Source organism: Arachis hypogaea, chromosome 20 (genome assembly GCF_003086295.3).
Source record: "Arachis hypogaea cultivar Tifrunner chromosome 20, arahy.Tifrunner.gnm2.J5K5, whole genome shotgun sequence".
Classification (NCBI taxonomy): domain Eukaryota; kingdom Viridiplantae; phylum Streptophyta; class Magnoliopsida; order Fabales; family Fabaceae; genus Arachis; species Arachis hypogaea.
Window position 1 is genome coordinate 123,793,488 of NC_092055.1, and position 72,089 is coordinate 123,865,576.

At 35.9% G+C, this 72,089-nt stretch overlaps 3 protein-coding genes and 1 non-coding gene across 6 annotated transcripts; 1 reads left to right on the plus strand and 3 right to left on the minus strand.

Annotated features, from left to right (window-relative positions):
* Positions 1 to 12,118: 12,118 nt before the first annotated feature.
* On the minus strand, positions 12,119 to 12,226 carry LOC112788257 (small nucleolar RNA R71). The gene has a single exon (XR_003195629.1). It is a non-coding gene; the product is annotated as a small nucleolar RNA R71 (small nucleolar RNA).
* Positions 12,227 to 45,394: 33,168 nt separating this feature from the next.
* LOC112786277 (putative lactoylglutathione lyase) lies at positions 45,395 to 48,052 on the plus strand. Its single transcript, XM_029296641.1, has 9 exons — positions 45,395 to 45,638; positions 45,752 to 45,935; positions 46,039 to 46,163; positions 46,256 to 46,320; positions 46,676 to 46,888; positions 47,003 to 47,050; positions 47,228 to 47,335; positions 47,452 to 47,592; positions 48,011 to 48,052. The coding sequence occupies exons 1-9, from the start codon at positions 45,395 to 45,397 to the stop codon at positions 48,050 to 48,052; spliced, it is 1,170 nt and encodes a 389-aa protein (XP_029152474.1).
* Positions 48,053 to 48,110: 58 nt separating this feature from the next.
* Positions 48,111 to 51,289, minus strand: LOC112786656 (VAN3-binding protein). 2 transcript variants are annotated; one of them, XM_025830019.3, is made up of 9 exons: positions 51,111 to 51,289; positions 50,574 to 50,800; positions 50,154 to 50,207; positions 49,764 to 49,832; positions 49,290 to 49,662; positions 48,856 to 49,020; positions 48,703 to 48,752; positions 48,518 to 48,575; positions 48,111 to 48,435 (listed from the first exon to the last, which is right to left on the minus strand). In XM_025830019.3, coding segments are annotated over exons 1-9 (1,194 nt in total). In that variant the 5' UTR covers positions 51,112 to 51,289; the 3' UTR covers positions 48,111 to 48,238. The 2 variants fall into 2 exon arrangements, with proteins under 2 accessions (XP_025685804.1, XP_025685807.1); XM_025830022.3 differs by lacking the exon at positions 49,764 to 49,832.
* Positions 51,290 to 54,447: 3,158 nt separating this feature from the next.
* Positions 54,448 to 59,449, minus strand: LOC112783031 (uncharacterized). 2 transcript variants are annotated; one of them, XM_025825766.3, is made up of 15 exons: positions 58,843 to 59,449; positions 58,680 to 58,720; positions 57,982 to 58,051; positions 57,735 to 57,883; positions 57,439 to 57,534; positions 57,276 to 57,346; positions 57,090 to 57,151; positions 56,943 to 57,006; positions 56,745 to 56,829; positions 56,520 to 56,646; positions 56,207 to 56,295; positions 55,947 to 56,001; positions 55,543 to 55,682; positions 55,217 to 55,393; positions 54,448 to 55,023 (listed from the first exon to the last, which is right to left on the minus strand). In XM_025825766.3, the coding sequence occupies exons 1-14, from the start codon at positions 58,916 to 58,918 to the stop codon at positions 55,220 to 55,222; spliced, it is 1,299 nt and encodes a 432-aa protein (XP_025681551.1). In that variant the 5' UTR covers positions 58,919 to 59,449; the 3' UTR covers positions 54,448 to 55,023; positions 55,217 to 55,219. The 2 variants fall into 2 exon arrangements, with proteins under 2 accessions (XP_025681551.1, XP_025681550.1); XM_025825765.3 differs by having other exon boundaries at positions 54,448 to 55,027.
* Positions 59,450 to 72,089: the final 12,640 nt, after the last annotated feature.

The window sequence follows — 72,089 nt, forward strand, 5'->3', positions numbered from 1 at the left end:
AGGCATTTCAACAAACACATAGAGTGCAATAGAAGTAAACATTATTAATTGCAAGAATTAAAGGAATCTACAACTACAAAGGCAAGAGATCAACAATAGAAAAGCAAAGAAGAACAATTATTATGAATTACCTCTTATTGAATTGGAAGAATGTAGAAGGAACAATACTAGATCTACAACAAAATATAAGAACAACATAAAGGAAATTACAACAAAAGAATAGAAGAAGATTGAATGTAGCAACAAAGAATTGAGAGATAGAAGTGGAAGAAAGCAAAGATTAAAACCTAGATCTAAGAACTAAACCTAATCCTAATCCTAATTCTAGAGAGAAGTGAGAGCTTCTCTCTCTAGAAACTACTTCTAAACTAATCCTAATGAGTGTGAATGATTGGAATTCTCTCTTGCTCTTCAATCCTTGGCTTTAAATAGCATCTTTGGCGCCAAAGTTGGTTGGGATTGGGCCCCACAACCCTTGAGAATTCGTTGGTCACGTTTTCATTAAAAAATCATAAACCAGCACCGACGCGTACGCGCACAGCACGCGTACGCGTCCATGGGGTGATTCGCAGGTGCGCGCAAGCGCCAAGTGCGCGCGCGCGTCCATGGGCGAGTTCAACTTTTTTGACTTTTCATGATTTCTCCACTTTGCATGCTTTCCTCTTCACTCCTTTGATCCATTCCTAGCCTTTTCAATCTGAAATCACTAACAAATATATCAAGGCATCTTATGGAATCAAAGATGAATGAAAACCATCAAATTAAGGGTCTAAAAGCATGTTTTCACATCTAGGTACAAATAAGGAGACAATCACAAAACCATGCTATTTCATTGAGTACATGTGGGTAAAAGGTGATAAAATCCCTTAAAATCAATACAAGATAAACCGTCCAAATAGGGTTTGTCAACCTCCCCACACTTAAACCAAGCATGTCCTCATGCTTAAACCATGAATGAAGTAAAGGGCATGGAATTTATTTAATGGAAACTAACTAAGTGCAATCTACCTAAATGCAACTATCTAAATGAATACAATTGCTTGGTCGAAATAAATCAATTCCCAAGAAGCATATATGCACAAGGGCTAAGGACTAGCAAGTCTAATCCACAATTGAATTGAGCTATTAAATATTTTCACAAACTTGCATGAAAGGAGATGATCATAGGTGGAGACATGTAATCGAGCATCGAACCCTCACCGGATGTGTTTGCACTCTATTCGCTCAAGTGTTTAGGGTTGATTCACTCAATTCTCTCCTAATCATGCTTTCCAAGATTTGTTTTTCTTCTAACAATCAACATTTATTTCATGCATGCATACAAGTATCATGAAGTCTTTTCATTGGTTGTAATGGGGCTAGGGTCAAGGTAGGATGCATATTTGGTCAAGTGAGCTTGAAATTTGAATCTTTGATAAGCTTAAACTTCCCACCTAACCTATGACATCCTATACAATTAAGTTCTAATCTAACTACCCATTTTTCACCTTTTCACATACTCATGCATTTTCTTTTCATTTCACAACTCATATGCATTGATCTTATTGAGCTTCACCTTGGGGCATTTTGTCCCCTTTTTATTTCTTTCTTTTTCGTTTTCTTTCTTTTTCCATTTTTTTCTATGCTTTTCATATATTTTTTTTTTGTTTTTCTCATTTTTTCTTTCTTTCAAACTATATACAAGAGTACCAATGCATAAGGTCTATACATTTAATCAATACATGAGCATGTACCCAATTCCCAATATTTACAATAATAATACAAAACTACCCTTTTATTCACCCAATGTCCCAAGGTTCCCACACTTGAATGATACACACACTCTAGCCTAAGCTAATCAAAGATCCAAATAAGGACATTTATTGTTTTTCGCTTTAAGGCTTGTAATGTGCTAAATTAAGAACAAGTGGGTTAATCGTAGGCTCAAATTTGGCTAACAATGGAAGATAAAAGGTAGGCTATTTGGGTAAGTGAGCTGATGAAATGATGGCCTCAATCATATAAATGCATGAATACACAAAATAATGGACATAAAGAATCAAACAAATCAAAGATTACAATCATAGAAAAAGACTAATGCACACAAGAAGGAAAAATAAGTGGTTATAAGATGTAACCACACCGTTAGGCTCAAATCTCACAAGCTTGTGTTCTTAGCTCATAAATCATGTTCCACAAAATATATAATTCAAGCAAGTTCTATGAAAAGTTTTCCACTCAAATCAATTGACATGCCCTATAGATAGAAATCTTGAAAAATTCTCATTATTTTGACTAAGCTTATTGTGTATGCATATGCAAAAATAAGAAAATGCAAGTAAAAATCCTAAAATCCTAGAATGAAATGCAAAAGTATTGGAGTTAGAAATTTGTCACCCAAAATCGCCGACCGGTTGGACGACCTCCCCACACTTAAAAGTTTGCACCGTCCTCGGTGCACTCAAAGATGAGCAAGGGGGTACGGCGAATCTCCAGATTGCTGCATGTTCTTTCTTCCGCTTCCATGTGTGCTTGTGGTGCATTGTTCATGAAAAATAAAATATAACACCATAAGATGAGAAGATATAAAAGCAAAGAAGCATACATTGTTGGAATGAGGTAGATCACTAGAAATGAGTGAGTGAATTAGTGTGACATGAATGACAAGTAAGTGTGTGAATTCTAAATTGCGCGGTTTAGAACACACATTAGTATAAAGAGCTATGTCACAAAAGAAGCATGCACTGTACTCATTCTAGTGTGCTTGATATGCTTTAAGTAAGCTTGTAAGGTCAGACAAGCATTAGAGAAGCATGAAAGCATTCAAGTCAAACATATGGATGGATATAATCATGAACACAATGCATTAAGGTAAATGCACAACATCATCCATCAAGAGGTTGCCTAATCGAGGGAAAAGGATCCAAATCACATGGTGGCTAGCTACAACATGCAATTCAAAAGAGTTATAAGCTCGAAGACAATTCTCATCACTTGGTATTTTTTCAAAAGGTAAGCATGAAGAACTCAAAACCAAGTAACAAAATATAACCTCAATCATAGAATCCAACAAAGATTATCTAAAAACATTCATGCTAAAATAGCATTTAGGCAATAAGGGATATAGCAATGTACAGTAAACAAAGTCAATACTCCAACACTTATGATGAAAAGAGAGAAAATAAAATGAAAACTAAACTAAAACTAACTAATCAACTAACTAACTAACTAATTAACTAGGTAACTAAAATAATTGGTTATTGATGGTGTTTGGAAGTGTTGGATGAGGGGTAGGAGGAGGGAAGAAATGGAAAGAGGGGAAGAAAAGAAAAGTGGATGGGAGAAAGAAATCCGTGCGTACGCACACATGGCGCGCGCGCGCAGGTGGTGGAATAGAGAGGGAGGCGCGGACGCGTACTCTGCGCTCGCGCGTAGATGGGGATGTGGGCATGGGCGCGGACGCGTACCTTGCGCGTCTGCGTGGATGGCTAGCCAGGCCAGCCGCCTACTGTTGGCCCAGAGTTGGCACAACTCTCTGGTAAAAGTACCAGAAGTGCAAGTGGCCTAATCGACGCGCGCGCGGCATGTGCGCTTGCGCGTGTGTTGCAAATTCAGCATGATGGGCGCGTACGCGCCAGGTGCACGGACGCGCGGATGGTGTTGGGCCTGGGGCTCAACATTCGCACAGTGAAGGCCTAACTCTCGGGTTTGCTAGCGGGGAGTGGAACTTCCGCATCTACGCGTGCGCGCCATGTACGCGGACGCGTAAATGGTCGAAAATGCTTGAAGTGCGCGTACGCGTCATGTACGCGTATGCGTAAATGGTGCTCTGTTTTTCAAAATTTTTTTTTTGTACCAATCTCAGCATTCTAAACCTCCAAGCATCTACCAAAACACCCTAAAACCTTATTTAACATACTAAACTACCAATTAAACTCAACTATCTAAACAAAACATGAAATTAAACTAATTCTATCAATATGTACAAAAGAGAAAATGAAAGGATTTTACCATGGTGGGTTGTCTCCCACCTAGCACTTTTGTTTATTGTCCTTAAGTTGGACTTATGGGGAGCTCCTCATCAAGGTGGCTTGTGCTTGTATTCATCTTGGAACTCCCACCAATGCTTGGTTCTCCATTGTGCCCCAAGATTCTTCATGGATTGAGCCAAGTCTTGATGGAGTTCTTCACAAGCTTGGGGCTCCCAAAGTTGATCCTCTTCTTGTAATCCGGGATCCCACACTTTGTTTTCACACCTGTCTTGAGGTTGATCATCATTATTAGTCCAACCGGGTGGTGAGTGAGGTGAATTCTCTATATAGTGGCCAACAATCCTCCTAGACCCATCTAATTGAGCACTACTCCAACCTTTATATCTCATGTTTGATGCATCAACCATAATGAGCCTTGATTTGCAACGCCAACCACGAAACATCTTTCGCTTACGCTTCATCCCACAAAGGATCCTAAGTTGACCATCCGTTTCAAGCAAGCCATACTCAAGTGGGACAATAAAGCTAATAGAGATGAATTTTACCCACTCAAGTGAAGGAGTAGATGGCCACCTAGGCAAAGATGCTTCCAAAGATCTTGACAAAGCATAACCAACCCCCGTTCTTCTATTTCTAGGGACTTCCACCTCTTCACAAGATTTCTCTAATTCAATCATTTGTTCATTAATAATCAAACTATCTAAGCCTTTTCCCTTAATCAAACTATAATTGGGAGGGTGAAAGGAGTTTACCTCCACAACCTTTTCAAATGCACCGGGAGAAGGTTCTTCAAGTTCAAAGGATTCTCCACTACTAGGACTTGATGTTTGCTCTTTATTGCCATGGGAACTCAATTCTTGCTCTATCCCATCCAAGTCTTTATATGGAATATACCTTGGAAGGTGTGCACTTTTCTCCCTAGCATCAATTTCAATCATCTTGGAGGGGTTTTCTTCAACGCTATGTTCCCATGGAAGCTCCGCATCCCCTAAGTCTTCTACCACTTCTTCCTTGTCTTCAACAATTAAAGCTTCCTCCAATTGTTCTAATACAAAGCAACTTCCTTCATTTCCCACCGGAGTTTCCAATCTCTCCTTCATGCTATGTTCTTCATTTGATTCTCCACATGTAGCCATGGAAGTTCCTTGAGTGTTCAAGCATTGGGAGGCTAATTGATTTGTTACCGCATCCAAGGTGGCCATGATATTTTGCACATCCCTTTTCATCTCTTCTTGCCCTTGAACAAGAACACCAAGGGTTTCATCCATTAGAGATTGGGGTGGGTGGAAGGGTTCATTAAATTGGGGAGAGGGTTCATAGTAGGAAGGTGGTTCTTCTTGGTAGAGTTGTGGTGGTTCTATGTTTTCCACTCTTTCCACTTGTTGCACAACACACTCCATGGTTGCTTGAAATTGATCCAATGCTTCCTTGAGATGATCCCTTGACTCTTGTTCCTCTTGGATAATATGATTAGGATCATGTGGCTCTTGGATCAATGGATATGAGTATTCTTCCATGGGAGGTTGTGGTGAAAAGTAGTATTCATCTTGTGGTTGAAAATTTTCATATATTGGAGGTGGTTCATCTTAGTAATAATGTGGAGGAGGTGGCTCTTGAAAATGTTGATGTTGGCGTGGTGGTGGCTCTATGTGTGGTTCATATTGCTCATATGGTTGTTGGTAGGATGGATATGGATTAGGGTCATATGAAGATGGTTGGTAAGAAGGGGCTTGTGAGTATGGTTGGGAGTTATGTTGAGGGTATGAATCATAGGCATATGGTGGTGGTTCTTGAAAGTCACAAGGTGATTCACCATAATCATTGGATTGATATGCATCATAGAATGGCTCTTCTTCATAGTGCATTGGTGGGGGTTGTTGCCATGAGGATTGATCATAAGCATATGGCTCCTCCCACCTTTGGTTATCCCATCCTTGATACACATTCTCATTATAGTCCTCATCACCTACAACATAATTGTAACTACACTCATAGCCAAAGTGAGAATTCATGATAGCAAGAGGAAAATGAAAACAAAATCAAATAAGAAGCAAGAAAATTAAATCCTAAAACTAGCAAGAGCTAACAAAAGCACACATATTCACACTATTCACATATATACAATAACCAATAACATAACACCATTGCAATTCCCCGGCAACGGCGCCATTTTGATGAATGGATTTTTGATGGTATAGAATTTCACAAATGAATTCTCGTTGCAAGTATAGTTTCTAAACCAATCACTAATCCTTTCATACAAAAAGTTGTTTGTCACTAAAACAAACCCCTAAAATTAATAACCGAAGTATTCAAACCTCGGGTCGTTCTCCCTAGGAATTACAATAAAGTGTCTTGTTATTGGTTATGAGTTATTTTGGGGTTTTGGATAAGAAGCATGAAAAGTAAATGGCAATGAAAATAAACTAACAACTATAAAAGGCTCTTGGCAAGGTATGAAAATTAGAAGTCCTATCCTAGTTATCCTTCTCAATTGTGATGAGAATTGTTCGTTGCTACCACTTAGTTAACCCTTACTAATTAAAGGAAAGTCAAGTGGATGAATTGACTTGAGCCACAAGTCCTAGCCAACTCCCAAGGAAAGACTAGCTTTAGTGCACTCCAAACCAATTAGCAATCTCTCCAATTATCAATCAACAAAGGGATTAGATAACTCAAGTGTCACTAATTACTCCACCTAGGCCAAGAGGAACAAAATCTACACTATATCTAGAAGAGGCATTTCAACAAACACATAGAGTGCAATAGAAGTAAACATTATTAATTGCAAGAATTAAAGGAATCTACAACTACAAAGGCAAGAGATCAACAATAGAAAAGCAAAGAAGAACAATTATTATGAATTACCTCTTATTGAATTGGAAGAATGTAGAAGGAACAATACTAGATCTACAACAAAATATAAGAACAACATAAAGGAAATTACAACAAAAGAATAGAAGAAGATTGAATGTAGCAACAAAGAATTGAGAGATAGAAGTGGAAGAAAGCAAAGATTAAAACCTAGATCTAAGAACTAAACCTAATCCTAATCCTAATTCTAGAGAGAAGTGAGAGCTTCTCTCTCTAGAAACTACTTCTAAACTAATCCTAATGAGTGTGAATGATTGGAATTCTCTCTTGCTCTTCAATCCTTGGCTTTAAATAGCATCTTTGGCGCCAAAGTTGGTTGGGATTGGGCCCCACAACCCTTGAGAATTCGTTGGTCACGTTTTCATTAAAAAATCATAAACCAGCACCGACGCGTACGCGCACAGCACGCGTACGCGTCCATGGGGTGATTCGCAGGTGCGCGCAAGCGCCAAGTGCGCGCGCGCGTCCATGGGCGAGTTCAACTTTTTTGACTTTTCATGATTTCTCCACTTTGCATGCTTTCCTCTTCACTGCTTTGATCCATTCCTAGCCTTTTCAATCTGAAATCACTAACAAATATATCAAGGCATCTTATGGAATCAAAGGTGAATGAAAACCATCAAATTAAGGGTCTAAAAGCATGTTTTCACATCTAGGTACAAATAAGGAGACAATCACAAAACCATGCTATTTCATTGAGTACATGTGGGTAAAAGGTGATAAAATCCCTTAAAATCAATACAAGATAAACCGTCAAAATAGGGTTTGTCAACGACCCTACGCGCGTAGGCGCACCTGGCGCGTGCGCGCCGTTCTTCCAGAAAGCACCATCCACGCGTGCGCGTGGTGTGCGCGGGAGCGTCGATGCGCTGTACCAAATGCCCAGCTATTTTCCAGAGAGTTGTGCCAGGGTCGTGCCAGTTTTGTGCCTGGGCGCAAGAGCACTGATGAGCGGATAATTTATACGCTTTTTGGCATTGTTTTTAGTATATTTTTAGTAGGATCTAGTTACTTTTAGGGATGTTTTCCTTAGTTTTTATGTTAAATTCACATTTCTGGACTTTACTATGAGTTTGTGTGTTTTTCTGTGATTTCAGGTATTTTCTGGCTGAAATTGAGGGACTTGAGCAGAAATCAGATTCAGAGGTTGAAAAAGGACTGCTGATGCTGTTGGATTCTGACCTCCCTGCACTCAAAGTGGATTTTCTGGAGCTACAGAACTCAAAATGGCGCGCTTCCAATTGCTTTGGAAAGTAGACATCCAGGGCTTTCCAGCAATATATAATAGTCTATACTTTGGCCAAGAATTGACGACGTAAACTGGCGTTCAACGCCAGCCTTCTACCCAAATCTGGCGTCCAGCGCCAGAAAAGGAGCCAAAACCAGAGTTGAACGCCCAAACTGGCACAAAAGCTGGCGTTCAACTCCAGAAAGGACCTCTACACGTGTAACACTCAAGCCCAAGCCCAAGCACACACCAAGTGGGCCCCGGAAGTGGATTTGTACATCAATTACTTACTCATGTAAACCCTAGTGACTAGTTTATTATAAATAGGACCTTTTACTATTGTATTTGGCATCCTGGATTGTATTTTGATCCTGTGATCATGTTTTGGGGGCTGGCCATCTCGGCCATGCCTGGACCTTCACTTATGTATTTTTAACGGTAGAGTTTCTACACTCCATAGATTAAGGTGTGGAGCTCTGCTGTTCCTCAAAGATTAATGCAAAGTACTACTGTTTTCTATTCAATTCATCTTATTTCGCTTCTAAGATATCCATTCGCACCCAAGAACGTGATGAAGGTGATGATTATGTGTGACGCTCATCATCCTTCTCCCTTATGAACGCGTGCCTGACAAACACTTCTATTCTACATGAAATAAGCTAGAATGAGTATCTCTTAGATCTCCTAACCAGAATCTTCGTGGCGTAAGCTAGAATGATGGCGGCATTCAAGAGAATCCGGAAAGTCTAAACCTTGTATGTGGTATTCCGAGTAGGATTCAATGATTGAATGACTGTGACGAGCTCCTAACTCGCGATTGCAGGGCGTTAGTGACAGACGCAAAAGGATAGTAAATCCTATTCCAGCGTGATCGAGAACCGACAGATGAATAGCCGTGCCGTGACAGGGTGCGTGAGCATATTATTCACTGAGAGGATAAGATGAAGCCATTGGCAAGGGTGATGCCTCCAGACGATTAGCCGTGCCGTGACAGGGCATTGGATCATTTTCCCGAGAGATGACCGAAAGTAGCCATTGACAGTGGTGATGTATCACATAAAGCCAGCCATGGAAAGGAGTGAGACTGATTGGATGAAGATGGCAGGAAAGCAGAGGTTCAGAGGAACGAAAAGCATCTCCATTCGCTTATCTGAAATTCCTATCAATGAATTACATAAGTATTTTTATCCCTTCTTTTATTTATTATTCGAAAACACCCTTATCACTTTATATCTGCCTGACTGAGATTTACAAGGTGACCATAGCTTGCTTCATACCAACAATCTCCGTGGGATTCGACCCTTACTCACGTAAGGTATTACTTGGACGACCCAGTGCACTTGCTGGTTAGTTGAACGGAGTTGTGTCCACACATAGTGAAGAGCCAGAATAATGATTCCATACAATAACAAAGAATACTACATTAATGTGATCACAATTTCGTGCACCAAGTTTTTGGCGCCGTTGCCGGGGATTGTTCGTGTATGGACAACTGACGGTTCATTTTGTTGCTCAGATTAGGTAATTTTCTTTTTTATTTTCTTTTCAAAAACTTTTCAAAAATATTTCTAAAATTCTCTCATCTGTCTTCGAAAAAAAATAAATAAAAATGTTTTCAAAAATAAATTATTCTATGGCTTCAAAATTTTTAAGAATGAATTCTAGTGTTTCATGAAATATGTTGAATCATATCTGGCTGTAAAGCCATACCCAAACTACTTTGGGATTGGTATTCAACTAATCACTCCAGCCCATGTAATTATATGTTGCAGCCTGGCTGGCTGTAAAAGCCATGTCTAAATTCATTTGGACTGAGGCTTGCAATTGGTTATCAAGAGCAAGCTAGTTGGAGCTAATCCACCTGCTACTGTTCCTGATCTACCCGCTGTTGATCCACGATCACCTGCTGAAGCTTGGCTGGCCATTGGCCATGTCTAGTGTTTTGGACTGAAGCTTTCATTGAAAGCTTGGCTGGCCAGTGAGCCATGTCTAATTCCTGGACTGAAGCTTTAGACTAACATGGCAAGATTCCTGGAATTCATATTAAAAATTTTGGAATCCTTATTTTTCCTTTTAATTTTCGAAAAATATAAAATAAAAATCCAAAAAAATTAAAAAATCATAAAAATCAAAAATATTTTTTGTTTCTTGTTTGAGTCTTGAGTCACATCATAAGTTTGGTGTCACTTGCATATGCATCTTGCATTTTTTTTCGAAAATTCATGCATTCATAAGTGTTCTTCATGATCTTCAAGTTGTTCTTGGTAAGTCTTCTTGTTTGATCTTGATGATTTTTTGTTTTGTGTCTTTTCATGTTTATCATATGCATTTTTCGTTTCTTAGAGTCTAAACATGAAAGATTTCTAAGTTTGGTGTCTTGCATGTTTTCTTTGCACTAAAAATTTTTCAAAAATATGTTCTTGATGTTCATCATGACATTCAAAGTGTTCTTGGTGTTCATCATGACATTCATAGCATTCTTTCATGCATCACATGTTTTGATCTAAAAATCTCATGCATTGCATAATTTTCATGTTTTTCAAAAAAAAAAAAAATTCAAAAAAATAAAAAAAAATATCTTTCCCTTTTTCTCTCATCAAATTCGAAAATTTGGATTGACTTTTTCAAAAAATTTTAAAATCAAATTGTTTCTCATGAGTCAAATCAAATTTTCAATTTGAAAATCTTATCTTTTTCAAAATCTTTTTTTCAAAAATCAAATCTTTTTCAAAATTCTTAGTTATTTTCGAAAATTCCAAAAATATTTTTCAAAAATCTTTTTCTTATTTTTCCATCAAATTTTCGAAAATAACATAGTCAATTAATGTTTTGATTCAAAAATTTGAAGTTTGTTACTTGCTTGTTAAGAAAGATTCAAACTTTAAGTTCTAGAATCATATCTTGTGATTTCTTATGAATCAAGTCATTAATTGTGATTTTAAAAATCAAATCTTTTTCAAAACTAATTTCTATCATATCTTTTCAAAAATATCTTCTTATCTTATCTTTTTCAAAAATATCTTTTCAAAATATCTTTTCTAACTTCCTAACTTCTTATCTTTTCAAAATTTGTTTCAACTAACTAACTAACTTTTTGTTTGTTTCTTAACTTTTTCAAAACTACCTAACTAACTCTCTTTCTCTAATTTTCGAAAATATCTCCCCCTTTTTCAAAAATTTCCTTTTAATTAACTAATTATTTTATTTTTATTTTTACTTCAAAAAAAAAATTTCGAAAAATACTAACAAATTTTCAAAAACCAATTTTCAAAAATCACTAACTCCTTTTTCAAAATAATTTTCGAAAATTATCCCTCCCCCATCTCATTCTATTTATTCATTCATATCCTAACATCTCATTTCACCTCCTTCCATCCTCACAGTTGTGTTTCTTCCTTTATATTACATTCTTTGTCTCCCCCTTCCCTTCCACTCACAAAGGGATCCCTATACTGTGGTATAAAGGATCTCTATTATTATTATCATTTTTCTGGCCATTCTTCTTTGTCATATGAGCAGGAGCAAGGATAAGAACATTCTTGTGGAAGCAGATCCAGAACCTGAAAGGACTCTGAAGAGAAAATTAAGAGAAGCTAAAATACAACAATCCAGAGATAATCTTTCAGAAATTTTTGAACAAGCAGAGGAGATGGCAGCCGAAAATAATAATAATGTAAGGAAGATGCTTGGTGACTTTACTGCACCTAATTCCAATTTACATGGAAGAAGCATCTCCATTCCTGCCATTGGAGCAAACAACTTTGAGCTGAAACCTCAATTAGTTTCTCTGATGCAGCAGAACTGCAAGTTTCATGGACTTCCATCTGAAGATCCTTTTCAGTTCTTAACTGAATTCTTGCAGATATGTGATACTGTTAAGACTAATGGAATAGATCCTGAAGTCTACAGGCTCATGCTTTTCCCTTTTGCTGTAAGAGACAGAGCTAGATTATGGTTGGATTCTCAACCTAAAGAAAGCCTGAACTCTTGGGATAAGCTGGTCACGGCTTTCTTAGCCAAGTACTTTCCTCCTCAAAAGTTGAGCAAGCTTAGAGCTGATGTTCAAACCTTCAGACAGAAAGAAGGTGAATCTCTCTATGAAGCTTGGGAAAGATACAAACAGTTGACCAAAAAGTGTCCTTCTGACATGCTTTCAGAATGGACCATCCTGGATATATTCTATGATGGTTTATCTGAGCTATCAAAGATGTCACTGGACACTTCTGCAGGTGGATCCATTCACCTAAAGAAAACGCCTGCAGAAGCTCAAGAACTCATTGACATGGTTGCTAATAACCAGTTCATGTACACTTCTGAAAGGAATCCTGTGAGTAATGGGACGCCTATGAAGAAGGGAGTTCTTGAAGTTGATACTCTGAATGCCATATTGGCTCAGAACAAAATATTGACTCAGCAAGTCAATATGATCTCTCAGAGTCTGCATGGAATGCAAGCTGCATCCAACAGTACTCAAGAGGCATCTTCTGAAGAAGAAGCCTATGATCCTGAGAACCCTGCAATAGCAGAGGTAAATTATTTAGGTGAACCTTATGGAAACACTTATAACTCAACATGGAGAAATCATCCAAATTTCTCATGGAAGGATCAAAAGCCCCAACAAGGCTTTAATAATGGTGGAAGAAACAGGTTTAGCAATAGCAAGCCTTTTCCATCATCAACTCAGCAACAGACAGAGAACTCTGAACAAAATGCTGCTAATTTAGCAAATCTAGTCTCTGATCTATCTAAGGCCACTGTAAGTTTCATGAATGAAACAAGGTCTTCCATTAGAAATCTGGAAGCACAAGTGGGCCAGCTGAGTAAAAGGATCACTGAAATCCCTCCTAGTACTCTCCCAAGCAATACAGAAGAGAACCCAAAAGGAGAGTGCAAGGCCATTGACATAAGCGCCATGGCCGAACCTCTGAGGAGAGGAAAGGACGTGAATCCCAAGGAGGAAGACCTCCTGGGACGTCCAGTGATCAATAAGGAGCTTCCCTCTGGGGAATCAAAGGACTCTGAGGCTCATCTAGAGACTATAGAGATCCCATTGAACCTCCTTATACCCTTCATGAGCTCTGATGAGTATTCCTCTTCTGAAGAGAATGAGGATATTACTGAAGAGCAAACTGCCAAGTTTCTTGGTGCAATCATGAAGCTGAATGCCAAATTATTTGGCATTGATGCTTGGGAAGTTGAACCTCCCTTGTTCATCAATGAACTAAGTGATCTGGATCAACTGACATTGCCTCAGAAGAGACAGGATCCTGGAAAGTTCATAATACCTTGTACCATAGGCACCATGATCTTTAAGGCTCTGTGTGACCTTGGTTCAGGAATAAACCTCATGCCCCTCTCTGTAATAGAGAAACTGGGAATCTATGGGGTGCAAGCTGCTAAAATCTCATTAGAGATGGCAGACAGCTCAAGAAGACAGGCTTATGGACAAGTAGAAGATGTATTAGTAAAGGTTGAGGGCCTTTACATACCTACTAATTTCATAGTCCTGGACACTGGAAAGGAAGAGGATGAATCCATCATCCTAGGAAGACCTTTCCTGGCCACAGCAAGAGCTGTGATTGATGTTGACAGAGGTGAAATAGTCCTTCAATGGAATGAGAACTCCCTTGTATTCAAAACTCAAGGATCTCCCTCTGTAACCATGGGGAGGAAGCAGGAAAAGCTTCTCTCCAAGCAGAGTCAACCAGAGCCCCCACAGTCAAACTCTAAGTTTGGTGTTGGGAGGCCACAACCAAACTCTAAGTTTGGTGTTGAACTCCCATATCCAAACTCTAAGTTTGGTGTTGGAGAGTCTCAACAAAGCTCTGCACATCTGTGAGGCTCCATGAGAGCCCACTGTCAAGCTATTGACATTAAAGAAGCGCTTGTTGGGAGGCAACTCAATGTTTATCTAACTCTTATTTTTATTGTTTTTCATGTTTTCTTAGGTTCATGATCATGTGGAGTCACAAAATAAATATAAAAATTGAAAACGGAATCAAAAACAGCAGAAGAAAAATCACACCCTGGAGGAGCATCTGTCTGGCGTTCAAACGCCAGAACAGAGCATAGTTCTGGCGCTGAACGCCCAGAATGGGAGCATCCTGGCGCTGAACGCCCAGAACAAGCATGGTTCTGGCGTTCAACGCCAGAAATGGCATCAAATGGGCGTTGAACGCCCAAAATGGGCACCAACCTGGCGCTGAACGCCCAGAGTTGTGTGCAAGGGCATTTTACATGCCTAAATTGGTGCAGGGATGTAAATGCCTTGACACCTCAGGATCTGTGGACCCTACAGGATCATCTCAGGATCTGTGGACCCCACAGGATCCCCACCTACCTCATCATCCCTCTTTCCATTCATGATCATCCCTTTTTTTTTTTTCCATTTACCACTCACATCCATACACCCACTAACTTCAAAAATTCAACATCTCTTCCCCACCCAATCCCACCCATATGGCCGAATACATACAGCCATCCATCTCTTCCATATCCTCTTCTTCTTCTATTCTTTCTTCTTTTGCTCGAGGGCGAGCAACATTCTAAGTTTGGTGTGGTAAAAGCATAGCTTTTTTGTTTTTTCCATAACCATTGATGGCACCTAAGGCCAGAGAAACCTCTAGAAAGAGGAAAGGGAAGACAAAAGCTTCCATCAAGGGTCTATAGCTCAGTGGTAGAACATTTGACTGCAAATCAAGAGATCCCTGAGATACCTCAGGGGATACATTTTCTTCCACACAATTATTGGAAGCAACTAAGGGTGGAACATCAAGAGCACTCCTTCATCCTTCATGAAATCAGAGAAGATCTAAAAGCAATGAAGGAGGAGCAACAAAGACAAGGAAGAGACATAGAAGAGCTCAAGGACATCATTGGTTCCTCAAGAAGGAAACGCCACCATCACTAAGGTGGATTCATTCCTTGTTCTTGTTTCTTCTGTTTTTCGTTTTCTATGTTATGTGCTTATCTGTGTTTGTGTCTTCATTACATGATCATTAGTAGTTAGTAACTATGTCTTAAAGTTATAAATGTCCTATGAATCCATCACCTTTCTTAAATGAAAAATGTTTTAATTCAAAAGAACAAGAAGTACATGAGTTTCGAATTCATCCTTGAACTTAGCTTAATTATATTGATGTGGTGACAATGCTTCTTGTTTTCTGAATGTATGCTTGAACAGTGCATATGTCTTTTGAAGTTGTTGTTTAAGAATGTTAAATATGTTGGCTCTTGAAAGAATGATGACTAGGAGACATGTTATTCGATAATCTGAAAAATCATAAAAATGATTCTTGAAGCAAGAAAAAGCAGCAAAGAACAAAGCTTGCAGAAAAAAAAAAGGGGGCGAAAAAAAATAGAAAAAAAATAGAAAGAAAAAGAAAAAGCAAGCAGAAAAAGCCAATAACCCTTAAAACCAAAAGGCAAGGGCAAATAAAAAGGATCCCAAGGCTTTGAGCATCAGTGGATAGGAGGGCCTAAAGGAATAAAATCCTGGTCTAAGCGGCTAAACCAAGCTGTCCCTAACCATGTGCTTGTGGCGTGTAGGTGTCAAGTGAAAACTTGAGACTGAGCGGTTAAAGTCAAGGTCCAAAGCAAAAACAAAGAGTGTGCTTAAGAACCCTGGACACCTCTAATTGGGGACTTTAGCAAAGCTGAGTCACAATCTGAAAAGGTTCACCCAATTATGTGTCTGTGGCATTTATGTATCCGGTGGTAATACTGGAAAACAAAGTGCTTAGGGCCACGGCCAAGACTCATAAAGAAGCTGTGTTCAAGAATCATCATACTGAACTAGGAGAATCAATAACACTATCTGAACTCTGAGTTCCTATAGATGCCAATCATTCTGAACCTCAATGGATAAAGTGAGATGCCAAAACTATTCAAGAGGCAAAAAGCTATAAGTCCCGCTCATATGATTGAAGCTATGTTTCATTGATAGTTTGGAATTTATAGTATATTCTCTTCTTTTTATCCTATTTTATTTTCAGTTGCTTGGGGACAAGCAACAATTTAAGTTTGGTGTTGTGATGAGCGGATAATTTATACGCTTTTTGGCATTGTTTTTAGTATATTTTTAGTAGGATCTAGTTACTTTTAGGGATGTTTTCCTTAGTTTTTATGTTAAATTCACATTTCTGGACTTTACTATGAGTTTGTGTGTTTTTCTGTGATTTCAGGTATTTTCTGGCTGAAATTGAGGGACTTGAGCAGAAATCAGATTCAGAGGTTGAAAAAGGACTGCTGATGCTGTTGGATTCAGACCTCCCTGCACTCAAAGTGGATTTTCTGGAGCTACAGAACTCGAAATGGTGCGATTCCAATTGCGTTGGAAAGTAGACATCCAGGGCTTTCCATCAATATATAATAGTCCATACTTTGGCCAAGAATTGACGTCGTAAACTGGCGTTCAACGCCAGCCTTCTACCCAAATCTGGCGTCCAGCGCCAGAAAAGGAGCCAAAACCAGAGTTGAACGCCCAAACTGGCACAAAAGCTGGCGTTCAACTCCAGAAAGGACCTCTACACGTGTAACACTCAAGCCCAAGCCCAAGAACACACCAAGTGGGCCCCGGAAGTGGATTTGTACATCAATTACTTACTCATGTAAACCCTAGTGACTAGTTTATTATAAATAGGACCTTTTACTATTGTATTTGGCATCCTGGATTGTATTTTGATCCTGTGATCATGTTTTGGGGGCTGGCCATCTCGGCCATGCCTGGACCTTCACTTATGTATTTTTAACGGTAGAGTTTCTACACTCCATAGATTAAGGTGTGGAGCTCTGCTGTTCCTCAAAGATTAATGCAAAGTACTACTGTTTTCTATTCAATTCATCTTATTTCGCTTCTAAGATATCCATTCGCACCCAAGAACGTGATGAAGGTGATGATTATGTGTGACGCTCATCATCCTTCTCCCTTATGAACGCGTGCCTGACAAACACTTCTGTTCTACATGAAATAAGCTAGAATGAGTATCTCTTAGATCTCCTAACCAGAATCTTCGTGGCGTAAGCTAGAATGATGGCGGCATTCAAGAGAATCCGGAAAGTCTAAACCTTGTCTGTGGTATTCCGAGTAGGATTCAATGATTGAATGACTGTGACGAGCTCCTAACTCGCGATTGCAGGGCGTTAGTGACAGACGCAAAAGGATAGTAAATCCTATTCCAGCGTGATCAAGAACCGACAGATGAATAGCCGTGCTGTGACAGGGTGCGTGAGCATATTATTCACTGAGAGGATAAGATGAAGCCATTGGCAAGGGTGATGCCTCCAGACGATTAGCCGTGCCGTGACAGGGCATTGGATCATTTTCCCGAGAGATGACCGAAAGTAGCCATTGACAGTGGTGATGTATCACATAAAGCCAGCCATGGAAAGGAGTGAGACTGATTGGATGAAGATGGCAGGAAAGCAGAGGTTCAGAGGAACGAAAAGCATCTCCATTCGCTTATCTGAAATTCCTATCAATGAATTACATAAGTATTTTTATCCCTTCTTTTATTTATTATTCGAAAACACCCTTATCACTTTATATCTGCCTGACTGAGATTTACAAGGTGACCATAGCTTGCTTCATACCAACAATCTCCGTGGGATTCGACCCTTACTCACGTAAGGTATTACTTGGACGACCCAGTGCACTTGCTGGTTAGTTGAACGGAGTTGTGTCCACACATAGTAAAGAGCCAGAATAATGATTCCATACAATAACAAAGAATACTACATTAATGTGATCACAATTTCGTGCACCAAGCACCCACGCGTACGCGTGGCTGACGCTTGCGCGCCGTTTGGATATTTTTCAACCCGTGCGTTCGCGCGTATGACGCTTGCGCGTCGATGAGTTTTTGGCCATCCACGCGTGCGCGTGGAGTGCGCGTACGCGTGGCCCTGTTTTCATGCCAAAGTTGATTTTTGAGTTTTTAAAGCCAAACCTCATACTTTTAAGCCTCCGATCTCACCCCTTATGTATCAAATCATTATGGTATGCCTAGCAATGAGGAAGGAGCAAGGGGATGTGGTAACTTGCGAGTGAAGCATGGGAAAAGGTTATGATCAAGGATGATCAGATATGATTATATGAGATATGGAGGATGGCGGTGGAAGTACCGTGTATGCCATGAGCTGAAGGGCTATATTTATTGATAAATGGTTGGTTCTTTATTGGACCATGAGCCGGATGGCTGAGTTCTTGCCGGATACGGCGGAGCCATGTTGATAAATTGGCTAGTTCTGGATTGAACTGTGAGCCGGGTGGCTGAGTTATTGCCGAGTTACGGCAAAGCCATTATGGATTATGGCTGAGTATAAAGGCATATATGATAAATTAACGAATATGATAAATGAATAATGATGAAAAATGTTGAATGTAAGCATGCTTGTGTTTTCTCTCTGGTTGTAAGGGTGACAGGGCACCGATACCCTCTAATGGCGACAGGACGCAGATACCCTCTAATGGCGACAGGGCGCAGATACCCTCTAATGGCGACAGGGCGCAGATACCCTCTAATGGTGACAGGGCACATATTCCCTCTAATGATATTAATACGGAACAGAGAGACTGTGCCCGGGTTAGCTACCGGACATGTCGGGTTGGCTTGATAACCGACAGATGATATCATCAGCCATAGGGCAGGCATTCATCATTTGCATATGTTTGAATTGTTTGGGTTTGCCTATTTGTTTTGGATTTCTACATTATATATGCTAAGTTACCTGATTATGTGCTAGTTGTTCTACTTGTACCCTAATTGTGTATTACTTGCCTGTATTGCTTGTGTTTGTACAACTAAGAGGCCCCTCATGTTGGTGTCGTGGAGGTTGAGGGCTGTTCTTGATGAGATGAATTGATGATGCGATTGCATGATGATGGTGATCATTAGTTGAGATGATTTGAGCTCCCTGGGTAGACGCAGTGATGTGGTTTCACTAGTTCCAGGGAGGGCATGATATATTGATATAGAATTACTGAGACAGCACGACTGATGATGGCTTTGTTTATGATTCTGAAATCTGATTCGTGGGAGAGTCAGCGAGTTTGGAGTCATATGAGATGTGATCTAGATTTAGTATTCCCTTACGACAGATGCCTATTTATAGATTAGTGAGAATCTAGGCTGGATACTTGGTGAAAAGGAGTTTAGGATGCTTGGTGAGTTTTTATTGCAGTGCATTGTATTTAATTGGCACTTTTACCGTACTGGGAACCCATGGGCCCGGGGTTCTCATTCCGTATATATCTCTTGTTTTTCAGATACAGGTCCAAGTGCTCAGAAGTGAGTTGTGGGTCGTCTGAGAGACGGCGAAGATCTTTATTTCCTCTACTTTGTGTTTGATTAGAATCTCTCCACCTATGTTTTGAAAAGATTATATTATGTATTGAACTCTTTTAGAACTTGCCTATAGAGGCTCTTATGTTTCCTTTGGGAGAGATTAGGATATACTATTGTCATCTACTTTCATACTGTACCCTAGCCGGCCTAAACTTCGCGGGTCGCGACTAGTGGCTATTTACTTATGTTATATATATCTATCTGTTATCTATCTCTTAATCTCCTCTACGCCTTGTCCGTGTATCATTTTCGGCTTCACGGTTTATCTTTTGTTGTCGAAACGTGAGTGATACGTCTTTGCGATTTTATTTCTACTCTTTTCAGGCTTCTCGATTAATACTCTTTTCGAAATTACCTATATTTATATATTAAAAATCCACCTGAGAGTCGTACCACCGTAATATCATTGACTTATGACTCGAGCATAAGGATTTGAATATTAGGGTGTTACAGGTGATGGTGACAAATTAAAGACTCTATTGCGATTGAAACATTTGTGAGATACCTATCGATTTGTTACTAGTTTAAAAGAAATTTGTGATGACATTTGCAATACTAATAGCTTTGGTTTAGCAACAAAATTCCTACAAATTTGATTAATGATTTTCAAAGATTAGCCATCGATTTGCTACAAAATGTGACAGATTCACGATCATATTAGTGGACAACTTGCGACGAGTTAGGTTCGGAAAAATTCCTCGCTAATTAGCGTCAACTAAGCATTCCATTTTGTATACGAAGTTAGCTTTCATTTAGCGATGAGTCTGCTGCAGTAGAGTTTGTCGCTAATTAGCGACTATCGTTTAGTCTATATCTTATATGGAATTAGCTTTTACTTTAGTGATGGATTTGGGACTATCTATTCGATAGCTAAAAAACTTTTTGATGAATTAGCGACTGTTGTGTTTGCGTCACTGATCTGTGACTTGTAATTAGCGAGGAAAGCATTAGTTGCTAGGCGGTAGCTAATCCGTCACAAATTATATTTTTACGTCAGATTAGCGATGATTTTACAACTCTTTTTATGGTAGCTAATCGGCCATATTCTTGTAGTGAAAAACCATGGAAGCCATGAACCTTCCGAGCTTGATTTCTTGAGTTCTGTAACTCCTATAAAAAATTTAAACCGATTAAAGAGTTCGTCTCTTCTTCCTCTTCACGATGGTACCACTTTTAAGTGATGTTGCTGCCCTCTCATGCATGGTTTGGTGAAGTTGGTGATCAAGATGGAATAGCCGATTTTTGATGTTTTTTTCTTTGATTTCTCGGTCAGAAAACTTCTTTGGTGCTTCGGTGTTGGTGGCTGCAACAAGAAGGTAGGGTTTGATAATTTTTGTCATCAATAAATGTATTAATGTTGTGTGATTGCTAGGCTGTGAATTTTTGCTTGATTTTGAGTGTTATTATGTTTAAATTATGTTGAAAGTTGATGAAATAATTCGGTTCCAAGAAACTGGTGAAAAATTGAAGTGAACAGCCATGATGAATGTAAGCTAGAATCATGGTGAAAATGATGTGATTTGGTGGCTGGGAATTGCTTTTAAATATTGAGAAAAATCAGTTATCAAAATGTTAGAACAACTAATTAAAAATCAAGTAAAATTTAATGAATTTTGATGAGTTTGCTTTAATTCCTTGAAGAACATGAAACCTTCATGTTTTAATTATTTCGTGGCCAAATTATAATTAAGAAAGAGTTTTGGGATTGAAATTTAATTAAAAGAAAATTTGGAGGTTAGAACAGAATTTTAAAAGTTAAGCAGTTAAAGTAGAATTTTTGAAAAGTTTGGGGGTCAAAATAAATTTTTTAAAATTTTGAGGAACTAAATATTATTAACTGAATTCTTAACTCTAAAACATGATCATATATTATTATTTTTTTTATTTGAATAATTATCTATATAACAAAAGATATAATATAACTAAAAGTAGTAAATAGACAACTTTTTCTAAAAGCTTTAGAAAGATAATCTAAGCTTAGTGAAAATCATGGATAATTAATGAATAATTAACTAATAAATTAATTATTATTTAAATAAAATACAAAATTTAATTTTATAGTTTAAAGAAGTAGAAAAAATTAAAACATGAATTTTAACACTAATTTTAAAAGTTTTGGCCTAAAATTGGATCAAACGGGCTAAACCGATTGAACCGGATCCACTTTAGCCCATGGCCCAACTCACTTACCACATTAATGATGAACTTCAGCTCATCTTCTCCAAATGGTTAGGGAAACACATTGAAACCCAAGGGAGGAGAAGGGAGAGCTTCAAACCCTAGCCTCAATTTCATTTCGCCATAACTTTCAATCCGAAGCCCCGATTGCCGCATGTTTGCGGCCACGCAATCACCGAGTCGAGCTCTACAAAGTCCACTAAACAATTTGGTAATTATCTCACTATTTCTTGCTCAATCACTCTCTCCTAATTTTCGAATTTGAGGTTTTGATTTTGAAAGATTATGTGATTTTGGGTGTTTAGGATTAAATTAGCCTTGTGGACTTATCGGATCTTGTCCCAATTTCTGTTGGTAAGGTGAAAAACCTCTAACTCTTGTGAGTAATTAATAACTATGGACCCTAAGTTGATTCTTGTGTGATATTAATTGGTATTGGTTTAGATTATGTGTGTTGGGACGAAATTGGTGGTGTTGGAAGCTTGATTTTGGACCGCAAGGGCCGAGATGCTGTTGGTGTGCATTTTGGAGTTTGGGACATTGGTGGAACAGTGGTGTTTATGGTGTTCCGTGCATTAGGAAGAAATCGGCCAAGGTATGGTTTTGGTTTCTCGTAGATAATATATAATATATCGTGAAAACTTAGGCTAGTTGACCATAGGATAGGTTGAATATTGTGAAATTGCCAATGTTAGTGATTTTTGTGATATACTGAGTTTGTTATAAGTTTAAGATGATGATTGTTGAGAATGATGCTCTTGAGTTATAATTGTTGAGGTATTGATAAATTGCATTGTTTTGATTGAGAATTGTTGGAATGGAATTGTTGAGATTAAGAATTGGCATGTTGTAGAAGGTATTGAATAATTAGAAAATTGTGTTGAACTTGTTTAATGTTGTCTTGGAGTGTAAAACATTGGTTTGAGTTGACATTGTTGGTAAAATAGAGGTTTTGGATATTCTTATAAAAACTTTATTTTTTACCAAACTTTGGTGGGCCATAACTTGATTTCTGAACCCTCAATTTCTGTCAAACTTATTTCAAACAAAAATTGGATTCGTGAAGTTTACGTTGTTCAAAGAACAAACTAAAAACGATTTTTAACGAAAAAGTTATGTGCATCGGAAGTTTGGTGTGTAAAAGTACTTTCTGCAGAACTTAACATATTTTTACCATTTCTGAGGGGCATGCGTACGCGACACACACACGTGACACAGATGTTTTGTTCTATCCAAACGTCCCGCATACGCGGGCGTGTGCATGCGTACGTGCAAGGGGGTTTTTCAGGTTCGCGTACGTGGGCAAGAGCCACACGACGCAGGAGATCACCACTATTTGAGGGCTCACATACGTGGGCAATGGTTGCATATGCGAGATGGGCAAAAGACACCCCCTGTACGTGCAACATGGCATGCATATGCGGGATCCTATTTTGGGAAACATTACATTTTTGTGAATTAAACATGATTTCTAACGTCTAAACATCTATAGTTACCTTCTAAAGTCTTAAATTAAGTTCCTAATTATAAGGGGAGGGGTAAACTGGGAGAAGGAGTTAACTTGGCAGTGAAAAAAGGCTTTAAAATAATGGTGTGTAGACATGAGGAAGTGCAGAAATGATGATGATATTATGAATAATGACAGAATTGATAATAAATGATTGATATTGAATGAATATGATAAACGAGGCATGATTGAGGATGATTGATGATGAGGATGTCTGTATTTTCTCTCAGATTGTAAGGGTGACAGGGCACCTATTTCCTCTAATGGTGACAGGGCACGTAATCCCTCTAATGGTGATAGGGCACATATTCCCTCTAATGGTGACATGGCACATAATCCCTCTAATGGTAACAGGGCACTCTCCCTCTAACGGGCAGCCGATGTACTGGGATATTTGTAAACCCCGTAAAATTAACGAATAATCAGTCAATAAATTAATTTTTAATAAAAAATTAGAAATGTGAATTTTATAGTTTAATAAGATAGAGCTAATTAAAATAAGAATTTTGACACTAATTTTAAAGAATTTGGTCTAAGATTGGGTCGAACGGGCCAAACCGGGCCTAAAATGGACCCAAGGTCCCAACCAAACCCATGAATAAAATGAGCTTCAGCTCATTACCTTCTTCCCCATTGTTGTTTCATGTTGAAACATACAAGGGGAGAGGAGGAAGGTTTCCAAAACCCTTGTCTCCATTCAAATCACCATATCTTCTCACTCCAAGTTCCGATCGTCGCACCGTTTGCGGCCACGCGACCGCAGCGTGCTCTACAAAGCCCAGTAATCAATTTTGGTAAGAAATCTCATTTCTCATCTCAGCCTCTCAATTCCCATGATTTTCAAAATTTTGGGGGTTGGATTGTTAAAATCTAATGTCTTAATGTTCAGGCTCAAATTAGCTTGAGGGATTTGTGGGTTTTTGTTCAACCAAGTCACGTATAAGGTAAGGGATCTCAAAACCTTGCAAATTCTTAGATTATGTGAGTTTGGGTATTGAAATTTGGTATATAAATGTGGTAATGTGAATTTGGTGGTATATGTATAAAAATTGGAGCATATTTATGGAAATTGGAAGCTTGGTTTGGGTCTTGGTTGCTGAATTTTGGCATTGAAGGCTTGTAATCTTGCCAAAGTGGGTTGTCTTGGGTTATACGAGGAAATCAACCAAGGTATGGTTTTGGTTTCTCGTATTTAATTATAATATCTTGTGAAAACTTAGGCTAGATGACCATAGGATAGGTTGGAATGAATGAGTATATTAAATGTTTAGTACCTTTGATGATAATTATTGATGTGGATTGAGCATTTGTTTGGTGATTATTGTTTATGATGAAAATAGGATGCAAATTGATGAGTTAATGATGACTGACAAGGTGATATGAATGAATATGAGTAGGTGGTGATATATTGATGATCTTGTTGGTATAATTGAGGTATGATTGGTTGTGGTAGGATGTGGAGAATGTGGTGCTGTAAATGGTATGTTGTGGTGTTATTTGTATGAGTAGAATATTGGTATTCAGTTTGAATTTTGGTGAAAATAGAGGTTTAAGAACTTTTGTGAAGAGCTGATTTTTGGCCAAACTTCGGTGAGCCATAACTCGGCTTCCAGACCCCCAAATTATTTCAAATTTTTTCATATGAAAATTGGGTCCATGAAGTTTATGCCGTTCGAAGAACGGATGAAAAATGTTTTGAAACAAAAAAGTTATGCGCGTCAGAAGTTCGGAGTACAAAACTAAAATTCTGCAACATTCAACATTTTTGCCACTCTGCATATCATGCGTACGCGACCACCTGCATGCGACGCAACCAACCTTTTCAGGTTTGGCATCTCGCGTACGCGGGCAAGGTGCATGCGTACGCGAGTAGGGGATTTCAGGGGTTGCGTATGCGACCACTTGCACGCGACGCGACCAACCCTTTCGGGTTTGGTATCTCGCGTATGCGAGCAAGAGGATGCGTACGCGAGGAAGACAAAACAAACCCCCGCGTATGCAAGCAAGGTGCTTACGTACGCGACACCCCTGTTTTCAGCAAAAATGAATTTTTGGTGTTTTAAAACCTAATTTTGAACCCTTAAACCTCTATTTTTACTCTTTTAGCCCCTAAACCTTAGTTATGTGTTGATTGATGAAAAGAAGTTATGAGGGGGTGGTAACTTGGAGATGAAGAAATCTTGAAAAGTGATGGATTAGGTATGAGGAGATAGGTTGTAAATATATATATATATATATATATATATATATATATATATATATATATATATATATATATATATATATATATATATATATATACTTCTTATATTATAAAGCTGATTAAAGAAATGAATAAATGTTACATCTGAGCACTCTTTCTTGAAAGTGCGACCCCAAGAGATGGTGAAAGGTGAGGATCCCCTTCTTTGTTCCTCCTGGTATTGTAAAATTACCCCCAGCAAGATGGTGGGAGGTTAGGATCCCCTCCTTTGTTCCTCCTGGCATATGAGAACATACCTCATGGGTAGATGCAAGGGTTATGGTTTCGCCCCACTAGCTCCAGGTTGGTTAGTATAGAGGCTCCGCGGGTAGATGCAAGGGTGTGGTTCGCCCCACTTGCTCTGGGTTATGATTAACTATGTATAAAAGTGCAAATATATGATGTATAAGTGATGTTACGGCTATAATGAATAATTATGAAACGATTATGAATGAATATGAATGAAAATAAGGTTATGCACTTAATTTATCTGACATATGAGTTTTCCTGGATAAAGAGCAGTGGCTTGCCATCACGTGTTCCAGGTTGAGACTCGATACTCTGTTGACTCTACGTTGTAAGGGTGACCGAACACGTATAAGTTCCCGAGAAGGATACCCCTAATGAGAAAATTTTATATATGAGAAAAAGCTAAGCATAGACTTTTGGGGATGCGCAACGAGGGACAGTCCAGGGTTTAACAGCCAGACTTATCAGGTTGGCTTTATAACCGACCGATAAGACTCATCAGCCATAGGACATGCATACATCATATGCATATTGTTTGAATTGCTTGCTTGTGCATTAATTGGGAATCCTAAGTGAATGTAATATGCTTATTTGTGATACTTGCTATCTGTATTACTTGTACTCTACCTGTGTTTGCTATTGTCTGCGTGGGTTCACTGGAGATGGAGGATCGGAGGAAAGGCGGAGAGATTGAGGGTTTTAGTTAAGTTTTGATTAAGTTTAGTACCTTAGAGGACCACCTGTTTATAGTTTCTATTTAGTTCCTTAAGTTTTATAATCTGAGTGTCGGAGTTCTAGGATTGCCTCTAGCTTTCCCAGAACCTTATATCTTATGTACGTGGCACCATTACCATGCTGAGAACCCACAGTTCTCATTCCATACGAATATTTGTGTTTTTTTTAGATGCAGGTCGAGAGGCATCTCGCTAGCCGTCTGGAGTTCTACGGCGAAGTGGATCTTTGGGACATTATTTTGTGTACCGTTTATATATGACCATATGTATAGACCTCTCCTAATAACTTGTTTTACTTTTGTACCTCTTATAGGTGTATGGAGAACTAAGGTTTCTTTTGTATATTTTGGGTTATATATATATATATATATATATATATATATGTGTGTGTGTGTGTGTGTGTGTGTGTGTGTGTGTGTGTGTGTGTATGTATGTATGTAAATATTCTCCAGCCAGCCTTAGCTTTGCAGGCTGAGTTAGGAGCTTGTTATTTTGTACTATTAACTCTTTATTCTTGCTTTCTGTATATATATATGTTTATGAACCTTAGCTTTCTTCGTACGGAAGTAATCCTTATTCCTGAGCGTTACTCTTTTAATTTTACGATTTTTGCTTTACCTATTCTTCAAGGCTCCTAGTATACTATGTTCTTTCAATTATTATACGTATATATATTTTATATTAGAGGTCGTAATGCCACACCACCTCTGTTTTACGACTTAAGCGTAAAGCTCTGTGTGATAAGGTATTACAATATTTGTGCACAACAGAGAGACAATGCCCGAGTTAGCTACCAGACATGTTGGGATGGCTATATAACCGACAAATAAGCTCATTAGCCATAGGTAGGCATACGTCATATGCATTTATTTGTTTTTTTTTTTTTTGAATGTGCTTTATTTGGGTTTGCCTATTTGATTATCTATGCTTAATTGCTATATGCTCTATCTGTTGTAACTGCATTCTATCTGTGATTTCTTTGTTTGTATTGTTTGTCTATGCAACTAAGATGCCCCTTGTATGGCGAAGGAGTGACGAGAGCTGTTCCACCAGTGTTTCAGAATTCGTAGGGTTAAGTTAGGATTTGAGGTATAAACTTGAGAACCTTAGATTATATACCCAAAATCTGGTTTAGCTTATTCTTTAAGTTTAATTCTGAGTGTCGAAGTTCTAGGATTGCTTCTAACTTTCTCGGGACCTTATATCTTATGTACGTGGGCATCATTAACATGTTGAGAACCTCCGGTTCTCATTCCATACATATGTTGCCATTTTTTAGATGTAGGTCGAGAGGCACCTCACTAGGCGTCTAGAGTTCTGATTGCAAGCAAAGTTGGGATGCTAGACTTTTGATATTTTGTTATGTGTATATATATATAATATTTTTGGCTGGCCTTGGCTTCGCAGGTTGAATCCGGAGCTTGGTATTCTGTATCTTTTGACACTCTACTCTTATTATATATATATGTAGGTAGGTATGTATGTATGTATGTATGTATCTTTACTTTTCCTTCGTACGTAAGTTTCTGTTACGTGAGCGTTGCACTTTTCTTTTCACATTTTTGCTTAAGTTTTCCTTCAAGACTCATCGATTATTATATTCTTTCAACTACTATATATATGTATATTTTATTTTAGATATCGTAATACCACACCACCTTTGTTTTACAGCTTAAGCATAAAGTTTTGTGTGGTAGGGTGTTACACTTAGGATTGTATGATTTTTCCTTTCATAAAATATTTAGGGAAAGGTAAGGAAATAGTGCGAAGATAATATGAGATGTTAGAAGAAAGAAATTAAAATAATAGTTAAAGAAAAAGAGAAAAGAGAAACAATAAGAGGTTTTTAAATGTCTGTCTGCTGCCAGAGGTGTAGTAGAGATATGGTCGTAAGCCCACCCAGAGTAGCTTTTAGAAGTAAAATCTTACATACTTCAGCTAGAGAGTAACACCTGTAAAATAGAGGTTCTTACAGAGGTCATGCCACTGGAAGCCATACCCAGACAAAGGTTACTGGGTTGCGTCAGGAGCGGGAAGAAACTGACAAATGAGCTCATTACCTGCACTAGGAATAGACATGCATCATACTTTTTTGTGTATATTCCTTTATTTTATATTTCTGTGATTCATGTGTATATGCTTCTGGATTAATTGTTTCTCTATGCTTTTGGTTGTTAAAGTTTGTATGTATCATGTGGTTGCTGCTGTTGGCTATGTATAACATAAAATGAACCTAACTAACTACTCCAACCCTACTAAGGACTCCCCAGTTCTTAGTCTCTCTTTCCCACCCTTTCAGCTACAGGTGCAAAGGCTTATTGTGAAGTTGCAGATGCGTGGAGGAGTTTGTTTGCAAGTTGAGTATTTGTTAGAATTTACTTATTTCTCTTCGCCTTGTTAGTTGGAGTTTTATTCAGAGGGGTAGGCTTGTATTTGTTGTTCATTTGAATAACTACAATGTATTACTAGTAATTATGTGATTATTTTTCATTGGAAGTCTTTGTTAAACGATTGTTAATGAATAGAAACAAAATTCACTAGCTTTTTTCTAAAACTGGAAACATATTATTGTTGTAAAGGTTTAATATTAAATTGATAATAAAGAAAAATAGGTGAATAACATCTTACTTCTAGTATGATCATGACGTGATAGAAGTTGGGTCTTTACACCTAGCAACGAATGAATAGTTTAAAAAAGAAAGATAAAATTGAGATAATTTATATAGGAAATAAGTAATCCTATCTTTTTTTCTCATACAGATAGATAGAATTACTATAAATTATGATATTTTTTTAAACCACTGAATAATAAATTAATTATAATTAATTTTAATTTCAAAAATAATAAATATCGACATTTCATTATGATGCCAAATTAATTACATATGAAAGTTCCAATATATAATATTCCGTCGTAATTCCAACTAAACCTAACAAGCAAAAAAGAAAAAAACAAATAACTAATGGATTCTTCATCTTCATTTTTTTGCATAATTTGAAGTTGTTATAACACAGAAAATCTCAATAGTTTTTTTGCAATTGGCACTCAATAGTCAAAATTTAAGTTCTACCAACAAAAAATAATGCTAAAGAATCTTATGATAATTCAAAGGTTATTGAGTACCTTCAAATTAAAATCATATATTAGCAAAATAAAAAAAATAAACGTATTTTGATATTATTTTATTTCGTGAATGGAAAAAGTCTTAAAATTTCATAAAATTAGAAAATGTTAAAAGACTTACATCTTTTTCAAATGTACAAGTAAAATAACTAAAATTAAAATTTTCTTAATATAAGATAAGAGTAAAATTAAAGCTAGAATGGATTTAGGCCTTCAGATTATTTCTTTAGAATCCCGGAATGATTAAATTTCACAATAATATTGTCCAAATTTCTTATTTGCAAACAAGTGGTATTAAAATAATATATCATGGTTAAACCCTCTAATTAGTAAAGTATGCAGTTGAGACAAGTATCTATTTTCTATGATTAAAATACAATATACACACTTAATAGAAAACACAACACTACCTGGGTAACCAAATCTTAATCTTGGGTTCTTATAAATTTAACCACTTATATTATATATCAAAATCTGGGCATACAATTATTTGCTTGAGATCTCTTTATGCTACTTTTGGTTCTTTCCACTATTAAACTATCAATTCGGATCTTCTATTCTGACTTTCTAAATTCATCACATCACTGACATTTGATGATAGGTGAGAGTATAGTTAAATACCACAGTTGATAAAACTAAACTTTATATCTAAATCAATAGAAACAAAATGAAAGCTACTGTGCAGTGATATATAAAAGTAAAGAACTTCAATTTGGTACAATACAAATATGCATAGAAACATGCGCACATTCATGATAACATTCATGTGCTTTATCTCTGGCAACTTATTCATAGGCCCATACACTAACTCCATGAAAAAGCGGACATCAGAACTAATATATAATACAAACTAAAAAAGGTTACTACAAACTAGGGTTCTCTAAGCCAACAGAGAATACAAGAAATTATAAAAATTAGATTATAAAATAAACAATGCCACTTTGTTTTAAAAAATGGTTTCTGCTGAATTTTACAATAATTTATTAAAATAGTTTCAATAACATCTAAGCTCAATCAGAATTAAGTAGTGTAGTTTTCATGTTCCTTAGAATATAAAGAAATCGAACCTTTATGAACATACACGAGTCGTATTAAAATGAACACTTTTAATTTATAGGAATTCAATGTGAGTATAGAAGATATTATTTAAAACTTTTTGTTCAACATCACATACATTGATACCAAGAAACTGCTTAATAGTAGTATAAATATGATACTGTATATTATAATATATTAAAACTTGCGACTATCTTTAAGAAGTATCCTTGGTTGATCATTACCTGTTTTAACCTTGCATGCTTCACAATAAATAGCTATTACTGCTATACTGTCCATATACTGAACCTGATCATCTTACATAAAAACCATTCATTTGTCATCTATTTGTCGAAGAAGAAAATATGAGCGACATGGTTGCCAGGTTATTGTTTTAAGTTTCAATGATTATGATTAACTTTATTGCTGAAAATTCTTGAAAATTGATTCCTATTTAGTTGATTTAGGTTGAAATGATTGCCTGATTATTGTTTTAAGTTTCAATGATTATGATTAACTTTGTTGCTGAAAGTTTTTGAAAATTGATTCATGTCTAATAGATTTAGGTTGATTTGGTTGGCTGGTTAGTGTTTTAAGTTTCAATGATTATGATTAACTTTATTGCTAAAAGTACTTGAAAATTGGTTCCTTTTTTGTGGATTTAGGTTGATTTGGTTGCCTGGTTATTGTTTTAAGTTTTAATGATTATGATTCCTGTTTAGTGGATTTAGGTTGATTCTTGTTTGTAGGTTGTTAGGTTTGCATTGAACAACAACGCGTGTACTCAAGAGATGAGCAATGTCATCAAGCTGATGTACGACCATCCCTGGCCCAGCTACATGAAGATTCCCATTGAGAACAAAGACCGATGGTTTTAGAAATGGGCGGTAATTACCGTTGGATGAAAAATTTTGACAGTAAACACTTACCTGCAAGGTTTATACCGTCTTATTGTTTTCGATGGTAAATTCGACAATAATTAAATTACCTTTGGATTTTATTCATTTTTCCGACGGTAAATCCAACAATACTCAGCGTTTTTCTTATAGCGTACAAGGGTGTGAAGAGCTATGTCCCTTCTTGATGAAGTTGATGGCTGAAGCAGAATTAGATTCGACCTCTAAGGAAGCGATATTATTAGCAATTGCAATCTGAAGACCACAAATAATGCCTCAGAGCTCAGCATGCATAATCGAGTAGCTTCCAAGGTTGCAAGTAAATACTTTTATAAAATGACCCGAGTAATTTTTGAGAATACCACCACAGGCTGCGTTATTCGATTGAGCAAGAAAGGACCCATCCACATTCACTTTAGTAAGATTTTTTTACGGTGGTTTCCAAGTAATGAGAAGCTCTTAAGAGTTTCTTGGCATATCTTGAAGTAGAGTAGCTCTCGTTACTTTGTTAATCTCTTCAAAGCGAGCTTTAATCTGTTCCCGTTTAGGCCGGATAGGGGTGTTATCTCCCTCAAAGATAAATTTGTTTTGGAGGTGCCAAATGGAAGAGACCATGACGCCAACGAGGCAAGGCAACTCACCTTTTGAAGTCAGATTTTGGAGAAGCCAATCATGCAGATTAAGATGGAAGAAATTATTTAGTCCTACTGCACTTATTAAGGAAAGCCAGATACCTACAGCGAAGGGACAATCACGAAAAACATGGAGAGTAGTTTCGTCATAAGCAAAACATCTTGAGCAAGTTACATCAAGAGTCATGTGTCTTCTTTTCCGTTCAAAATTAGTGAGGATAGCGTTATGTGATATAAGTTAAAGAAAGGTCCAAATGTGTTTAGGGCCCTTCCATTGCCATATCAACTTGTGAAGTCTGTTGCTGTTGCCTTCTTCACCATTTATCTTTTGGTAAGTCATTCTAACCTCGAAGGAACCATGAGATGAGGGATTCCAAGCAATATGGTCATCCTTTTTCCACGGGGAAGGAGGGGATATAGCCAAAATCTTTGGATCAGCTCGTCCGGCAGCCAAGTAGCGAGTTTGTTATGATCCCAACTTCCTGAAACAGTTAAAAAATTATTTAGATTATCTTCCAAATTAATTGGCATACTCACCTAGTTAGCATACATCACAAGAGAACCCATGTTAGGCACCTAATTGTCCTTCCAAAAATTAATTTTAGAACCATTCCCTATGCGCCATATATGATTTTTTTAACATTAACCCAAGACTTGGGACACCCTTCCAAAGGCTAAACTCGTTCCTTCTTCTCTCAACAACCAGAACAATGTCAGTCCCACAACCATATTTAGACCTAAGAGTTTTAGCCCAAAGAAAATCCCTTCTATCAATGAGAATCCATTCGAATTTTGTCATAAAGGCACAATTAATCTTATCCGTATGGCAAATGCCAAGCCCTCCCATCTTCTTACGGGTGCAAACTTTATTCCAGTTGAGAAGATGAATTTTTCTTGAATTGTCTGTGTCTCTCCAAAGGAAAGTCCTGCATTTACGATAAATCAAATTACAAGTAGATGAAGGAAGTAAAGCAGATTGAATGGTATAATAAGGAATAAGGGAAAGAACATATTTCACCAAAGTACATCACTCTGCAAATGAGAGGGAGGCCGCTTTCCAAGAGTTCAGTCTGGAATTTATTTCATTGATGATGTCACCATAGATATGTCTTGAGACTTTAGAGTGGAGCAGGGGAACACCCAAATACTTCCCTAGGTCATCCGTTCTCGAAAAATGTAAAGCGTCACTGGTCCTTTTTGCATGTCACGCGTACGCGTCAAGTACGCGCATGCGTCGTTTAGCAAATCTCCAATCCACGCGTATGCGTCAGGTATGCACACATGTCACTGTAAAAATCTCCAGATCACGCGCACGCGTGAGCTATGCGTGCGCGTCGATACTCGCTAGTTGTCTCCTGTATTTCTTATGCTCCTTCCATTTCTGTAAGCTTCCTCTCCATCCTTTAAGCCATTCCTGCCTTACAAAGCCTGAAACACTGAACACACAGATCACGGCATCGAATGGTATAAAGGGAAATTAAAATATACAAATTAAAGGCTTAGGAAACAAGTTTTCAATCATAGAACAGAACTAGGAAGGAATTGTAAAATCATGCAAATCATATGAATAAGTGGGCAAGGATTTGATAAAAACCATTCAGTTGAGCACAAGATAAATCATAAAATAGTGGTTTATCAACCTCCCCACACTTAAACATTAGCATGTCCTCATGCTTAGCTCAAGGAGATCAAAAGAATAGATAGGGAAAAACAAGACTCATGAAATGTAACCTATGTATGAATGCAACTATATGCTAAGATGATTCTGTATACTTGCTTTAAAGTAAATAAGTTCTCCAAGACACACATAAATCAGATATCACTAATTTAAATCATACAGTAAATACAGGTAGACTTGTAAGTAGACAGCTCATGAAAGCAGGGAACATAGAATTAAGCATTGAACCCTTACTGATAGTGTATATGCACTCTAATCACTCAAGTGTATTGGGTAATCCAATCTAGTTTCTCTAGTCATGCTTTCTAAACTTTGTTCTTCACCTAACCAATCAACAAATATTTAATGTACCAATGCAAACATCATGAGTTCTTTTCAGGGTTGTAATGGGGCTAAGGTAAAGGTGAGGGTATATATATGGCTAAGTGAGCTATAAATTGAATCCTTGACTAACCTAAGCTTTCACCTATACATACTCTATATTCTTCTTAAATCATGCTTAGCTACCCAAAATTTCCATTTTTTCATCTCATACTCATGCATAAACTTTTCTTTAATTTTTATCACATATACATTGATTTTTCATTAACTTAACATTGGGGTAATTTTGTCCCCTTATTTATTTATCTATTGAATATTTTTTGTTTTTTTTTTTTTTGATATAGAGGAAAGCAAACATAACTTATCAATGCACATGAATTTTTAATTTTTCTAGTCTTACATGAGTAGGTACCCACATTCCCAATATTTTACTATTTAAACATTGTACACTTTCATTAACCCAAGTTCCCACAGTTTTCCCACACTTAGTTAACACACTATCTTAAGCTAACCAAAGATTCAATTGGGGTATTTAATTATTTTTTCGCTTAAGGTTAGTGATGTGGTAAAATATAGAACAAAGGGAAATTAAAAGGCTCAAGGTGGCTAACAAAGGTAATTGAAAGGGTAGGCTATTTGGGATAAGTGAGCTAATAGAATAATGGCCTCAATCATATGCATGCATATAACACATTAAACATTGGACATATAGAGTGGAACAAAATAAAAATTACAATCATAGAGAAGAAAACACACAAGAGTAAAATATCATGGTTAAATAGTGTAACCATACAATTAGGTTCAAAAATCTTACTGGGTTGTGTGTTCTTAGCTATAATTCATGTTCTAATTTACATTCTTCAAACAAGTTTAACACAAAAAAAAATTCAATTTAAATTAGTGAAATGTCATAAAATAGAGTCTTGAAAAGAAATTTTAATTACTTTAACCAAGCAAACATACATGCAACCTATTATTATCATGCAATCTATTCTATCAAACAAAAGAAAAACTAAAATATTGGTGTTAAGAAAAAGCAATTACCTCCGGAACTCAGGTACTAACCGACCTCCCCACACTTAAAGCTTGGCACCATCCTCGGTGCCATCAGTTAGGAACAAAGGGGGGTTGGTAACAGCATCTCCACCGTCGGGATTGTCTTGGCTCCCGGTGCTGGTAGGTGAGGTGGAGTCCGGAGTGTCTGGCTCTTCTTCAGGTGGGTGGTTGCCAACAATCAGCTCCTTGAGGTATGTAAATTGGCGCTTGTTACGGCGCTCCATTCGCTTTGCCTGCCGGTCTAGCCGGTCCAACCTCTGAAGTCTCTGAAGGAGCAGCTGATTTGTTGAAAGTGCTTGTGCTTTTCGTTCCTCTCCTCGCTGGTGGCTTGTCAGAGGCTTTCTCTTTACCTTTTCTGGTGGCCATCCTGAAAAGGGAGAGGAGAAAGGGGCATGAATTCAAAGGGATAGAGCAAGGAAGAGGACAGTACGAGTGATAACCATGCCAAGGTAAAGAAGAATGTCGTTAACACATGGTCGCGACTCCATGCAATTAGGACATCAATGGAAATATAGCATGATAAATTGAGGCAATTAAATGTAAGATGTTTATTGGCATGCTGGCAAAGACATGAGTAGCATAGATCAAGCATTAAAAGCCAAAATGTATTATCAGTCGTAACAAACTAACAATAACGTTTGTATTGACAATTATATTTAATTAATAAAATTTTGGAAGGATTTTGATGAAAAACAGGCATTAGAGTGAAAGGATAGAATAATTAAGAATTCATAATGCTATACGAGCTTTTCACAAACACTTGGTATGCATGTAAAATATGTTAAGGAAAGTAAGAACTCCAACATGCATGCAATCCAAAAATTAATATTAATTGTCAAATCACTCTTGATGATATCCACAAGCTCAAGTATAATAATATAAGACCCAAATAAAGCTCCAACACCAACATAAAAATGCATGAAGAAAAAGAAAAGAATGAAAATGAAACCATAAAAAACTAAGCATGAAAGAGAAAAATTTTTGAAGAAAGAAAAGTAATTAAATGCAATAAGAAAAATGAAGGAAGAAAGGAGAAGGGAATGAAAAGTCGGGACGCGATGCGAGCGCGCAAGGCACGCGTGCGCGTGAGAACTGTATTCGCATTGCGACGCGTACGCGTCGCCCACGCGTACGTGTGGGTGGTATTGGAAGCAAAAGGACACGCACGCGTCAGGGACGTGTACGCGTGGATGACCTAGTGCCTCTAGCACAGTTCCAGTGTGGGGGCAGCACAACTTTGTGTCCATCATGCTATTTACGCCGATTTCCCTATCCACGCGTGCGCGTGCTTGATGCGTACGCGTGGATTTCACTTGTGGCAGATGACGCGCACGCGTCATAGACGCGTACGCGTGGGTCGAATTGTGCGCAGAGCACCCCAGCCACACGATTCCATCACAACTTTCTGTTCATTGGATGGGGGAGCGAAATTGCTATCGACGCCCATGCGTGGCCTGCGCGCACGCATGGTCTGTCCCCTTTTTTATGCAGTATGCAGAATGCAAAATTCCGATGCTGATGCAAACATTATGAATGAACACTAAGAAAAATAGAATAAAATAAAACTAAGGATAAAACAAAGTAAAATAAAACTGAGACTGAAAAAGGAACGATCATACCATGGTGGGTTATCTCCCACCTAGCACTTTTAGTTAAAGTCCTTAAGTTGGACATTTGGTGAGTCCCTTGTTATGGTGGTTTATGCTTGAACTCGTCCAGGAATCCCCACCAGTGTTTGTAATTCCAATAGCCTCCGGGATCCCACACTAGTTGCATAAAGCCTTCAAGCAAGTTAAAGCAAGTGACAAGGCCCCAAGAGTGTTGATTGCTAGAATGAATTTCGGGGTCCCAAACTTTGCTTTTGCACCCGTCTTCTTGTTGATCATCATTTTTCCATTTGGGTGGTGAGCAATCGAAATTCTCACGGAGATATCCAAACAACTTTCTAGACCCCTTCAATTGAGAATTATACCAACCCTTGTACTTCAATTTGGAGCACGCAACCATATTGAACCTTGTATGACAATTCCTACCACTAACCATCTCCCGCTTGTTCTTATAGCCACAAAGAGCTCTAAGTTGCCCATCCGTCTCAAGCAAAGCATATTCAAGTGGGATAATTAAGCTTAGAGATGAAAGATTTACCCACTTGAATGAAGGAATGGATGGTGATGGCCTTGGGGGAGAGGTCTCCAACAACTTTGGCAAAGTGATTTCCAGTTCCATTCCCTTGAGCTCTTCCTTTACAACTTCCACCTCTTTGCAAGCTTCTTCAATTTCAACCTCTTCCTCTTGGTAACTTTCTTCCAATTCAATCTCTTCTTTATTGCTTACCAAGGGCATGGGAGGTTGTGCTTCTTCTTCCTTAATCTCCATCTCTTGATCAACCTCTGCAAAGTCTTCAACCATGATATGCCTTGGAGGTTGTACACTATCCTCTTCAACATTAATTTCAAGCTTCTTGGAGGAATACTCTACAACTCTAGATTCCCATGGAGATTCAGCATCTCCTAAGTCTTCAACCACTTCTTCCTTTTCAACTATTATGGCTTCCTCCACTTGTTCCAATACAAAGTCATGTTCCTCATGTTTCACCGGAGTTTTCGATCTCTTTTTCATGCTATGCTCTGTATTTGATTCTCCACATGTAGCCATGGGGGCCCTTTGAGTGCTCAAGCATTCTGAGGCTAATTGATTTATTAACTCACCCAAGTCGGCCGCAAAATTTAGCACGTTCTTTTCCATCTTGTCTTGCCCTTGAAGAAGTACCCAATGGTTTCATTCATTGGAGATTGGGGTGGATATGAGGGTTCATTACTTGGAAGAAAGGGTTCATGATAAAAAGGTGGTTCATCTTGATAAGGATATGGAGATGGTGTATATTGAGGTGGTGGTTCTTGGGAGTAATTGTGTTGGAATGGCGGTGGTTCTAAGTATGGTTCATATGGTTTATATGGGGGTTGGCATGGTGGATATGGATTGGGGTCATATGGAGGTGAATGGTGAAAAGGAGCTTGTGAGTAGGGTGGTTCAGAGTTATGTTAAGGAGGTGGTTCATAAGCATATGGTGGGGCTTGTTGTTAACTACAAGGGGGTCCACCATATCTTTCATCTTGGTACGCACCTCGGAATGGCTCTTGACCATAGTAATTTGGTGGAGGTTGGTTGTCACGAAAAGGTCCACCATAACTGTTGTCTGGGTATGCATCATAGAATGGTTGTTGGTTGTAGCGCATTGGAGGGGGTTGTTGCCAAGAGGGTTGATCAAATCCTTGTAGCTCCTCCCATCTTTGATTGTTCCAACCTTGATGCATGTTCACATTATAGTGTCCATTCCCTACAACAACATTGGAACCAAACTCATAGCCAAAGGGGTGAGAATTCATAGTAGCAAGTAAAAAATAAAAACTAATAAAAATTAAAGAGAATAAACTCCTAAAACTAGAAACACTAACAAAGAAACGAAAAAGCAAATATTTACAATAACCAATAATAAGGCACACATTTGCAATTCCCCGACAACGGCGCCAAAAATTGGAGGGCAAAAGTCAGCCAATTAAGAATTCAATATAGAAATAGCGTTGTGAGTACAGTTCTTAACCAGCCAAAATCCGCTCATCAATTTAGAAAGGTTGTCACAAATTTAGAATAAAAATACTGGGAGTATGAATCCCAAGTCGTCTCTCAACGAGTTGACAAAAGGGTGCTATCTTATTAATCAGGAGTTTTTCGAGAAATTTGAGAGTTGAATGACAGAAAATAAATAATTGTAAATTAAAAGAGAATTATATATTCTAATTAAAAAGCCTTGACTGGGGGAATGATTAATTAGAAGTTCCATCCTTGTTGGAATTCTCTCAAGTGTAGTATAAAGAGGTTGTTATTTTCACTTAGTTAACCCTTACTAAATAAAGGAAAGTCAAGTGATTAAGCTAACTCTTATTCGCAAATCCTAGTCCTCTCCCTTGGGAAGGTCTAGCGTTAATAAATAGAAAATTAGCCAACAACTTCCAATTTAACTAATCACTTGAGCATTCTAACTCAAGTGTTTCCTTTTAATCAACCCCCATGTCAAGTTGGGAATCTACTCCATTGACATGAAAATTACTTGCACAGAATTAAAAAGGGAATAAAAGAAAGACATGATAGACAATAACTACAATTTAATTAAAAGTGAAAGTAATCCTTTGCATTAATCAATTCTAAAAATAATCCAATTGTAACTCTAAACAAGAATTAAGAATATGGAAGGGTAAGGGAATAAGAAAACAAACTAGAACAATAACTTCAACGGAGGTAATGACTCTTCTCAATATCCAAAGCAAAAGCATAAAACTAAAAATATGTGAATGTAAGAGAAAACCTAGAGGAAGAGTAATTTTTCTCTCTAGATTCATATCTGAAACTAAAACTATGCTAATGAGAATCTCTCTTGAGTCTTTGCTCGTTTCCTGGCTCTAGTCTGTGTTTTTGGGCCAGAAACTGGGTCAAAACTCGGCCCAAAATCGCCCCCAGCATTTTCTGTTATTTCTACAGATCGCGCATGTTACGCATACGCGTCAAGCACGCGCACGCGTCGCTGGTCCTTTTTGCGTGTCACGCATACACGTCAAGAATGCGCACGCGTCGTTTAGAAAATCTCCAATCCATGCGTACGCGTCAGGTACGCACACGCGTCACTGTAAAAATCTCCAGATCACGCGCACGTGTGAGCTATGCGTGCGCGTCGATACTCGCTAGTTGTCTCCTTTATTTCTTATGCTCCTTCCATTTCTGCAAGCTTCGTCTCCATCCTCTAAGCCATTACTGCCTTACAAAGCCTGAAACACTGAACACACAGATCACGGCATCGAATGGTATAAAGGAGAATTAAAATATACAAATTAAAGGCTTAGGAAACAAGTTTTCAATCATAGAACAGAACTAGGAAGGAATTGTAAAATCATGCAAATCATATGAATAAGTGGGCAAGGATTTGATAAAAACCACTCAATTGAGCACAAGATAAACCATAAAATAGTGGTTTATCAATCAACGAGCTTTTCCATGACTTTCCAAAAACGATTAGCAATGATTTTGGTAACCACTTTGTAGGATACATTGCATAGGCTGATAGGTCGCATCTGCTTTAGATTAGTGACCTGTTCAGTTTTGTGAATAAGAGTTATCAAGGTTTCATTAAGTTCCTTAATCTTCTCGGGATTATCAGAAATTTGGGACACCAACGAGCACAAATCAATCCCAACTGAATCCCATTGACTTTTATAGAAAATCACTTGTAATGTAATTCATCTCTGCCTAGGACTTTGAAGCTTACCATACAAAAGACCACATCCTTGATTTCAATCTTTGAAACATTCTTGCCAATAAAATTAAAATCCTCTGTACTAAGGGGTGGGAAAGCATTATTGAGAACATAAGGGACATTGGGGAAGGAATCATTATATAATTCAGCAAAGAAATTAAAGGCCATATTTTCTAGGATATTACTATCAGTTATAAGACTACCATTATAATCAAGGAGAGATGTCATCTTGTTTTTCCTTCTTTTAATCATAGTTAAACCATGGAAGAACTTAGTGTTGCGATCCCAAATTCAATCCATTTGTATCTTGCTTTCTGATAGCATAGGAGCTCTTCATGAGATAACACTTCTTTATATTCTTTCTACAGATTAGATTAGAGATTTTCAAAAAATTGGTTACTTCCCTGGGCAAGACTAGATGCAATCCCATTTAATCTTTAAAGAAGGTTTCTTTTTCTTTTAAAGATATCTCCAAAGGCTTCTAAATTCCAATTCTTTAGTGAGTCCTTAAAGCTAATAATACAATTAGACTATGAACTGTCCATATGCCAAGAATTTTCCACCATCCTGTTGAAATCAGGGTGAGTAATCCAAACAGCAACAAAATGAAAGGGTCTTCTGTACCTATTGTGAGAGGCATTAGCAGAGAGTTAAAGATAGATAAGAGAGTGGTCAGACTTTAGTTGAGGTAAATGTTTGATAACAGCTTTAGGGAAGGCCAGCTACTAATCCAAATTACACATACCCATTCCCAACCTTTCCACTAAGTCCGTCCTCTTCCAAGTGAAAGACCAGCCCATATAGCCTAGGTCAACCAAACCACAGTTAGAAACACAACTTTGAAAATGGGACAAGCAACTGAATTTGTTCTGGGATTGCCCTCACGTCTTTTAAAATTGCGGAGAAGAGCATTGAAATCTCCTTAAATGCACCATGGAAGGTTAATATTAGAAGCCAGAGAATGAAGAGAATGCCAAAGAGTTCTTCTACTAGCACATTGTGGACTGGCATAAATAGCAGAAAGAAGCCAAGTAACATCATAGGGTTCTTTCTGCTGATCAAGAACATCAACCTTCCAAGAATTCCAGTCCCAATGGAGGATAATGAAATCAACCATGTATTCACGTCTAATATCTCTAATAAGAGTAGGAAAATTTTTTCCACTAGCATCTCTACAATTCCAGCTTATAATAGTCATCAGAAATAGGAGGGGGAAAGAGATAGTCACCAAAGACAAGATTACTCTGAGGCCTGAGCCTGAGACTGCATTTCGGACTTCGCCAAAGATTCTTCTCCCAAATTGGAGTTCTTTCCTTCTGAACGAGCTTTTGCCATATCCGATGGTTTGCCGTCGTTAATCCCTAATCCACTATTCAATTCCATAGAATTCAATGAGGCATTGGTAAATGGAGGAGAGATTAGGGGATTACTACAGATAGCATAGTCTTCAAAGGGGAGATTCACCTTCTTCGCAACAACATAGGCCTCATATTGCTCATGCTCAAATTGATATATATACTCCATGACGACCCCCTCCATGGCTTCGACATTAGGGTTCTTTGTTTTTGACAGAGGAGAATCATCGTTCTTAGGCGCTCCTGCAGGATGAGTGCTTGATTTGGTACTGGGTTTGATTATGGGCTTCCCTATTTTTTCTTTTTAGGTTGTAACAATCTTATTGGAGTTAGCTTTTCTGCCCAACTGAGGGTTTTTCCCAACCTCTGGCTTCAAAATTTTTTTATGAATGAGCTGTGAGGTTTCCTTTTCTTTTTGGGCCTTATTGTTTAACGGCTCAGTATCGAGAGTGACGGAAGCTTCAACTTCTGCATGCTTATCACCCTCATACCTGATTAGCGCCATTTCTTCATGCAAGGCATTATATCTTGATCCATGCTCCAACACCTAGTGGCTCTCATCATTGGTGGATCGTTGATTAGGAGTAGAATCAGGGAGTTGATTGCCTCCAAAATAGCTCAGATTCATGTTACCTTTTTTCTTTCTAAGTGGTCGTTTGACCATCGTCCAAGAACCAAAATTGGGGGAATCTTGGTTATTATTCAAATTACTTTGATGCCAGGATTCTTGGATCTTTCCATTTTGTTGAGCAGGATCAATGTGATTCTGTCCTTCACCATTAATGCTTATTCTTTCTCTCTCGGCACCTTCCTGGTTTATCGTTTCCTCCACCAAAGCTTCACTGCAATGATAAGACCGATGGCCATATTTTTCACACAAGAAGCAGATTTAATGAAGGCCTTCATATTCTATATTGAGCACCTCAGCAACAGGGATCCTTGGGACTAATTGTTTCCTCAGATCAATGTCAATACATATCCGAGAAAAATGGCCTCTAGAATGAATGGATGTAGTACGATCTATCTTCAGTAGGTGGCCAATAGTAGAACCCACTCTCCAAAAAAATCTATGATTATAGAGTTTGATAGTCAGGTTAGGAATACGGATCTAAGCAGCAATTTTTCTAACTTCTTTCTCTAAGGACAAAAAGAAAGGCCTCCAACATTGGATAATAAGGTAATGCCCAGATATCATCCAAGGTTCTTCCATCAAGGCATGGTTATAATCGCACTCATCTACAAAATAAACCAGAAAATAATCACGATCCATATCAATAACATTTATCTTACCTTTTTTTTTTGCCCAGTCGCGTTGAAGACGTTGTTCCATAAATCCTAGACCCACTCGTTTGCCTAGGACTTTGACCATAAGGGTAGAGCGTCATGACTTGCACCATTCATCAAATTCATCTTTAAATATTGGAATCTTTGGACACGGATCAAAGGGTTTCTGTTCTTGATCGTCATTGGCAGCAGGGTTGTACCACTTATCCTCCAGATTTGGCTTATCTTCATTCATATCATCAATAGTAAAATCATCACCACTGATATTAGGGCCAGCAAGTTTGAGGATAAATTCCTTATAGGATGCTTTGGTCATAGCCGGAACATTATCCTCATTCTATTCAACGACCTCCATGTCTTCACTAGGTTGGTTCAGATTGACATGATCTCTAGTTTTGACTTTCTTTGTACTGCATTGTATTTAGTCCTCCTCTTGACAGAAAACCCTAGCAGAGCTTTCTTTCATTCTCTCAATTTAAAAAATAGTATATGATCCTATGGTATAAGTATATAACGACTTAAACCATGAATATATAAAGTATATTTTTTGTCCTTGAAGTTTGTTAAAAGTGTCAAAAATACCCCTAAGTTTTAATTTGTTTCAATTTCATCTTTAATGTTTTCGATTTTCATCAATTTTATCCTTATGTTCAAATTTTCTGGTCAAACTATGGTCAACATTATTTTTTTTTCCAATTTTACCTTTCAAATCTTATTCTCTTTCATCATTATCTCCAAACTTACTCAGCTGAGGAGGCTCAGCCTCTACTCCAACAACCTCAACGGCCCTATCCTTCACTTTCTCTTTGACTGTCTCCTCCGCCGCCCAGTCTACCTCCACAACAACTCCCTCTCCAGCCACCTCCCTTCGCCGCTCCTCAACCTCACCAACCTCCAGGTGCTCAACCTCGCTCACAACCTCCTCTCCGGCACACTCATCGGCGACATAACAGACTCCTTCCGATACCTCGACTTGTTTTCCAACACATTCTCCAATGACATTTCGATGAACTTCTCCTCCAAATCTTAGCTCCATCTCATCAACTTGTCCTACAATGGCTTCTTCGGTGGGATTCCGATCACCATTGGAGCTCTAAAGAAGCTCAAGTATCTCTGGCTTGCCTCCAATAACTTGCATGGGACCTTACCTTCAGCACCCGCAAACTGCACCAACCTCGTCCACGTTAGCGCCAAGAAGAATTCCATTGGAGGGTTAATCCCTTCAACAATAGGGATGATGCCGAGGCTTTAGGTTTTGTCCCTTTCAATAAAAAACTTTTCAGGTTCAGTCCTCACTTCGTTGTTGTGCGGTTCTTCATTCCTTCGAATCGTTAAGCTTGGCTTTAATTTTCTCACGGGAGTTTTCGAGCCATAGAGTACAAAGAACTGCATCAACTTGGGTTGAAGTGAGTCTCTGAATTGGAGCAACTCGATGGGTTGTTGTTGCTGTTCTTGATTGTGAAGGTTATACTCTTCTACCATTTTTGTTTTTTGAATTAGTTTATTGAGATTTTTCGATCTTTGTTCTTTGTTCTGTTTAAAAATAAGATTAAAGAGATGATATGGTGATAATAGTGGCGATAGTGGTAACGAGTTTGGCGACAGAGTATTTGAAAGAGAGAGAAAATAATATTTTAGAGATGATAATAAAAGTGAATAGGTTTTGGAAGGTAAAATTAAAAAAAAATAGTGTTGACCATATAGTTTGATAAAAAAAATTTGAGGATAAAGATAAAATTGATGCAAATAAAAAAATTTAAAAATAAAATTAAAACAAATTAAAATTTAAAAATATTTTTAAAATTTTTAACAAATTTTAATAATAAAAAATATATTTTACCCTAAAAAAATAAACATCTTCAATCCTTGTTTTTGGTTTGTATCTTCAACCTTCTTCCCACACCTACCCTCAAGTTGCAATGGTAATAAACTAGGCCAATACTTGCATAAACTTCTTTTGTTATTCTAAAAAGAACCGCATCATTGTACTTTACCATGTGGTTTTGTTTTGTACATAGATTGTAGGAGCATGCATTTTACAACTCAAAATTCATGCCAACGATACCCTTTTTCTCCTCTTAAAATAATCATCGAATACTAACAAAACTAATGGTTCAATTTGTCAATATGTTTTTCTTTCTTCTTGAGATTCAACATGTATTGTATACTAACAAAATCATGATGGTAAATAATAAATATGCGCAATTTGGAAATTTAAGACTGAATTTTTATACAAAGGTTTTGCTGAATGAATTGACGAAAGAAAATTAAAACGAGCAGACTCAATGATGTAAATGAAAGCCCAAACTCTACAAAACGCTGTAGTTACAATGGGCTAAAGCCCAATCCAATAAAAGCCCGTTAACAATAATTACTGTCCATGCATGATGCATGGTGGATAGAGCTGTTTGGTTTAGGTAGTCGGGAAGAAGAGAACAAGGCAACCAGCTTCATTAGCAATTTGCAGCATTGCCAAATGGCAATGGCAATGGCCATGGCCTCATCCTCAATGTTATCAACAACTTGTTCTTTCAGTTTCCCTTCTATCACTATGTGCATTTCCTCTTACAACCCTAACCGTTCTAGAAGACTAGCTCTCTTTCACCTTCTTTCTGGTCCTTTTGGTAATTAACCTCCGTTCACATCAGCTTTATTATTATTCATTTGATACTTAGAGTTAATTAATTATATTATAACTCTGTTTACATTAACAGAATTGTTACGGCAATTTGTTCAGCTATTCCACAGTCCCAATCTCTGTTATTTGGTGTAAAAGGTTCAGAATTGTTTAGAGTAGGAGAGGCTAATGCAGCAGAGAATCTAATTCAACCAGAGCAAAACTTGTTTGAATGGGTCAAAAATGACAATAGAAGATTCTTACATGTTGTGTACCGTGTTGGGGACTTGGATAAGACTATAAAGTATGCTACCTATGATGCTTCAATTGCCCTAAATTAATGCAATTATTATAATTCTATATTCTTGAATCTTGATTACATTTTTGGAATGTGTATATATATTTAGGTTTTACACGGAGTGCCTTGGCATGAACCTGTTGAGAAAACGTGATATACCTGAAGAAAGATACACAAATGCTTTTCTTGGATATGGCCCTGAAGATTCCAATTTTACAGTTGAGCTTACCTACAGTGAGTTTAGATGTGCAAGATTCAAACTTTTGTTTAGCATAAAATAGTTTGTGCTTCTCATGTTTCGTGTTTGTATTTCTTCATCATTGCAGATTATGGAGTGGACAAGTATGACATTGGAAATGGGTTTGGTCATTTGGGTGTTGTAGTTGAAGATGTAAGCTCCTATTATAGAACAATTAGAAAACAAAGCATGATTGTTGATATTGTAGAACTAAGCAACAGCAACTTAAAAATAGAGTCTCCATTTGAACACATTGGTACATTAAGAACCAATTTATATTTTTCATGAACATTAGTTACCAGCTTATATAACATCACTAGCCAATTGATCAATGTGTGTTGTTATCTTCAAACTGTGAAATTCTCACAGGAAGTTAAAAACTCAAATGGTCTTTTTTAGAGTGGTTTTTGGTACATTTCCTTTTCTTGATGCTCAATGTATGCTGCATGTCTCTATCAAATTTCTGACTTAAATTATGATGATTATTGTCCTTACTCCAATTTTCTAGGCTGCCAAGGCAGTTGATCTGATAAAAGCAAAAGGTGGAAAGGTTATCAAGGAACCAGGGCCTGTCAAAGGTGGCAGCACAGTAACTTCTTTCATCCAAGATCCTGATGGTTATGAATTTGAGCTCTTGGAAAGAGGACTTACTTCCGAACCCCTATGCCAAGTGTCACTTCGTGTAGGTGATCTTGACCGTGCCATAGTCTTCTATCAGAAAGTGAGTGTTTTCTACTCCTATTAGGATGAAAATGTGAAAGGTTCTTTCATGAAGTGAATTCCATCTTTCTTTCATGTAGCTTAATATTTGTCCTTGTTTTATGGATTTCAAAAGGCTCTTGGCATGCAACTTCTGCATAGGAAAGACAATCCTGAGCACAAGGTAAACTTATGGTGATGGCAATTATTAATATCATGCGCAAGTTGGCTTGTTTGGTTTCTGCTTTTATTTTCAGTGACCTTTGCTTATTAGATTTTGTGAAGAAAAAAAGTAAAAACAAAAAACATGATTTTATCGATTTTTAGCTATCAATTGTCATTGATTCTGATTGTTTTACAGAATACAGTTGCCACAATGGGGTATGGTCCTGAAGATAAGAACACTGTTCTAGAACTTACATATAACTATGGAATCACTAATTATGACAAAGGAAATGGCTATGGACAGGTAGATACTATTTAGTTTCCATTTTCGAAAGTGGTTTTATTGATTTTTGTGTTGTTTTCCGTGTCTATTTTCTATATCTTACTGTTAGAATGCAACTCATTTATGTGTTTGCACAGATTGCAATAGGCACAAATGATGTGTATAAGAGTGCAGAAGCAATCAAACTGTGTGGAGGCAAGATTATCCGTGAACCTGGGCCGCTGCCAGGTATCAACACCAAGATAGCAGTTTGCTTGGACCCTGATGGTTGGAAATTGGTATGCATAACCTTTCCCTCTATTTGATTGTATGGGATTTATTATGTGCTTCTTCTAAGACTTCAACCAGGTCAACTACGTTGATGAGGTCAACTACGTTGATGAATTCATGGGTGGTTTGTGTATGATATGTAATAAGAGAGGAATGAATCATATGTGAAATAACGTGAGAAATTCTAGGCGAACATATTTTGTTTTAAACACCATGCCGACTCACTCTCCATGGTTGGACGGAATGAGTCGGATGACTTGCGATGCAAGATATGTACACCTAACGTAACTCAAAATACTATTATCACTACTGCTTTTTCTCTATACCTATCATCTGAATTCTCCATTCATTTACACCCGAGACTTTGGCATAGAATGATACCATCTTATTGTATTTTAAAGTTTGACTTGTGTATTACTTATGCAGGCTTTTGTTGATAATGCTGATTTCCTGAAGGAATTAGAGTGACAATGTAATGGTTCTAGATCCTATGCCTCTTCATTGAAATCATTGTACTCTATCAATGTCCTTGGTGAAATCTTACAGTTATTCTATCAAATGTACATCTGTATAAGCATCTCATCAAGTAAAAGTAAAAGAGAAGTAGAAAAAGCAACCCCATATCAGCCATTTTATTTTATTTTCTGTTTATATTTATGCCGCTTTGGCGCGGCAATTCAACATATACTGGATCCCATCAAGCCAGAACTGTTTGTCTCTTTTACTCTCACATTCAAACTCTATTATCCTTTCTGCAGTTTTAATTCCAAAATATGCCCTCTTTTCTATTAAGTCTTCCTTCTCTCTTCCCGGCCAAGCTTGGACATCACTGCAGACTCCGGTGACTATACCTGCGATTTTATAGGGCGTACCTTAAAGCATTGGTTTTCAGATTGTGCGAAAGAATAGTTATGAATGAAACTTTGAGCTTACATTTCTTCTTTTTGGTGAATGTTCCTGCCATGTGCTTGCTCTTCATTTTCGCTATAACCTGTTGTAATTTTGTTAGAACATTCCATGTAACTATTTAATTGGAGATATCAACAAAATCAGTGGTTACGATTATCTCCTATGCCTATTATTTGTTGATGGATTTTTGAGTGTCTTCTAGCAATTACCTGTAAATTTGAATTCATATTGAAAGATACTTGCTTCCAGTGAAGATCTCCTGCATTTAACATTGGGATACTTTGTGTTATAAATATAAACTTCTATATGCATTTGCCATTTGTTTTAATTCACTTAGATTGCTATGAACATTTTAATGATACCTTTTCTTGTACGCTTTAGAATCTCCCCTCCTTTGAAAACAGAGTCCAGTGCCAGCAAGATGTTTGCTTCTCTTCCTTCCTTGCATTTTTCATCGACTAGAGGGAACGTCGTCGCTCCAACCCCCTTCTGCAGTCTTGCCTTTAGAGTAGCAGCTCCTCGCAACGCTTCCAACATAACATTTCGTTTAGTAGATTCTTTCATTATAATATTAGATGACATCTTTGGCATATGAACTTATAACATTTCTTCTATGGTTTTCTGGTCTCCATCTACCTCCGGCTATAAAACTACCCTCCATATGATCTACTTTATTAACTGAAAGCCTCAACAGCCTTATCAAAACATGTTCATAGCACCTAAAGAGTTAATACACGAGGCAAGAACATGGTGCAAAATGCAAATTGAGAAATGAACAATATAGAGGTTCTGATACCTGTGGCCGCTCCAGCTGTTAAAGTCATCATATCTCCATTGGTTTTTGCATTAATGGCAGAGTTAACTACAGTTAAGATTTGTTCATGTTCAGCTCCCATATCCTCAGCAATCTCAATGCAGTGAGAGGCAACCAAGGCTGCTGCTGATGCAATCGTGGCAGAACTGATGGGATTGTTCTTTTGGCCGGCATTAGGCACTTCTTGTGATGATGCCATTGAAGCTGCAATGGCCGCAACGGCAGCAGCTACACCTGCCACGGATACTGCAGCATGCAACTGAGCATTATGAGTCCTAATTTCCTGCTTTTTCCTCTCCTTTTGATCCTTCAGCCATCTTCCCATTGTCCTTCCTCTCAGCAAACTCTTGTAAAGCTAGTATGCAAAAGTTTACAAGAAGAATAACAAAGAAAAAGAGTGATGAATGATTGAGCTTTTATTTTTAGTATATAATCATGAGGTTGAGTGTAATGTACCCCATTTCTGAGCAAGTTTTGACTTGAAAGGAATTCTGGATTGATTGCTTGATGGAGTAAAAATAAGTCCTGCACATAATGGATACTTTTTGTCATTAATTTCTCTACTTGGGTTAAGTCCAGATTTATGTCATTTAGTTTATCCTTTTTTGAAACTACATATCAAGCAATCAGTGACATAATTATCCATTATGGGCAGCACATAATGTTAAAAATAAGTTCTTCTGTAAGTTAGAAACCAAAACAACCTCACATGTTGTGACTTATCTGAATTCACAGTGTGTAGATAAGACAGATAGATGATTTTAAAGTGAAAGGTGAAGTTTAATTAGAGCATATTAATGCCAAATGATGATTACCATACTATATGTGAAAGCAGTATGATAGTACCTTAGTTTCATCACTATCTTTTGGCAAAATCTGAGGGCAACATCCATTAAGTAACTGCTCAAATAATTTACATCAGAATCATTGTAAATATATAAAGCAATAGCTACACACTTTGAAATTCATATATGCTTGTAAATATTGAAGAATTCTAGAATCAGGAGAAAGAAAGAACATTGATTTTGGTGAAAAGGGCTTCTGATTTCTCATTAGAATCTCTTCTTTTTGGCTTTTTTTTTTCTTTCCCTTTACTCAAGTGTGTGTGCATAGCATAGAATCTATTATTAATAGAACTCAAACTAACTTCTTGATTTTCAGTTTCAAAATGCTGCATTTCTTGCTAACTAAAGTAGTTTTAAAGGCCTAATTTCTGATTAAAAGGTTTTTCAAATTCCAAAGTAGAACCAAAAGCAAAAAACTTACAGAATCCTTGTTCTCAGCAGAAGTTGTGGAAGGCTTGATGTTAGTGTTATAGTGAAGTGCTTTGGAGAGTTCCATTGCTGAGAGACTCCATGATCTTGCAAGAAACTCCATAGACTCTGTTGGAGTCTCAGGTGGTGGACATGATGATGATAGTGTGCATTCTGAAGCTGCATTCTCATCTATGTTCTCTAGCTGATGAATTGAGCATTTGGAATTTGTAGAGCTCACTTTCATTCCAATAAAAATAATGAAAAAGGGTCAAATTTTTTCATCACAATGAATAAAACATGATTATCATATTAATCAAAATCAACATTTGTCCTGAAATGAAGCCAAAAGAAATTAAAAAACTACCTAACAACATTAACAATTATAACTTGTAAAGAATCACAGAAAAGGAGTTAAATTCTTTTATATGTAAAAGCATGGATTCTTGTTTTGTCATGTTATGCTAAGTATATATACTCTCATTTATTACTTTTCAAGTGCCTAAAAGAAAATGAAAAAAAAAAAAGAAGTTTCTCATTTAGCACTCACTTGTTAAAGAGTGGTGAGAGAATTGAGAATGTGGAGAGCAAGATGGTGATGGTGATGAGAGGAATGAGGAGCAACAGTTAGATATTTAACATGATAGAAAAATAAAAATAAAAATAAAAAATATTTTAATTGAGGATAATAAAGACAAGTTAAAAGATTCAACAAGGTGGTAGAAAAAAAAGGGACCCAGGGCATTTTTTCATTCATTCATGTCTCCAACTTAATATGTTTATTGTTGCTTTCTTTTTTTGTATTTCCACTTCTTAGTGCTTTATGCATTAAAGCAGTGAAAGGCCTGGTTTTATGGCAGCCAAGTTCATCATTTCATGGATTCTCCTTTGTCACCATTAACACATTTTCTAAAGTAAAGTTTATGGGGGGCCAATTAATTACTAATAGTATGCTGTTTCTTTATTTTATTTACAAAAACAGATAATTTAATAATAACTTTCTATCCAGAAGGCTCTACCAATTTGGTTTTGTTTAATTTAGTACAAATTTATGTGCATGAATGGTGTGCTTCTTTTTTCTTTTCTTTTTTATTAATTTTTTTTTTAAAAAGAAGGGTTCAAATAGCCGTAGACACCATCATTATATTTTGGTTATAATGAAGGAAGGGTTTGACATATCACACACACACAACAATAATATGTACACACACGAATGTAGATAGATACATATGATGTTCATAATGATGTGATTATGTTAAAATATTTTATGCTGTGCCTACGGTTGTTGCACTAATTAATCACCATTATCATCATCATCATCATAATCATAGATATAGATCATAGATACTTATTTCTAATATTTATAATTGCAGTGCTACCTTATTAATATCTATGTTTCTTTACTAAGAGGGGAGCATCGTTTTAATTGAAAAAAAATTATTACCAAGAAGCAAGGAAGCCTGGGGCTCAATTTAAAAATAGATAGGGGTATTTAAAAAAATAAAAATAAAAAAAGAGACATCGAAGCAGTACCTTCTCAATCTCCTAACAAGCAAATAATATTTATGAATAATTATGTTACTATCAATATTGATTTTAGATTGATTTACAAATTTGACTGTTATGAATTTCTATTGGAGACGTGAATGTCTATTTGTGTGAACTGAATATGTTTAGTTTTTCTATTTTGAAAGAGATTGTATAGTTTCACATGTATTTTATTATGTATTGAAAAAGAAAGAAAACAGAGAGGGTTATTGAAGAAGAGTATATACTTTATTATCTATGAAAAGAGTGAGTATTGTTAATTTTCACTCAACTATACTAGATTAAATGAAAGTTAGTATCCTCGTATATAAATAAGGCAATATTACTAAATAACTTCAATTATATATCAACTTTGAGACCATGAAATAATGATTGGATTTATACCCTTTTGTAATAATTAGGGTTGCTATGTGACAAATAAGTGCGTTAACACAGTTCACACGCGAAGAAACCACTATGCCGGTGTTTGGTGCTTTATAGAATTATAGGTTATAGGCTACTCATAATATAAATTAGAGAAATAACTTAGATTAGTTGAGTATCAACTCACTTGTCGCTTTAAAAAAATGTTAGAAGTTTAAATCATGTCTTATATATGTAGCAAATTTTTAAATAGAGTTTAGATCTGTAATTATTTCACAAATTCTCATTTTATCCCTCATCGATTGAAAAATGATATTGCAGCCCCTCACGATTAATTATGTTCGATATTCTGTCTCTTTTGTTATTGTCTCTATCCAGAACTAACGAATATTGTCTACATATATTATTAACTCAACACATGTCAAACAACTATTTAAAAGGATAAATTGCCTCCTGGTGAATTAGCAAAATGATGTTGTTATGCACGTCTCAAAAATGCTTTACTTCTTCTTCTTCCTTTTATTGTTCATTTTACTACAATCATATCTCCTCACTCCACCCTAGCTGCCACTACTTCCACCCCCTCACTGATCTTTATCATTGCACCTCACTGCCATCTTTAATGTCACAAACTGAAGCTAAATGAGAATTTAATGGGTATATTGTATTGTTGTAGGAATGAGTGAGACCATGAGAATAGAAATAAAGGTGAGGAATAAATACAGAGGTGAGTATGGTGAAAGTTGGATAAGTGATGGCAATAAAATTAGGACGGTGTGGTCCGAGAGAGATGAGAAGATGATGGAATGGCATTGGTGGTGGTGGCATTGGAAGTAACAGTAAAGTACAATGACAAAAGAAGAAGTAAAACGTTTTTTGAGATGTATAAAACAACAACGTTCTGTTAACTCATTAGAGAACGATTTGTTCCTTTAAATAATTGTTTAACACATGTTGAGTTAATGATACACGTAGACAAGATCCGTTAGTTCCGGACGAAAACATTAATAAAAGAGGTAAAATGTCTTACAAAATTAATCATGAGAGATCATAATGTCATTTTTCAATCGATGAAGAACGGAATAAAAATTTGTGAAATGATTAGGAGCCGAATTGAGATTTTACTCTTATTTTTTTTATTTTAAAAGATCATACATACATACAACTTTATTGCTATTTACATTTTAATGTGGCATAAAATTTACAGAAAACCTTCTTTAGTTACCATAAATTTTGTATTTTTCATTCTAAATAATTCATATAATACATGTAAGATATAGATATTTTTGAAGTCTAGTGCAAATTGGCATCCATTGATGATCCTCATACATATGATGTAACTTTTAACCTAAAGGTGCAAATTGCCAGCAATTACTCGAACAATTACTAAGAGTTTGAATGAGGAAAAAAGTTTAAAAAAAATTATTACTTTTTATTTTTATTTTTTTTTTCAAAATGTTGTGAAATAAAAATTAAAAATAATAAAAATAAGAAAATCCTATTTTTCGTATTTTTAATTTTTTGTTTATAAAATCTCAAAAGTAGAAAATAGAGTCTAAAAATAAAAACAAAAAAATAATCAGTTGTACTCATTTTTCAACACTTACTCATTCTTCTTCCTTTTTGTTTATTATCAACACTTACTTTTCAACGACTGTCCTTTATACTCATTTTTCTCAACTATAAAATTAGTTGTGGAACCTATATCAACCAAATTTCAGACCTCATCCAAAACCAAGGTTCAATAGTAATATTCTTTTCTTTATTTTTTTCTTTCTTTTTGGCACTAAGATTAACTATAATTACAAGAACAAATTCAGCAAAAACAATATGAAAAAGTTCTTTGATCTTTTTCCAAATAAACTATGAATTCAATTGAGTGTAAACATTTCTCATTTTTAGAAGGAAAGGAGTACATTTGTGATTACATTAGTATGCTAACAAATCTAACTGTACAAAGGATAAAATAATAATAATGATAATAATAAATCAAACTTGTATAATGAATGATTGAGAGAGATTAATGTGATATAAGTTGAGATGACCAGGTCAAAAATTAAATAGAAAAAGAAAAAAAAGAAAAGGGATTATGCCCATGGGCCTCACCCACCCATATCCATATTTTGACTCATCCATCATAAAACTCATTAATTGTTAATACAAAAAATGCAACCCAGCCAAACAGACCCTTTCCCACAATTTTCAAGGTCTACACCACAATCTTCATTCTTCAATTCAACCCTTGAGCCAAGTGTGGCATGATGCCATCCATGCCAATAAAATCAAGCATACATAGTTTTCTCCAAAACTTGTTCAACTCTTCACTTAAGCCTCAAAGGTTTGCACCTGCCTCTTCCTTTCATATGAATCTTACTTACCCACCAGCATGTTGTGTATGTACCTATGCATTTAGAAGTGGTAAAATTACAAATGGAAGTGGCATTTCTTTTCTTTTGGCTTGACATAACATGCCACTATTGCTCTGGTGAAGTAAATGCCGTGACATGTGAGAGACCATGGAAAAACAAGCTCTAGGTGGCTACTTCAAACTCCTGTCTGAAACAAATCAACTCAGTGTCTCACACAAATATAATTCCATGACTTAATTGTATACCATTTAATGAATATGCAAGAAAAATTTCTTATGTTGTCAAGGTAAATTACAATATACAAGGTTAGGTAATATTACACACGACATTGCTTAATCTATCATACCAAAGTTAGGTAAATAACTGATTTTCTTACATATTATTTGGCTGAAGAAATTCGGCGTAGCGAAGGAATCCAACTGCTTGAAGTACGAGAATTACTACCGAAAACGCGAGCAATGTGTGAACTTCCTAAGGGCTTTTCTGCTTTTGATGCATTTTCTTTAGAGGATTTTGGCAAGCCAGATGATGTAGAAGGACCGTTGTTCCCGTTCTGCGAAAAAAAAAGTGATCTCAATCAGATGAATTACCTGAGCTAAGTAAAATTTCAAATTAAACACAGGAAGGACAAGAATACACATTTAAAGAGGGATTAGAGGCAAGAAATGCAAGACTTGCAATTTCATGGAGGTGACAACATACATGTTTCTCAGTCTGATTCTTGAAACTATGATTGTGACCAACAGATGGTTTAGGCTGTGCAGTTGCGCTTGGACGATCATGATTCTGGTTCGCCAACTGTCTTGTTGCAGTTACATGAGTTGAATCATTGACTCCTGAACCTGAAATGGAATGTGAAGCATCAGAATCATAAATCATCACTTCACTACACTGAAAATTCTTGGAATGCAGTTAACAATTAAGATAAGAAAGAGTTAGTTGGGAAATATATGTTCTCATATTCCCATCATAGGATTATATCAGAAGCTGTTAGGTTCTGTGTTTAAGATTTAGACAACAAGTTTCATGAAAATAACCTAAGTTAGCTATTATGAGAATTTTCTAATAATTGTTTTTCGCCTTGTAAGTGACAAGAATGAAGTTACCTGTATTCTTGTCCGTAGCCATGGGTTCTAGACTGCTAGGTACAGCAGCTGAAGGCTGAAAATTTCCAAACACTCATCATGTCAGAAAAAGAATAAGATTAGGACATCATTCAAAGAAACTATCAGAAATGCCATCTAACAATATCAATCCATGGCATGAAATTTGTTCTAAAAGGGTAATAAAAATATTGAACTACACACAATTATGGCATGAAAGTTGTTCAAAAAGGGTAATAAAAATATAGCGAGAAACTACTAACAGCTGTTTGATTTTGTATCTGTCTCTGTCTCTGTTGTGTCTGTTGGTACTTTAGAATGGTCCAGTCAAACAAATTGTCAGATTCAAATCCTGCACATTGAATTCAGCCGAATAAGATTATTTCGACAAGAAGGAAGAAGAAAAATATAACACATACCGTGAAGTTTTGAAATCCTAGGATTAGTGTTAATTGATACCATCAAAATACTAACTCACAAGCAAATTATTACCCTTACTAAGCATAGACTAATTTTTCTGTTATCTGGCAAATTAGTTAAAATCAAATCAAGTATATAAAAGCAAACAGTCAAAACCTTCACGAGAGAACAATTCACGAAACAAGCGCTTCAAGAATCCATAATCTGGTAGTTGATCAAATGTCAAGGAGTGGCAATAATGAAAGTAAGAAGCGAACTCCACGGGATATGACTTGCAAAGCATCTAGGAGAAAAAAATATCAATATTTAGTCAAGGTTTCAAGTACTCAATGATAAGTTCGGAGATCAATCATTTTATCAAACTGAAAAACACACACATACCTCAATGGGAGTTGACAACTTCTTCTCACAAATCCTATCATATTTTTCCTTTTTGGTGACAGCTTTCAGACCCTGCCAGGGAAGGCTGAAACGCAAAAACTAGATAGTCAAGACCCGTTTCTTATTCAATTGATATGCAACATTTTTTTAAAGCTCAAAATGTCTGGAAAGTTAGAACGAATAGTGGAAAAAACATACCTTCCTCTTAAGAAGTACATAAGAACATAGCCAAGAGACTCTAAATCATCTCGACGACTTTGCTCTGACAAAATAGAATCCAAATGGTGAGAAATTCGTAAATTGCAATCTGTATAATATAAAGAAGGAAAATTTCTTTCTACTTACCAATTCCTATGTGAGTATTACAACTTGCATAGCGTGCAGTTCCTGTTAAGTTTTTATTCTCTCTGGATGAGTTCATCAAAGTTGGGTTGGGGGGGGAGGGAGAATAAAAAATTAGGCAACAATAGACATGGAAAAACATTATACAACAAGACACGATAAAAAACAAATAATGAAACAAAAATATACCTGTAAGGAATATGTTTATTTGTGCTAAGGTCCTTATATCTTTTTGCAAGTCCAAAGTCAATAATATAAACCTGTAAATTTAACAAATCGACAAAAAAAAATAAGCATGAATTTGGTAGCGAGTCTAGCAATGAAAGGGATCGAGCGAATTCTGGCATGTTACCTGGGTTGCTTTCCTCCCAAGACCCATAAGGAAGTTATCTGGTTTGATGTCTCTATGCAAATATCCCTTCGAATGTAGGTACTCGATTCTCGTAAGCTGTAATCCAGTAAATAAAACAGATTTCACTTTACACTTTCATTGAAACTTTTCACTAATGTGAACTATGACTACAAATAAGTAAAATTATTTAAGAGTTGAAACTGCTCAAATAATATGCAGATGAGATGGTAATATCAAGAAAAAGCAAGGAACAAATGCCGCCTTCTTGAAAATCAAAGCAAGGAAACAGTAATTACCATCTGATCAGCCAACATCAAAACTGTTTTCAATGTAAATTTTCTCCCGCAATAGACAAAAAGGTCCTCGAGACTCGGTCCCAGAAGATCAATAACTAGAACATTATTGTCTCCATCAATGCCACACCATTTCATACTTGGTACACCGCCTGAAACAGAAAAGGCAAGGGGAATCATAAACATTTAACCCTCTTGGCAAATGTTATCAGAACATTTACACATTCGAAGCGCTTCTGTTATAACTTACTTTCTCCTTGAAGAAGATTATACAACTTTGCCTCATAGAGCAGCTGTGGATGTTTGGTTTTCTTGTTCTCCTACAAAATAGGAAATGCAGCCGCTATAAATAACTATTAAGTACATAAATAGCTCTTGAAATGCTGAATATGAAGGAAACCCAAGAGATTATGAAACAAATTATAAACTTTCTAGCAAGTGTAGTTATCTATTTAAAAATTCGACCCAAGTTTTCATGTGTTATCTATCATGCATTGAAACAATTGGCCTTAGTTCAGTAATTTCAAATAACCATTCATCAACAGCATACATGGAACAACAGATTGCTATAATCAAGTAATGAATCTTTTACTTCAATCTGAATATTTTCAAATAATAATAATAGTAGTAATAAATTTACATGCATAAGTTATGATATATCAGCTCATATATCATAATTTAGGCATGTAATTTATGTTCATATATTAGCTGCATTTCTAAATTCCCCCATTTCTAATATGAATTATCGAACAACACCATCCAACCCAACCTACTTCAATTTTTTAAAATAAATAAACAAACGACAAAGTAGAAGTTGATCCCCCAACTTATTCATGTTCTTAGACATCATGCCATGCATGATTATTAGCACAATTCTTTTTTTTCTTCTTGATTAAAAATAAAAAATGAAGGCAAATCAATTTTTAAGTAAGAAAGAAGAAGACGCACCATCTTGACGGCCACAATCTCAGAGGTCTCAATATTTGTAGCTGCCAAGAAAAAAATTTTAAACATGATCAGCACAAGCATAGAGAAGAATCAATAAACTTAAAAGGAAAAAAATAACAATAATAACAGAGCAAGAAGAAGAAACAAAAGAAAGTTATTTTACCAATATAAATTTCACCAAAGGAACCGCTTCCAATTTTCTTACCGATCTTGTACTTTCCTCCCACAACCCTCTCCATCTCTTATACCCAACAACCAAACAATAGCTAAAAAAAAGGTTCAAACCAAACCAAACTGGTTCGTGCTCGGGGTTTTTCTTCTGCAAAATCTTATGCTCGTAGCTGATGCCGAAGAAGATGAATGCAAAAAGAAGGCGCAGAATCTTTAGCTTCAGGTAAAGAAAATGATATAGGAGAGAGGAGAGAGCAGAAGCAAGAGGAAGTTTGATGGATAAAAATTGGATTGGATTGGATTAGAATTGGTGGAAAGAAACAGGAAATTGTTGAAATTGATTGTAAATGGACGGAGAAGAGAAAGAAGGAAAACAAGTTGCTCAGAACATTGCTTTATAAAAGATAGGGTCAATTTTGGAATATCGTACGTACGAACTACTAACTCATTTTTATTTTTATTTTTCTTTTAATTTTCAAAAGTTGGTTGATGATCTGTAACAAGCCTCAACCACCTAACCCAATCCATTTCTTCCTTTATTTTCTTCTTACCCCACTATATACTCACTACACAAATAGAATTAGATCCTCTGCTAATTTATTCTTCTATTAAAAAGTATTCAAATATATTTTATATTATTTGTTATGTATACAATTAATATTTTTTAATTAATTAGTATATTTTTTATAAAAAAATTAAATAAAATTTAATATCAATTAACTATTTTTTATTTTATCATTAAATTCTTACTTGTAACATAGAAAAACAAACCAAATTAAACGAAATTAAGTCAACTCAAGTTTAATTTTAATTTATAAATCACATCACAAGTTAAGGTGAATTTTAAATTAAATATTGTCAATATAATATATAGTATAATTTATATGAAAAGAAAAAATTATTAATTATATATCTTGTATTTAATATAAGTCATATCACATATTCATTGTCTAAAATAAAAAAATCGTTATAAAAAATTTTTTAGTACCAATATCTTTTTATTTTTAATTTTATTGATTTTTTTTAAGAATAATGTTATATTATTAGTAAATATTATTATTTTTTATCAGTATTTAGTTAACAATAATTTGTATATATATTTACAAATATTTTGTATAATAAATATATAATTTGTACATATATTTACTAGAATTTTATACGCATGGATCAATATAATTTATACTCATAAATCAATATAATTTACATTTACATTTTTTTTAAATTTATACACATAAATTAATAAAATGATCATTTAATATTTATGCTGGCCAAATAATAATCAAAAAATACTAAAATTTAGTGGACCTCAAAAATTTCTCTTCTTTAAATTTTTACGCTTCTTTTAAAAAAATAAAATGTATGTATCGTTTTTCGAAGATATTTTTATTTTTTACTTAATTTTTGACATTTTTTAAATTCTTTTAACATTAAATTTGTATTTTTTTTTTTCCAATTTCACCGCTTAATTTATATTATTTCCAAATTAATAAAATACAAAAATGTTTATTAAGTACTAGAGTCTTCTATCATAATTCACCTATTTAAACTCATCGTATATCCATTATGAACGATTTAATTTAAGAAAGAATCCATTTTGAGTTATTGCCCATTTGCCCTTACGTACCTGCACTAGTTTCCAGATACATGAAACACGCTTTTGCGAATTGTGAATTGGGAATGATGCAGAATTGATTGAATTAATTAATTAATTAATTAGCCGACTTGTTATTTTATTTTCTTGTGTGTTTCTTGTTAAGAAATCGATAAAGCAATTGCTTTTTCTTCCACCATTTGTTTGATAATGTATAATCTGAGTCAGCAGTGTCCTAATAATTCAACAAAAAATCTAACTAATAATAATAGTGACCAATCCTGGAACCTTGTCCTCCCTCTTGGCTCTTGTTACTTGCTAATAATTCATTCTTTTCCTTCCTTCTTCCTTATTTCGGGGAAATAAATAAACGTTAAATAGTTATAATTAATTAAAATTATTAGATGAAAGTACTATAAGACATAAGATAGTTGTGCATTGCGTGGTTAATTTGTTTACTCGGCGGTTTGATTGGTTGCAATGAGTGTGACAGAATGCGACTCGTTTGTCTTGTGACTTGTGAGTTGGATTTATATTCATATATATATGCATCTAACAACTATGACCTAATCCTCTTTCATTTCTCAAACAAATTCAATTGGATAAGGTTCTCAATTATTCACTACCTCTTAACTGTATTACACCACAATCATGCTTTTAATGTCTCCCATATTTTGGATGGAAGAAAAAAATTGTTATCTCATCTTATTTGTGATAAGGTTCTCAATTAATTACTAATATCAATTACCATATGAGACTTGTCATTTTTTATTCTATCTGAAAAAAAAATGTATTAAAGTATTAAATATGATCCGATTAATATATAGTTGACTTTATATTTGAATCTTTTTTGGTCTCCGAACAAGCTTTAATTTTCTTAGAAGAATAAAAGTTTTGGAAGAAAACTAAGGGGAAAAAAATCAAAAAATTAATGAGGGTGATCTAATTCGACGTGTCTGTTAGGATTTGGTTGAATTAGTCCTACATTGCTTAGGATAGCAAATGGAGTGGGTGGCCTAGGCTATAAATATGAGGCTAAGTTCTTCATTTGTTTTTTGCACCAGTCAGAAACACTTTAAGCTTGTATCTGATTTTTCTTTTCCTCTGTACTCTTTGATTAGAGAGTGTTGTGAGGTGTAGTTAGATATTTGCTTTGAAAGAGTGTGGGTGTACTGGGGTGCCGGTGAGAGAAAGAAGTCTATGTGTTGTAACAATTTTCACATAGTGATATTCTCTGGTTGTCATTTGACAACGGCCGTGGTTTTTTCTCCGGTAATTGGAGTTTCCACGTTAAATTCTTGTGTTGTGATTGTGTCTATTTTATTTCTCTGTCAAAGGTGTTTTCTCAAGGGGGAATTGTGTCTTATTCCCAACAAGTGGTATCAGAGCTTCGGTTCGGTGGGATTTATTCTTAGTATGCTCTGTGGTTGCAGCCTAGTCTAATCTCTTTGGTTGCTGTTGTTGTTGCTGGAAGGCAGTGTGACTCTGTGAGAGTGCAGTTTGGAAAAGGTTCTGGCTAAGGAAAGACTTGGTATTTAAGTGTGTCCATTGTGACCCACCTCTCTTTCCTGGGGACCCTTCCTAGTGCACGGTCTACAGTTGAGTTATAATATTCCAGTATACGGTTGCAACAATGTCAGGATATTCAAGTGCTGTGAAGCTTGAAATAGAGAAATTTGATGGAAGAATCAATTTTGGCTTGTGGCAAGTACAAGTCAAGGATGTGTTGATACAACCAGGTTTGCACAAGGCGTTGAAGGAGAAGATCTCTGGTTGCTCTCTCTATGAGAGAAGATGATGTTCTCTAGAAGACAAGAAGTATCCTCATGGTATTACCGCACTGCCATGGATAAGGATGAGTTGTGGCAATCAGGTCCACAATTGCACACGGGCATTGGTTGGCGTTGAGATGCAAGGTGTGTGGCGGAGTTAGGTCGATGGCTGAAGAACTTCCAGGAAAAGCCAATTTGGAAGTTGCACCATGAATTTTCAGCAAGGTTTCGATCTGTACCAAGGCGAAATTCTTGGAGTGGTCTAATTCCAAGTGAGTATACTTTCATGGTGGAGTATGATAGTTCTCTGAACTATGATTGTCGGTATAGACAATGGCAGCAAAGAATTGTCGGTGTTGACAATGGAAGCTGAAGATGTGTGACTATTTCAATCAAGGTGGAGATTGTTAGGATTTGGTTGAATTAGTCCTACATTGCTTAGGATAGCAAATGGAGTGGGTGGCCTAGGCTATAAATATGAGGCTAAGTTCTTCATTTGTTTTTTGCACCAGTCAGAAACACTTTAAGCTTGTATCTGATTTTTCTTTTCCTCTGTACTCTTTGATTAGAGAGTGTTGTGAGGTGTAGTTAGATATTTGCTTTGAAAGAGTGTGGGTGTACTGGGGTGCCGGTGAGAGAAAGAAGTCTATGTGTTGTAACAATTTTCACATAGTGATATTCTCTGGTTGTCATTTGACAACGGCCGTGGTTTTTTCTCCGGTAATTGGAGTTTCCACGTTAAATTCTTGTGTTGTGATTGTGTCTATTTTATTTCTCTGTCAAAGGTGTTTTCTCAAGGGGGAATTGTGTCTTATTCCCAACAGTGTCACCGTGCATTATTAAACTTTCAATTTCCAACATACCAGGATGAATTGATCAAATATTTGGATTTCAACCCTTTATTTATTATTTTAGTTATGGAGTCTTGCATTAAGAAATATCTATAAGAATTTCATCATCGCTTATCAAATAAATAAATAAATAGAAGAGAAAACAGCGTTGCAAGAGGAATCAAATTTGGCATCGTTTTAAATATGCCTTTTTAATGTTGACTTTGGACAAAGGCACAAAGCTTTGAGGATTCATACTTACTACTTATCTAGCGAGCACCCTCTTCATTTTTTAACAACCGGTAAAGCTTGAAAAGAGTTTGTAAAGTTAATATTAAGGATAGAGTTGAGGTGGTCAAATAAAGTAGCTGTTTTTTTTTTTTTTTTCAGATACTGTAAGTGGATTCCCACAAATAATATATGAGAAAGGCGCCACCATAAAGAGACACTGCGACAGGGTCAATTCCGTCAACACGTTGTGTTTTGGGTTGAATTAAGTTGCGTTATTATTCTATTGTCTGAGTGGCCAAGGTGTTCATTGTATTCCTGCTTATCAAGGCTCAACTTTTTTTTTTTTTTTTGAAAAAAAAATTTAGACACCACCCTTAATAATTACTTCGAAAAATAACAAAATTCTCAATAAAAAATATTTTTTTTGGCTTTGATCTTTATTTTGTGAAATTGGGTAGTTTTTCTATCAAATTTTTTTTTTGTATTAACAGAATAAACCTACATAGCAGATTAAATTAAATTATTGATTTATCCGTTAAGAACCAACTAAATTTAACAAATTTTTTTATTAGGAGACTCGTCTTTTAAAAATAATTGTTAAGGTCGTTTAATTTTTTTTATTTTTTGTTATTTTTTTTAAATACATTGACTAAATTTAATGTGTAAAATTAAAAAATATTAGTAATTTTTAAATTATTTTTATTTATAAAAATTAAATAAAAAATATATTAATGATTAACGTATCACATATGTATATTTTAGAAAGAGATCATTCATAAAAAAACTAACTTGTCTCACAAAATTAAATAATAAAGACCGAAATCGGAACGAGTATTTACTCATTTTTTTAAAACAAAGTTTATTAAAAAGAGCGTTTTAAAGATATGTGATTTTCAATAAATATAAACCATAAAAAATTGTGTTGGGTAAAAAAAATTACTTAAAATATTTTTAATAAAAAAAATTGTAATAAAAAATAAGAATAAATACAAGTTATTTATTAATATAAAAAATTATATTAGATATTTTAATATTTAAAAATATAAGCTAAATTTTAAAAATATCTTCGTAGATTTTTTACGAGCACCGTCAACTTATCAAAACTAAAAATACAAATGCGTTATCTTTTTAATTTATTAAATACAAAAATAAAATTATTTTCAAAAATACAAATATCGCTTAAAAATTTTTATCAAACTGGACCTAAGTGATTAACCCAAGATCCTACTCACATCTCAATTAATTGTTCCTGTAGCCTTATGCTATATGTGATTTTAAGAAATTTTAAGAAAATAAATTAAAGTTACGCCATTCAATAGTATATGTATGTATATATATACATTTAGTTGCAGCTATAGATTTTAACTTAGTGCCTCATGGTAAGAATTCAAAATCTCTAATGTTTTACAAAAATAAGAAACTTAAAATAATAGATAATTAATAATAAACTAGTAAAAAAACAAAAAATAAGAGAAAAAAACATGAAAAAAAATATAGAAAGAAAATGAGTTTAGTATACAATGTGTACAATAGGAATAAAAAAATTAAGAATAGATAATAATTAAGTTAATTAATTTTTAATAATTTTCAATTTTAAATTAAAAAAAATAAGGATTTGCAACCACGGCAATTACGTATACCGCATAATCCCCTCTCCACATATGATGTGACTTCTTCTTGTGCATGCTTCTTCCTAATCTCTTCCCCGGTGCTGCGCTGCTGCAACATCAACCGCTACCGCCAATAGCACCGACCGATGCCGGCTTGCGCACCGCGAACGTCCGAGCAGCACCGTCGTGCACAAAGAGTGATTCGCGCAGCTCCCAACACGCCGGTCATGCAACCCCCTCTCGCAGCCAGCGGGTTTCACCGTCCCAGCGCCTTTATCTGCGACATACAGGGGATGGGGATGGTGCCACGTGTACGGTGATTTGGATTTCGGTGCGTTGCCTCCGGTGGATGTGGTGCATCTGATTGAAGATATCAATAAGGCAAGTGCTTCGTTTCATGGTGTTGCGGAGGTTTCCGGTCGACTTGGTTTTTTTGGATTCCGCTCCCCTTACGTCTTCAAGGTATATACATTAAAAGATGAATTTAGATGCTGGATGTTCAATTCATTAGGTATGTAGATGGTTATTTTAATTTTTAAGTTATTTTGTTTAATTCAGTTTAAGTATATATAATTAACAAATGTTGGATGGTCATTTCATTAGGTAGTCGGATGATTATTTTAATAACTACGTAGATGGTTGTTTGATAGCCGGTGAAGGAGCTTTTAACGACGGAGAGGTGGGATGATTGATGAGGGTGGGGTAACATACGGTTTTGGGGGAGGGGGGAGGGGAGAGGGTGTTTTTGGTAAATTAGGATTGAGATGGTTAATTTTTTGAAATAACTGTTTGAATTTCTTTTTTCCCTTGTATTGGGCCAAATTTAAAATCTATTGTACTCATTGTCAAGATTCCTAAGTTCATGAAAAAATCCAATACTCCTCCGACTTATATTGAATTATGGTAGAAATGATTATATATATTGGATAAAGTACTGTTTTGGTCCCCAACATTTGGAAAAAATCTTATTTTAGTTTTTAACGTTTAAATCGTCATATTTTTATCTCAAAAAAGTTTAAATGACATCAATGCTGTTTTGTCATCAAATCTCACACTAACACTTAACGAAAGAGCTGACGTATCCGTTAACCATCTAACTTGGCAGTCACATCAAAGATGACCGTTATAAAAAAATAAAAGAAATAAAAAAACAAAAGGAAAAAATTTCTAAAAATGTTGTCCACTACCACTGTAGCTCACCTAGCAACATTGACGCTCCAGATCGAAAGTTTAATGGCGTCTCAATGTTCCCAATTTTTCACAGCAATAACAAGACTCAAAGGAGAAGAGCAACTTGCTATTGTGGTGAAAGACCAATTCTGCATACTTCATCAATGCCTGAGAACCCTAGATAAAAGTTCTGGGATTATGTCAATTATCAGGTAACTACTGTAAACTACATTAATTCGTATATTGCAACTTTTGTTGTTGTGTTGGTCCTATAAATTGTTTTTAATTTGTTTTTGAAACCATTGATTGGGAAAAAATTGGAAAAGAGTGCGAATTTTTTTTGCATGGACAAAGCCTGAAAGACAATACTCACAGATTGCAATATTGAAGAAGAAAAAAAAATGTTAAAAGGAAAATTAGAATTTGCTAAAATGAAATTCTTAATTGTCGTTTCAGTGGGTATTGTTAGTTGAATTTTGGTACTGTTGTTGCTGTATGAAAGGGTAACAAATGCATAGCACATGAGATTACCATATAGATGAAGAAGTTGAAAGATTTAGTGTTAGGGTATTTAGGTGGGTTAGGAATTTGAATATATTTGAGAACATTTGATAAGTAATCTATATAAACTATATGCTCACATTGTAGTTGTATTTGAAGGTTAATTAAAAGTTTTCACTGATTTAGATGCATGTCTTTCATGGAGTTGTTTTAATTCTGTTTCAATTTAAATTTATGTAGTGCTAAGCACTACGAAGTGCTCATAAACTATTGTAATTTTTAAAGTGCAATGTCTGATCACAAAGTGCATAATTAGGTTGGTCTTAACTAGCTTACAAAATATTAAGAACTTAGCTACTTATCTAAACAACTAGAAAGTTTAAGACAATAAATCAATAACATAATTGAGATAGTCAAAGTGCTATTATAAATGACAAAATAGTTCATGCCATTATCATTACAAACCAAAAGTAGAAATCATAAAATCATATTACAACAGAAAAATTTATATCATTTCAGGTTCTTCCAGGCCTTTGGTGGTGTTTTTGCCAAATACTTCAGCACCCTCTTTGATGGGCTTTGTTGAATGAAGGTGGAAGATTGACCTTAACTTTGGCTTGTTACATTTTTAGACCTCTTTGACAAGGTTTATGATTGTTGTGCTTGCTTCATTTGTACTTTTCCTCTTTTGTTGATGTCATAGCCCTTTTGCTTGCTGTCCAGTCCCATTTGATTGCTTCTTTGTATCTCCTTTGTTCATTGAAATTTTTTTTATTACCTTGGTTGATCCAGCAGCTAACTTTGATGTGGTGGCCTTCTTGGATGTTGTAGCAGTCTTTGTTAACCAAAACAAAAAATAAATATACTTTGTTGTTAGTAAAACAAACTACTTGGAATTAATCTCATTCATGAAGTAAATTAGTTTTGTGATTAGGATTTACCTTTTGTAAACCAGCTTCGACTTTGGACTTCTTGGGACAGGTTCTCTTGTTGTGACCATAAGCAAAATGATATAACAGTTTTGTTGCTGGTCTCCTCTGGATAAAATTGACATTGGTCCATTAGTCCATTCATCTACACCCTTGTTCTTACTCTTTTTTGGTCTACCTATTGATTTTTTAAATACTAGAGGCAACATATCATCATTTGCAGTTTCTTTTCTATAAGTTAGAATCATTTACAGGATATGTTACATGCTCATAACATCTAACATATGTCTCTTTTTTGAAGCAAGTATCAACATAATCATTAAGATCAAAGCACATCTTCCTGATGCAGCTCATTGCATGTTGACAAGAAATCCTTGTTAATTGATACTTCCTACAAGAGCACTCACAATTCTTTAAATTCACTATAATTTTTTTTCTATTACCATGAGTATTATAAACCTCATATTTATCTCTTCCAGTATATATTGTCATCCAATTTCCACCTTGATCAAACTCTTTTTCAATTTCTTTTCTTAATTTTTGGCAGCACAATCACTGCATATGTAACAATCCCTATTATCAGCCCATCTATTCATCAAATACACTCTAATATCCTCTAACATAGATATAATAGGTTTTTCCCTAACCTCTACCATGATAGAATTAAAATATTCACGCATATTATTAACAAGAACATCACATCTAGGTATACAAAAAAATCTGGATTTGCTTCAGTACTTAAGTTGAATTTCCATGAGGTATCTATATGTGATAAACCTCATTTTTAGGGTTTATCTTATGCTTAAAAATACACTTAACTCACACTTATTCATATAATTCACATGTTTTACATTTTCCTTCCTAATTTTATGTTATGATTGAAAACATGCTTCTTTAGCTTTAAACTTGCTAATTTTAATTCCCTTTTATTATGATTCGATGCCGTGATATGTTTGCTGAGTGTTTTTAGGGTTTATAGGGCAGGAATGGCTTAGAGGATGGAAAGGAAGCATGCAAAAGTGGAAGGAATACAAGAAATTGAAGGAATTGCTAAGCTGTCAAGCCTGACCTCTTCGTACTAAATCGATCATAACTTAAGCTACAGAGGTCTAAATGAGGCGGTTCTAATTGCGTTGGAAAGCTAACATCCCAGGCTTCAAAATGATATACAATTTGCCATAGTTGACATGCTGTTAGGCAATGCACATGCGTGATGTACGCATATGCGTGACACGCGTAGAAGACCATCGATGCGTACGCGTGACATACGCGTACGCGTGACGTGCGCCACGTGCAGGAATTGCAGAAGACGCTGGGGGCAATTTTGGGCTAGTTTTGGATCCAGTTTTCGGCCCAGAAAATACATATTAGAGGCTGCAGAGTAGGGGAATCAATCATTCATTCATTCATACAACTTTCATTCAAATAATTTTAGGTTTTAGATGTAATTTTCTAGAGAGAGATGCTCTCTCCTCTCTCTAGGTTTTAGGGTTCTTAGCTTTAATTCTTCTCAAATTTAGATTTCTATTTTACTTTAATTTAGTTTTCTTCTACTCTTATTAGTTCTAGTACTTTAGTTTATCTATTTCTCTTGTTGGTTTATTTATTTTTCCAATTTAATTTATAAACTCTTCATGTTAGATTGAATTTCCTATTGAATGCAATTTGAGGTGTTTCATGTTTATTGTTCTTGCTTTATTTGTTATCATTGATGCTTGCAATTGTTGGTTTTAGATTTTACATTCTCTATTACTTTTCTATGCTTTTATGTTATGCCTCCCAATTGTTTGATAAAATGCTTGGTTGGATTTTAGTGTAGATTTTTCTCCTCTTGACTTTGGTTGAGTAATTGGAGACTCTTGAGTTATCAAACTCTTTTGCTGATTGATAATTGAAAGTTGCTAGTTGATTTGGATCCCTCTAAAACTAGTCTTTCCTTAGAAGTTGACTAGGACTTGAGGAATCAAATTGATTCATCCACTTGACTTTTCTTCATAGTTAAAGGTTAACTAAGTGGGAGCAATGGACAATTGATGTCACAATTGATAAGGATAGCTAGGATAGGACTTTTAATTCTCATACCTTGCCAAGAGCTTTATTAGCTATTAGTTTAATTCTTGCAATTTAATTTTCTTGTTCCTTATTCAAAACCCCAAAAAGATACAATCTCATAACCAATTATAAGTACACTTCCCTGCAATTCCTTGAGAGACGACCCGAGATTTGAATACTTCGGTTATTATTTTTATAGGGGTTTGTTACTTGTGACAACCAAATTTTTGTATGAAAGGATTCTTTGTTGGTTTAGAAACTATACTAGGAACGAGAATTTATTATGAAATTCTTTACTAGCAAAAATCATTTCGTCAATATGCTTCACTGTATGTTAACTTTTTGAATTTGTTGCATCCTCCTCTTCCACTCTTGAATATAAGTAACTTTTGATGCATACCACATCATCAATTTGAGCTGGATTCCTGAATATCTCTTTTTGAAATTATTGTACAAGTGTTGCACATAGAATCTATTATCTACTCTAGGTAGCAACTCATCAAATATTAGAATTAATCCCTGCACATATTAGAAATAAGTCTTTAATTGATATAAACATATCTAGATGAGGAGAAAAATGTAATTGATTTAAACATATTTAATCTACCTTCTACTAATCACTCGTGAAAGTGCAATGTCTAATCTTGTCAACACCCAAATCATCACACAAGTTTTGCATAAGCCAAGTCTATAAGTCTTTTGTTTCTATTTTAACAACATATGCAATAGGCAGAATTTGGTTGTTCAGATCCCACCTAATTGCTGTTAGAAGATGTCCTCCATAGGGGGTTTTTGATTAAGCAGCCATTAAGTCCAATTATGCACAGTATGAAGTTTTTTTGCATGCATCTAAGCAAATGTAAACCCTCTCAAATGTTGGTCTCATGCCCATCCTAAGTGATGGTCTCTCTAAAGCAAACTCAGGAAGTCTTTGCACTTGTATTCGAATTGAAGACCCTGGATTCGCTTTCATTAACTCATTATAGTAGTCATGAATCCAATTGTATTGCTCTCCATATGTGCCGTTAATTTCATCAAGTGCAAACTATTTAATCCTAGCAACCTTGGACTTGGTCAAATCTATATTCCATTTGTTGTAAGCCTTTTTCATGTATGTGACAATTTTATATTCGTGTTCCCTGCTATCTATTTCATGAAGACCTTACTTAACCACTTGGAATACATGATTCCAATATTTGTTTCCTTGCTGCATGTGTGTTTGTTGTAGTAGTTTTTCAACTGCCATGTATTCTCTATTTTTAACTTACAACAGTAAACATGCCATTTTCATTTCTCCTGACAGATAACCTTCACCCTTCTTCTATCACATTTTTTGAATTTTAGCCCTCTTCTAGTGTGGACAGCATAGTTTGTGGCACATTCTTTGAACTTATCCTTGGAACATACAAAGTCCCTTCTTACCACTTATACTCCTTCATATTTTTGAATTATTTGTGAAATGAGTAATTCTTCAATGGAGCATCATCGTTTTCATTACTTAAAGGAAGATCTAAAAAGTCTTCACTGTCATATCCATCATCTCTTCTCTAAACCTAGCTAACACTTTCTTTTTTCCCTTTTCATCAATCCCGGGCACATTTGACTTCTCAAGCTTGTCACCATTCTTGACCACTTTGGACTCCTTCATGATTGTAACCTCAACATCAAATAACACACCATCTGTAAATAAATAATTAACAAATAAATAAACTAAATGAGAGAAAAAAAGGATTAGAGAATTAATATTTATAATTTAAAAAAATAAAAATATTTAGGATGCAAATTAAAATACTTATCTTAAGGATTTTGGCTCAAAGTTGGGCCAATAGGCTAAGAAAATAAAATTAGGCCACATCAGACCCAAGTCCAAGTATATATATCCACACTTAATACACAATTCAGCACATTCCTCATTCATTTGGAAGGGACAGATGAAATTGAGAGAAGGGAGAAGAGAGGAGAAAACCTAGCTCTAGCTGACTAGCTCCACCTTTAAACCTCTATAACTTTTGCTATGGAGCTCCGATCGCCACACTGTTTGTGGCCACGCGAAGCTTGTCTCTCCCTCTTTAATTCTATTTGAATAGTTTGGTTAACTTAAAATCTCAACCCAATTTCTCATTCAAAGCTAAAATCATATTTTTGGTTTGGGTATTGAGAATTTTTGGTGATTTTGATGTTATAGGGACTCTCTAGCTTGTGTTCTTGGTGGTATTCATCACTAATTTCAGTGAGTAAAAGTAAGAAACCAGTTTTTCCTCTTGGTTCATTATTTTATGAAAATTCTAGTTTTTAATATTATGCCAAATTGTATAATATAGTGTTAGATTGAGCAATTGGAAGCTTGGCTTGGTGGAATTTTGGAAAGAAAAGCTTAGAAGCTTGGAATTGCAATATTAAGGTACCGATGGTAGTTTTGAGTAGGCATTATGTAACCATGTAAAAACCTAGATTACTTGCCCTTAGAATAAGTTGAATGGAATTAATTGTTGATGTATTTGAATAATGGCTAGTATGAGTATCATGTTGGTTGATGTGTTTCGACATGAAATT

Coding starts and splice junctions, on each gene's coding strand:
- LOC112786277 (XM_029296641.1), top strand. CDS start 45,395: ATGCATGATGCATGGTGGATAGAGCTGTTTGGTTTAGGTAGTCGGGAA. Junction 45,936..46,038: donor GACTTGGATAAGACTATAAA/GTATGCTACCTA, acceptor ATATATATTTAG/GTTTTACACGGAGTGCCTTG. Junction 46,164..46,255: donor TACAGTTGAGCTTACCTACA/GTGAGTTTAGAT, acceptor TCATCATTGCAG/ATTATGGAGTGGACAAGTAT.
- LOC112786656 (XM_025830019.3), bottom strand. Junction 48,576..48,702: donor ATATGAATTCAAATTTACAG/GTAATTGCTAGA, acceptor AAATTACAACAG/GTTATAGCGAAAATGAAGAG. Junction 48,436..48,517: donor ATTCACCAAAAAGAAGAAAT/GTAAGCTCAAAG, acceptor ATAAAATCGCAG/GTATAGTCACCGGAGTCTGC.
- LOC112783031 (XM_025825766.3), bottom strand. CDS start 58,918: ATGGAGAGGGTTGTGGGAGGAAAGTACAAGATCGGTAAGAAAATTGGA. Junction 56,830..56,942: donor ATGTACTTCTTAAGAGGAAG/GTATGTTTTTTC, acceptor TTTGCGTTTCAG/CCTTCCCTGGCAGGGTCTGA. Junction 56,002..56,206: donor AGATACAAAATCAAACAGCT/GTTAGTAGTTTC, acceptor GGAAATTTTCAG/CCTTCAGCTGCTGTACCTAG.